Below are 71,568 nucleotides of genomic sequence, written 5' to 3' on the forward strand. Positions count from 1 at the left end.
ACAACGAGACCTATCCGACGCAGGACATCCCTGTCGTTCTTAAAGCCTACAGTAACGAATTTCACTCTTTTTTCCTTGAGGAAGTTCTTAAAATCCTGGCACTCAACGTCGGCATGGCATATGTGGTAGACCAAGCAAACGTTATGTACGCAAACCTGGATCACGGCGGGCTTCTTCCTCTCTTCGTCCTTTAGATCCATCTCTCGTCCAAAGACTGTGGTGTACTCAACATCTAGTCCAGCGACCCACTCATCCGTTGAACTGTTGAACATGCGTAGGAAGCGAGCAAGCCATGGTTTCACCGTCTCGGATCCACGTGTGTAGATGACGATGAACTGATTGCCGGTGATGGCTCTAACCTAGTACTCAGCGGCGACCATGGAGATTTGGGAGGCCATGGATTTTGGAGGAGGGTTAGGAGAAGTTGAACTGTTGTACCTCGCAAAAAAAACTAGGAGCGAACTAATGTGAAAGGACGGGACGACTGGGAGCGAACTGTTGTAAGGTAGAAGACGGGGACGAGTAGGGCATGCGAACGGCGTGGGGTTGCTGGCTTGCCCGGTGGATAAACAGCTGCAAGCCACCAAAGAGTTCTCGAGAACTATGCGGGACACACTAGATGTCATGTCTACTAGACCCATATCGTAGGCCTGACGGTATAGCTTCTACCTGTTCGCACGCCATGCCGGCGCGTGGATGTAACTTCACTTAATTCTGTCAAACGTCGCGCCTCCCACGACCTTCGCCTCCCTCGCGTGGTCGCGCCCTTTGAGACTTCGACCGGCTATAAATGAGCAATTTTTTTGTCTTTTTTTAGACACGCAATTTTTTTGCCTACTCCGCATGCATGATACTCCCTCTGGTCCTTTTTACTCCCGTCAACCATTTGCAAAGTGTTTGACCAAATTTGTACTTTTTTGAACACCACCTTATATTAATTAACCAACCACACAAGTACACTCATTCGATACAATATTCACCACACAGGGCGGTACGTTATTTACAAGAATACCATCTAATCTATTGTCAAAGCTATACTTAGTGATTAAGTGTGCCACCTTATTGGCCGAACGGCTAATCTTTGACAATTGAAGATTGTTGATCAACTTTGAGATGCTCAACGCTTTCATCTTCAGGTCACGCATAGTAGACCTGTCATAGTCCCCCGATGCAAGAGACGCTACCACAAAAGCGCAATCAGTCTCTAAAATTACAGGATTATGAAGAGAAATACCTATGTACAGACCGGCAATGCAAGCCCTAAGCTCCGCTTCCTCCACGCTTTGACAGGCATCAATGAAATACCACGACCAAATTTATACTAAAAATATCAATATCTACAATACTGATTATAATGAGTATAAGAGAGAGATGATTATAGTAACATAGGTAGATACCGTAACATAATAAATGTGATGCTACTATGTGTCATGCATGGCAATAAATGAGACCACCTATGATACTATGCACTATAGAGGTAGTAACATAGACTAGTAACATATGCCTGTTACTAGTCTAAGTTACTCCCCACTATGACCAGCCTTAGAGTACCACTACCTCCCTTCTAGTTTAAAGGGCTCGATTCAAAATTTTCACCTACTCTTAGCAAGATAGTAGAGGCGGTGGAATAGTTTTTGAAGTCTGCAAAAGTACTCAACTAGTGCTGTCGTTCTTCAAAAAATGTGTTTACCAATGCATGCATGAACACTAGTTACTCTAAGCCCCCTCTCTTCTTTAATTCTTTGCCACATCAGCATGTTTGCTATTCCCGTGTGCATGATACCAGCTAAGATACCACCATTGTGGCCAGCCTTAATCATCGCATGCAATAATTTAGTGCACCTTGAAATATGAACATGTGTGGGGCGTGTATGTTTTTAATGACTTGAGACTATACCTAGCCCAGCATGCAAGATGACTTGTTATGCACCGTTCCCCATACCCGCAGGAAGCCCGTTCGTCTCCAAATCTTTTCCTCTCCATGTGTGGAAACAATATGCCTGCCAAACTCTCCTTCTCCCTCCGGCGGTCCCACCACTCCACCCCGTGTGAAAAAATCTGCATGCATGACTCTCCTCCCCCACGCTCATCCAATCCGTTGTGACCAGCAATATTTCCACCCATTCGCTCCCCCGTAATTTACTCCAACAAATATGCCCACGTAGCTGTTACTTAACTGCAGGTGCATTGGGTCACTGACATATGGGCCCAACAGGGGTCTGGCCCACATGTCAGTGACGCAACTGGACCTGCAGTTAAGTCAGTGCAGCTCAGTCCATATCTTACGTAGGTGTGCCATTGCTCGCTATAAATACTGCGCCTCCCACGACATCGCTATCTCCTCTCCCTCACGTTCACGTTCATCGCTATCTCCTCCCCCTCCCTCTCACGTCGACCACCATGGCATCGCCCCTCCCAAGCCCTAGGAGCCCCTCGCTGCACCGCGCGGATGGTCACGTGTCGCCGTTCCGTTCCTCGCCACCACTAGTCGAGGAGGACGCGTCGGGTTCCGCTCCTCGCCGCTACGCGACGCGTCGCCGTTCCGTTCCTCGCCGCCACTAGTCGAGGAGGACGCGTCGGTGTTCCTCTCCTCGCCGCGACGCGACGCGTCGCCGTTCCGTTCCTCGCTGCCACTAGTCGAGGAGGAAGCGTCGGCGTTCCGCTCCTCGCCGCGACGCGTCGAGGTGGACGCGTCGGCGTTCCCCATCTCGCCAGCACGCGCGCCGGAGGACGCGTCGGCTCCCCGCTACGAGGAGAACGCCGTGCCGCCCGCCGAGCCCCCCCCCCCCAGCCTTGAGGAGCTTTGGAAAGAAATGGATGTCGCCTTGTGGGAGGTTTTGCCTCCAGCAGAGCGCGCCAAAATAGAGGCGGAGAAGAAGGCCGAGGAAGAGAGCCGCACCACGGAACAAGCTGCCTGGGAGGCCTATGTTGCGTCCGAGAGAGTCAGGCAATTCGCTCTTTGGCAGAAGGCTCGTGCGAGGGCCGTGAGAGTGGCGGAGGACGACCGTGCCGACGCCCTGAGTGCAGTCGGGCCCGAGCGCCTCATCTACGCTTGGCGGTACGTGGACCGGGTGCACGCTTCCAGCGAGGAGGAGTACCTGTTGGCGCCGGATCACCACACCGGTGGGATCGCGCTCGCCCGCCGGCAAGCCGCCAATCAGCACCTTGCGAGTTGCGAGGCTGAGGAAGAGGCATTGTGTCGGCGCGCTGGGAAACGGCCGCGCACGAGGGCACTCGTGGCGCGCCGCAAGCGCTCCTGCGAGCGCCGTGGCTTTTAGGAGGAGTATAATTTTTGTTTCGTAAGGCGATCTCATTAGTTTTGGGACGCAAATGATAAATCCCGAACATTCAGGAATTTTTAGCGTCCTTAATTAAGTATGTAAAAGGGAAAGTTTGGAAACCTTGTGTATTCGTACGCATTTTGCAAGTACGTGCATATAGCACAAACTTTACTATATACTATCGCACTACATGTCTCTGTCGATATATGCTTGCAGACTGTGCTAGTCCCTCCGTCCAGGTCAATAAGTCATCTTTGGTTGTGCACCGTGACCAAGAAGGAGGGAAGACTTATACACCTAGATGGAGGGAGTACTACTATTACTTATGTACGTGCAAATGCACGTTTTAACATTACGATGCGGTTTTTTTAAAAGTAGAAAAACAACACTAGTCAAGCTTGTGAAACGATTCAATGCAAAACAAATGCAAAAATGCTCGTTTGATTGTTTACTTTTTGCTTCCTTCTCTGTGGTTATTTCTCTGTGGTACTTTGTACGGAGTATCTCACTGGTTGGAAAGGCATGCAAATTCCCAAACCGCTTCCTACACCCTGTATCGAATTTTTTGCCTAACAAGTTATGCCGTGCAATTGGAATTCCAACTTGAGTACTACTACTAGTAGGAGTACCAGGGGCCAGTTCTTTTAGGCTTCTAGATTAGTAATCCCATAAGAGCAAGTAAAATAGAGCTGAGTCGGCGGGCTATAAGAAATAAACTAGTATATTTCTGCTTAGTTGGAGGAAAGAGAAGAGGAGAGAGAAGGTAAGCGGGTTCTTCGTGAAGAGCCAGCTCTAGCACGTGCTCCTAGGCACTTTGTGAGAATGAGAAGTGGGCCACATAATAAAAAAGTAGTACACTCTTTTGATCTATTATTGTACATGTTGGCTATAAGAGGGGCTGTAGATGACATGGCACTGGCTTATAACCAGCAGCTGGCTATACTATTAACCATGCTCTAACTACTACCTCTGTCCTGGTTTATTGGTCCCCATTGTAATCGGTGCCAAATTTTGATCATAAATTTAACTAATGAAATGTTAGTGCATGTCACATGCACTACTCCATCCGTCTAGGTGAGTAAGTCATCTTAGGCTGTGCACCGTGACCAAGGAGGAGGAGAAAACGAGAAACGTTAATGTTTATTTGCTAATTAATAGTATTGCATGCAATGAACTAACCACTGCATGTCGTGTTTGATATCTCAAGTCATTAAAAGCATGCACGCTCTTTATCTGTTATTGGTTGATATGTCAAGAAACAAGAAGCGAGGTAGAAGATAATGCACCGCGCCTAAGTGTTTTGGGATTATTTGGTTTTCGTAAGATGACTTACACACCTAGACGGAGGGATTACAATGGTGAGGAATAAACCAGTTAAATCTTTGGTCAAAATTTAGCACAAATTACAATGGTGAGGAATAAACCAGGACGGAGTAGTAGTTTAGAAGCCCAAATAAATGAGTGAGGCGCCTTATTGTTACTCTCCACTGTGACTAGTCTTGTGGGAAAAGCTGGGGAAGCCGCCAAAAGAACTGGCCCTAGGAGTAGTGGCTAGGGATCGAGTGTGCGAGATGAACCGGAGAAAGTAAATGCAGAGAGATGAAATGCAAAAAAGACGGAGGGATGTGATGGTTGCTTGTCCGTTTATTTTACCAGGCCACTTATTACTGGGAGTGGTTGGGTTTTGTGATATGACGGCTTTACTGCCGTGCCACGAGCGGGGTGAGAGGTGAGACTCCCGTGCAGCGCCGCCCTCTACACTTGTACTACATCGGTCGTGGTTTATTAGTCCCCCATTGAATTTGACTGAAGATTTAACTGACAAAATGTTAGTGCATCTCAACAAAAACTATATCGTTGGATTCGTATTTGAACATAGTTTTGAATGATATAATTTTAGGTGACATGCATCAGCATTTATCGTACTATATATAATGTTAGTTCAATTTTTGGTCGTACTAATCTATAGTAGTAAGGTGCCCGTGTGTTGCACCGAAGAGTGAAATGCATTGATCGGGGAGTTGTTTATTTTAACAAAGGATGTGGGGGTCATCTCATGTGTAACGGGTATCGATAGGTTTCTTTGGATATTATTTCATCTCTAGAGCTAACAAACATCCGGGTGAAATAGATAAAAATGTATCTTTTGCAAACAAAAGCGTTCAACTGTTCAACCTGCATCCAAACCTTGTGAAAAATAACACTTATTGTGCTTTGCAAGAAATGATCTTTAAGAATTAGTTTTTGAGTATCGATTGTTATACATGTTGGCTACAGATGACATGGCACTTTCTTATAGTCAACAGTTGGCTATACTATTAAGTAATATTAACCATGCCCTTATACACCTAGACGAAGGGATTAAATCAGGATGACTTGCAAGCGGGCAGAGGAGATGTAAGAAATGGTTCATCGTAAGTCTTTCACCAGTACTGTAGTAAAAATTCATACATGGAAGATTCTAGACTAAACCATAAACGGATACACTTTTATTCATGCGTGATACTCCAATAGAGCAAGATCCTGCATGGAAGTCTCCACATGCTTAGACAGCGGATTACATTGAGCGAAGACTAATGATCAACATTTAACTTGATAATGCGTACTTCCAGGTGAACCTCCTTGGAGTCCCCGTGCACCGCGTCGGTGGGTAAAGGAGGCCATGGGTTTTCCAAGTCCACATTGGCGGGATAGTCCCAGCTCCCCAGAGTCCAAGTCCGTTCGATGAGGCCGGTGTCGCCGCCCGCGCGACCCGGAGGGGTAGTAACACTGACCACGCACCCGTACATCGGCCTCGTGTCAGTGTCAGCGTCAGCGACGTCGCCCCTGACGCACATTACAGAGATGGGGCGGCAGCCTGCGCGGGCCGCGCCGGTGCCCACGATCAAGAGGAAGACGCTGCCGTCCACCTTCGAGACCAGCAGGCGGCGGTGATCCTCCAGCGACTCCGGCATGGTGAACGGGTAGCACGTCTCGTACTTGATGTTCTCCGCCAAGGGCCAGCAGTGACCGCTGCACGCATCCGTGAGGTGATGCACCATGTCCACCGGCGAGCCACAAAATGGCATCAGGCACTCATAGCAGTGGACAAAGGGCTCCTTGGAGGCATCGACCAGGCCGTCCATGAAACAGGACTGGTTGTAGGGGACGTTGCGCCAATTGAATATATGAGCAAGTTACTACGAGATTTAATCCGAATAAGCACAAAATAAATCATGACGGCTATAACAGAGATGAAACTAATCATGTGGACTAGCATAGTAGTAGGATACAGAGTAGAAACATGAATTCTACCACGATTTCGAATAGGAAGGACAGAAACACATACGGTGCAACGGGAGCAGCACCATTGGCGTTGAGGTTGTCGCCCATGTCCAAACACCACGTAGACACGGTCTTTGAGCATGGTTCGTAGTCGTTCCACACTCGGGCATTGAAGTTTGTAACTATTTTAGATTAGAATATACTACTCCTCCGGTGCTAGTAGTAGAGCAGAGTCCTACTCTACTACTCTACTCAAGCAAGTTAGGGCATAGCACTGTAGGGAGTACCAGTACTGTGATCACTCAAGCAAGTTGTCTGGCATCGACATGACCCTACGTTGCTGGTATGTGTCTCGTAAGTCAAGCGGCGTGCCGTAGTCATCATCACCTGTCCACTTCCCGCAGCACATATTCGCTTCTCCATCTTTGTCCGCACATAATCTCATCCAATCTTCCATCCCCGCTACCAATGGAAGAACCGAGCAGCGTCCGCTGAAAGAGTGGCTGGAATTCGCTCCCCACAGAGGTAATCAAGCTCATTGTTTCGCGTGTGGACAATCTCAGTACCATGCCGCTCGCCGCGTGCTCATCGGGGCTGTACCGTTTACTCAAAGCCCTCAGGCCGGAGCTTTTTAAGCCAGCTCCTTGCTTGCTGATGCCACCTGATCTTCAGAAACGGCGTGTCACGCAGCGTAACGATCGTAGGGTGGCGAGCATCAACCCCCTTGACTGCGATCCGATCCCCGTCAGCCTCAACTACATTAACGGTATGTACTGGGTCGGCATGAACATGTCTTGGATGGTGCTCGTCGACGGGCGCGGCAGCTGGATGCTCGTGGAGGTCTACACCTGGCGATTGATCCCCATTCCTTCGATTAACACTGCACGGCTTTGGCACCGCGGCCCAGAATACTCGGAATCTTACAGTAGCCAACATGATACAAAGTTGGATTTGCTCAAGGTTGTAATCTTCCAAGTGCCCACAAGATCTGCAAATTATAAAGACTTCAGGCTAATTGCGTTCTTCAACCGCGGTCTCGCCTATCTCACAGGTCACTGCGGTAAGTGGATAAATCTGCACGTCCATCGCAGGATCATACATCCTCCATGGTTCTCTAATGCCATTGAACACAAGGGCTTCATTTATGCTGTCGACTCCTTCTATGGCTGGACGTATTGCTGGCCTACTCCAGTCATCGCTACAAACGGCTGTTACAGTAGTATGTTAGTTTCCTATGATATCATGATGGCTTGCTTATATTACTGTCAACATTTGCTGAAAAAATATTCATGCTCATAACATGCTGTTCTTAAGATTGACTAAATCAAGAGCCCTTTTTTCTTTGACTCCAACTTGATATGATGTTGTAGGCCGCCTGGTGTCCCTACCCTTCCTAATCCCAGAACCTTTCAAAGAAAAGCGGCATGGCAGTTGCAGGTGGTTCCTGGCACGATCAGACGAGGGCGAAAGATTGATGATCGTTCGCACGTACCGGACGTGTTGTTTCGCGGAATACAATCACAGTCACTGCAAGGTCTTTGAGTAGGATCCCAACTTCTCTGGGCCTTCGGGAATTTTTGACTGGAGGCTGGTAAGTAGCCTTGGTACACGCTCTCTTTATGTCGGACTGAATTACCTGATTAACCAGGAGATAACCGACGGCAAGGATCATGATGGCAGCGCGGTTTCGTTCATCAGGCAAAACTGTGTGTACACAGCATACCATGCGTCTCTGCATGCACCATACCCTGATATGTGCCACCACGCTCTGCAGCACAAAGTAGGAGAGAGGGTCGCAAGTATCAGACTTCGACCTGCTGGCTGGAGTTTCCCCCGTCAGGCACCCATCTGGTTCAAGCCGTCAGCCAATCTCCACAGCTTAATAAATAGTAACGTCTAACTGAGCCAGTTAGTTAGATGCGTACACTTGGTGTAGTAGGATCTTTATTTAGTTTGATGCATACACTTGTTCTTTTTTGGTAGCCCTTTTGTAATGATGGCTGATGTTTGGTTTGGAAGAGAGAGCTACGTCTTCACTCTTCTGGTCTGCTTACTGCTTCTGTTGCACCCCCAGCACTGGTTGCTGCTGCTGCTGTTTTCAATGTACAATCAGTAGTATATTTCGTCTGTTGGTTGAATAAATGTGTTGTTAGAACGACAAACACAATTTTTTGGAAGTCGTTGCACGGTTCGATCCTTTAGTGCCCCATACCGTACATAGCGCATACTATTTTTCGTACGGAACACATTTTCCACTTGTTGATAACATGCAGCCCACTGATGAAGGCCAAATAGAGAAGCCCATAATTAACTGGAAGGGAGGCTCTCACATGAATCCGGCCCAGGTACATGCTCATAGTCCCCTAAACATAAATAAGTAAATAAATAAAGCTAAATGCTCATGCACCAGTTCTTTGGGAAAATAGGTAGCCCAGTATTTCTTTTTGAAGAATACGCAAGCTAGGCCTATTTGTTTTCTCCGAATTACTGGGCTGCAAATCTTTCAAGACGAGGAGGGATGCATTCCGGCCTGGCTTAAGAGTATGGTCAATGTCTATTAAAAGTAATATCAAAAGGGGTTGAAAATTCCAAAAAAAATTATAGCAAATGGGATATAAGTTTCTTTTTTTGTTTTTTTTCTTCACTCATATCTTATACGTATTTCATTGGATTTAACATGACATAGTACTAATTTATTTTTAAATTTGTTTTAGTATGGCTATTAATTTTTGGATTAAGAATATTTCGTTCCCCAGCAAAAATTTGCGAATTTTCAAAATTTCCCACATATTTAGTTAAATTTTTGACCCTGGTACTGACCAGAAAATGGGCAGCAATTCTAAAAATGAAAAACGGGCTGCAATAAATTTCATATGAATTAGAAAATGAGTAAAAATTATAAAAATAATAGCAAATGGGCTGTACACGCCACAGATTTCGAGGCTGGCTTGTTTAGGCAAGGCTTTGTTAGTGAACACACGATTCTAGCAGCAGTGAATGTTGGATGTCCATCCAACGGCCGACGTGCTTCTTCAATCTCTGATCTTCCTGCTCCAGCCGCCTAAACTAGCGCCGGCAGGACTGCCTGCTCCCTCCTCTTGTGGCCCGCTGTGATGCCGCACAGGCTTCCCCGACCCACCCTACTCCCTCCGCTGGCCTGGCCGCACGCAATCAACTGCCTCCTTATTATGCGAAAAAAATTGATTCCTCCCACTGACATCTGGGGCGCACCGGTTGGGAGGCTGACCTGTGGGCCTACTAAGTTGACGCGTACGCAGGGCTTGTCAACTTAGTCAACAAACGATTCTAGCAGCAGTAACCATTGGATTTGAATCGAACGGTCCTGCTGCTTCTTCAATCGCTGCTCTACTTGCACCAGCCGCCCAAACCAGCGCCGGGGAAACCGCCTGCTCCTGCCTCCAGTGGTCGGCTGTGCTGCCATTGAGGCCTCATCGCCCCCTACTACTCCCACCGCTAGCCAGGCCATGCGGCGACGTCAGCCTCACACCGCAGCCAAACCAGTGAACCCTCGTACTCCTCTCCGCGTGGGCATCCACTGTCGCGTCTTCCCCGGCTCCGCGTCGTCCCCTTCCTAGGCCTCGTCGCCGTCCATCGCCTTGGTGCTCTCGGCGCGGCGTGGTCAACGTGGTCAACGACATTCCATCGGAAGAGTAATGTACGTGGAGAGGCCGACAGCTGGGTCCACGGCCATAGCCCAGTTTGTTTGTGATTTGCCAAGTAAGTCGCTTTGTTAGGCCTGTTGGGCTGCAAATCTTTCAAGACGAGGAGAGCATTCATTCGGCTGGCCGAGAAAATGGCCCATCAGTCATGAGAAATGGGCTGTACATTTTTAAAACACATCAAACCGGCAATTAGTTTCAAATATCTTTTTTTTCATTTTGAGATTTTAAATTACATTAATTTTTATGCGTGGAGAATTTGTTGGATTTTATATTGATATACATTTATTTTAAAAATCAGTTTGAATGTGAGTCGAAATTTCGGGATTAAAAACAGTTCGGACCGCACCGAAATATGCAAAATTTCGTATAATTTTTTAACCGTGGCCACAATATGGCCTGTAATGCTAACAAAAAGAATATGGGCTCCAAAAAAAACCTTAATAATTAGCAAATGGGCTGTAAATTATTAGAAATAATGGCAGATGGGCTGTATGCTGTTTTCCACAGATTTGAGGCTTTCCTAAAAAAAAGGGTTGACGCACAAGCACTCACTGTTGGATGTCCATCCAACGGCCGTCGTGCTTCTTCAATCTCTGCTCTTCCTGCTCCTGCCGCTCAAACAAGCGCCGGCGGGACTGCCTGCTCCCTCCTCCCCGCGACCGGCTCTGTTGCCGCGCAGGCCTCACCGCCCTACCATACTCCCATCGCTGGCCTAGCCATCCCTCTACTCACCCACACCTGCTGTTATTCTCCGGCGACGGCAGACGAACCAGTAAACCCTCGTACAGTCGTACTCCCCTCCGCGTGGGAAACAACTGCCAAGTCTTCCCTGCCTCCGTGTTGTTCCCTTCCTAGGCCTCACCATCGTCCACTACCCTGGTGCTCTCGGCGCGGCCTGGTCAACGTGGTCAACGATCGACATGCATCTGAAGTGGACTGTACGTGGAGAGGCCGATAGCTGGGTCCTTGGCCGCACGCAAGGAAATGCCTCCTTATTACGTGCAAAATAATGATTCCTCCACCTGACATGAGGGACCCACCGAAAGGGCCTCTGTATTTCGCGAAAAAATGTTACCGCCACTGACAGCTCGGACCCACCAGCTATATCTTCGCATGCAAGGAAGTGCCTCCTTATTACGCACAAAAAAATGAATACTCCCCCTGTTAGCTGGGACCCAGTATAGTGGCAGGCTGACTGGTGGGCCTACTAAGTTGACGGGGACGGAGGGCTTTGTCAACTTAATCAATATGCACGATTCTAGCTCCAGTGACCGTACGATGTCCATCCAACGGCCGTAGTGCTTCTTCAACCTCTGGTCTTCTTGCTCCAGCCGCCCAAAGCAGCGTCGGTCGTGCCGCATGCTCCTGCCTCCCGTGGCCGGCTGTGCTGCCGCGGAGGCCTCACCGCCCCCTACTATTCCCACCGCTGGCCAGGCCCTGCGGCGACGGCAGCCTCACACCGCAGTCGAACCAGTGAACCCTCGTACTCCTCTCCGCGCGGGCTTCCACTGCCGCGTCTTCCCCGGCTCCCCGTCATCCCCTTCCTAGGCCTCACCATCGTCCACCGCCCTGGTGCTCTCGGCACGGCGTGGTCAACGTGGCCAAGGAACGACTTCCATTGGACGTGGACTGTACGTGGAGAGGCTGACAGCTGGGTCCACGGCCGCAGCAAGGAAGTGCCTCCTTATTACGCGGAAAATAATTATTCCTCCACCTGACAGCTGGGACCCACCGGACGGGCCACTGTATTTCGCGAAAAAAATGTTTCCCCCTCACTGCTGGGACCCACCAGCTATATCTTCGCACGCAAGGAAGTGTGTCAGGGCAAAAAAATGATTCGCCCCCCTAATTGCTGGGACCCACCAGCTACATCTTCGCAGGCAAGGAAGTGCCAGACAGTCGGGACCCACCTGGTCGAAGCGTACATAGCGTTGCCATTCTGGTCACGAACGTGTACGTACATATATACTGGTGGATGTAGAGGCGCGCACGTGTCGTAGTAGAGGCGCGTACGTGTCGTAGTAGAGGCGCGCACGTAGCATGTACACGTACGTACAGCGGCCAGGGTGCAAGAAAGAAAATACGGCCACGTATGTGTACATACGGGCGGGGTCTCGAACGCCTACTCGTGCATACGTACGGCCAGGGCTCGTGTACATGGCTGGGTCGGAACGGAGAAACAGCGTCGTCGTCGTGTTAATGGGGAGCCAACCGGCTGGGTCGGAATGGAATGCGTCGTCGTGTTCATCGGGAGGGCTTGGACGGAACAGCCGATGGAAACAAGGCCTGGCGTACCGCAGAACGGAGGAAGCGGCCTTGTGTTCGACCGGCCACGTTTGAAACGGGATCCTGTTCATCGGGAGGGGTCTGGCGTACCGCAAAACGGAGGAAACGGACCTCCTACGGTCGAAACGGGGGTCCTGTTGATCGGGAGGGGTGTGGCGTACCGCAAAACGGAGGAAACAGACTTGTGTTGGAGCGCCACGGTCGAAACGGGGGTCCTGTTCATCGGGAGGGGTGTGGCGTACCGCAAAACGGGACTCCACGGGATACTGTTCATCTCCACCGTCGACCCCCTCCAGCCTCCACGGGCTACAGTTCATCCACCGTCGACCTCCTCCAACCTCCACCTACCACTGTTCATCCACGGGCTCCTGTTCATCCAGCCTCCACCACGCGCTACTCCACCGGCTACTGTTCAACCAGCCCTCTCCACGGGATCCTGTTCAACCACCCCTCCACGGGGCTACTGTTCATCCAGCCTCCATCGTCTACTGTTCATTCTGCCCTCCACTGGGTGGTCCTGTTCATCCTGCCCTCCACAGGGTCTTGTTCATCCAGCCCCAACCGGCTCGATCGATCGGGGTCCTGTTCATCCAGAGGCAACACCACGGGGTCCTGTTCATCCACCCCCACCGGGAACTGTTCATCCAAACCCCCCCAGCAACGCTCACTGTTCATCCAGAGGCAGCATCGATCGGCTTCAGTTAGCAGCAGTAGCGAAGGAATCGCTCGATCAGGTTCAGTTAACAGCCATCGATCGATCGCTCGGGTTCAGTAACGCGTAGCCTGCAGTGCAATCGCTCGGGTTTAGTTAGAGCCCAACGCCTCGCTCGGGTTCAGTTAGAGCCAACGCCTCACACACATGCGCGTACGTGTACGAGAGAAACGCGCATCGCTCGGCCCCCGACCTCCCACCGTAACCGGGAACTCCCCGAAATTTTCCTCGCCCTCGCTTCTACCACGGTTTTTTCCGTCATGGACGGCCCAAAGAATGTCATGCAGCTACGTCTCCGGCCCGTCCAGGACGAAAAGCCCATTTTCTGTCATGATTTTTTGTCATAGAAGTAGGAGCCCACCACATCTATGATGATACCGGGTTTTGTCACAATTATCGTCATAGAGGTGTCATATGTATGACAGAAAAAAAATTCGTTCGGCCCAAAATGTCACGGATGTGTCTTTTTTTGTAGTGAGGTCGCCAACAAATCGGTCCAGATAAAAAGGCAACTCAAGCCGAACACCAAACCGCCCCACTTCGCCGTAAAGGCAAGAACAACGCATGTCACGATTACCCAGACGACCTGCAGTGGGACTTGGACAATAGAGCAAGACACACAAGACCGATCTACGGATCGCGAAAGCATGCTTCGACACGCGACGATGGCTACCTATTCGGACGTGTCAAACCTCGCCACGCCCGAGCCAAAAACCGCAAAGGGACTCCTTCGGAGTTACGTCGCCGTGTGGCCCAACATAGAGGTGCCGCACACCCACTTTGCTTCACTAATGAATTAATGGATCATGAATTCCCCGAAGGATTCAAACCCGTCAATATTGAATCATACGACAGGACAACCGACCCAGCGGTATGGATAGAAGATTTCATCCTCCGCATCCATATGGCCCGTGGGGACGACCTCCACGCCATTAAATACCTCCCACTAAAACTAAAAGGGCCAGCTCGGTACTGGTTAAATAGCCTGCCTGGAAATTCCTTAGGCAGCTGGGAGGACTTGGAAGAGGCTTTCCTCGATAACTTCCGAGGAACATATGTCCGGCCACCGGATGCCGATGACCTAAGTCACATTGTCCAGCAGCCCGGAGAATCAGCCAGGGAGCTCTGGACTCGGTTCTTAGTCAAAAAGAACCAAATCGTTGACTGTCCGGACGCGGAAGCCCTTGCGGCTTTCAGACACAGTGTCCGGGACGAATGGGTGGCACGCCACCTCGGCCAAGAAGGACCTAAATCCATAACAGCCCTCACTGCTCTGATGACCCGCTTTTGTGCGGGAGAAGACAGCTGGCTCGCTCGTAGAAGCAATAGCGCCAGCAACCCGGGCACCTCCGAAATTCGAGACAACAACGGAAAGCCACGACGAAGCAAAAATAACAGCCGCAATGACAATGAAAGATCATGCGACACAGCAGTCAACGCTGGATTCAGCAACCCCAAGCCCGGTCAGCGGAAGAAGCCATTCAATGCGAATCAAGACGAACCATCCAACCAGGACAGGATATTGGACCGACCCTGCCAGATTCATGGCCACCCCGATAAACCAGCTAATCATACCAACAGAAACTGATGGGTCCTTAAACAGGTCGGGAAGCTCAACGCCGAACACAGGGGGAGGAGGCCGCCAGGCGACAGGGATGACGGAAAGGTTCACCAACGAAACACTGGGGGTCAGAAGCAATCTCCACCCGAGGATAAACTACTCCCAGAACAGAAATAGCAACCCGGCCTCTGCCGCCCACTCCGTACACCTACAAAATTTGTATCGCGCATACATCATTATGCACTCAAGATACCATGGGCATTGGCGGAAGCACAATATGGACAAGCTTGCAAGCACTCCAGTAACATTTTTTATTTATTTTCCTTTTTGTTTTTTCTCCCTTCGCTATCCTTTGAAAAACAGGTGACGAATAGGATAAATATCTGAAACTGGCTCCGGATCCATATACTCCCCTAAGGGGCTATTTCCATCAAGGATTCCCCCATCAAGGACTGGCAGCGCAGACGTGCGACAGGAGGTCCAAAATAAATTTTCGTAGACCGCACTCTCCATTTTTTGAGCCTGTACTATGCCTGTTCCTCCGCCTCCAACCCCGAGCATGTCAAATAGCCGGGAGGATGGCTTTTATATATATATCATAAGTAATCACCGGCATATCGCTCAGTTCCCAGTAAAACATATCCGAACTAATCATCTGTGTTGTCTCGCCACGGAATACGGCTGCCACGGTGGTTTCAAAAATATACCTTGGCATAACCTGCCAGGGGCTCGGTATGGGAACAAATGAGTTGCCAGCAAAAGCCCGAATAACTCTACATCGCACTTCGGCGTCGCAAGTTTGGCCTTATATGCATCAGCTCCGAATCATTGTCTTGGGTCAATAGTTGGGTTGCCCGGCTCCGGTGCTTGCTACCCTACGTTCCGCTCTATCGGCTAGGGTAGTAAAGGGAGAACTACTGCGATTGTGCCCTGGTATAAACCTGATGAGCACCTTAGTAGAGAAAGCCAAAAATTGACTGTCATCATGCGGCGAGAGCTGGTCAACCACTTGGCGACTTCTTAGAATCTTTAGCGATTCTCCGTGTCACACGAGGGATCTCTTTCAGATCAAATATGTTAGGCACCATACGCCGCATACATACCACGGGCTAAGTGAAAGTGTTAACACCCTATAGTCCGATTGCCTGGTTCGCTGCATTATCACCTCCGTCATGGACCCAGACGTTGGATAAAGAGTGATTAAATGCTTTTTCGAACACCCCCGTACTTCCTACAAGGGGGCTGAAGCCGACGACTGGAAAGCTTTCAGATTATATTACAACGGCCGCACAGGAGGAATTCAGGCTTTCGGGCAAAACATGAAAATAGATTAACTATAAAATTGTCTTTTACAATTATCATACACCTCACTCGAACATTATGTCTTTCGAGCATTGACCCTCTATCAAGCGGGCGGCCCCTAGGACGTCTTCAAAATAATGCTCTGGTTCCGGACGGTCCTTGCCTTTGGGTGGACTCTTCGTCGCAACATCGATGGCCTTCATCTTCCCTCAGAACGTCTTGACTCGGGCAGAGGCCATCCGTGCACCCTCAATGCACGTTGACCGCTTCACAGCGTCGATACGCGGCACTGCGTCAACAAGCCTCTGCACCAAACCGAAATAGCTATTCGGAACAGGCTCGGTTGGCCACAACCGGATTACGACATCCTTCATTGGAGCGCCGGATATCCTATGAAGTTCGGCCCATTGGGACATCTGTTCATTGAGCAACAGAGGGCGCTTTGACGCGCCAAACTGCAACCGAAAAAGCTTCTCCATTGCATATCCATCTCGCGCTTGGTAATACTGCGCCGTATCGGAAGAACTCTTTGGCAAGTCCAAAAACTCGTCCGAAGAACTCCACACTTGGTTAAGCTGAGCATAGTCTGGGTCACCGAACTTAGTTTGCAGCAGAAAAGGCTTTCCAGCGACAATCTCCTTCGCCTGCCGAACCTCCTCACGGGCTACTCTGGATTCTGATCGCGCTTCCCTCGCCTCCTATAGGGCCTTGTCCAGTTCAGCCGTTAAGGCTTTATTCTCCTTCTCCAGAAATTCGCAGCGGCCAGTGGCATTTTCAAGTTTGAGCGCCACCATGGATATCTTCTGCTCGTTTTGGCGCCGTACAGTTTGTTCGGCTTTTAGTTCAGCCGATGCCTTTTTGGCAGCAACATTGCTACGTCGGGCCTGCTCCTTGGTGCGGGCCAGCTCTGCTCGAAGAACTTCAACGACGGCAGCACCATCTGCAGCCACGCATACTCCAGCATAAAAATTATAGCATCATGCTTATATCACAACATGTATGGGGATTGCCCCAAATACATACCTTGCGACTCGTCAAGACGCGTATTGATTAATGCAAGATCATCCCCTGCCACGTCAAGCTTCTGCTGCAGCTCAGCAATTTCCATAGTTCGGGAAGTGGCCAAGGGGGAAGCAGCCTGTGTTCAAATTCATCAGGTTAGTCCTCAAAACGATCATTTTCGATCCTCTGTTTGCTTCCGAATGGAAGACAACCTGAGTCTCAGGGGCTACTACCTATACATAGGCGCATCTTTGCAAATGAAACATAGCTGAAAAACATTATGTCACAAACCTCGAAGCCCTTCAGTAGGCTCATAAAAGCTTCATTTAATCCGCTCTTTGCGGACCAAATCTTGTCAATCACTGTACCCATCAAGGTACGCTGTTCCACCGAGACAGATGCTTTCCGCAACATGTCCCGCAATATATCAGGAGTCTCCGGGTTTCTGGACACTGCTCCAGGGGCACAGTCATCCTTTGAAGGAATCTGTTCACCCGTCTCCAGAATCACTGTCGGCTGCGAACCAGATAGTCCGGGGCCTTTGTTAGCGTCAGCCCCGGAATCCTGGATGGCCGGAGGTCCACCTTTGGGTACTGCCTCTCCTGTCTCCTGCGTAACTTGTTGGTCAAAAGAGACCCTCCGCGACGACACTTCGGAGTCGTTCACCATATTGGGCGAGGAGGTCGGAGGAGGCGTCTCGCTCTCCATCATCTCTAGGAGAAGACTCCCCGAAGAAGAGGATCGCCCAGAAAAACTCTGTGCCGACCTGCGAAAATGCATGAGTGCGTTACGGATATCTTCGGTAACAGCAACGGAGCAGGACTCTATCAAAGTACTCCGGATTCTCTTATGGTTTGGCCGAGGGCTTGTCCCCCTGTTGGAGTTGTTCAACGGCGTCGCTTTTCAAACCCAAGCCGCTCAACGGTGGCATCTTGCCCTTCTTGGAAGACCGCCCCTCCCAATCGTTGGAGGCGTCCCTTTTCCTCCTGCTTGGAGAAGGGATACTGGGTCCTTTTCCGCCTCTGTCCTCGGGCGAGGAAAGGTCGATTTCTCCGAACTCAGTGTCCGGCTTACCTCTGGAACCAAGGTCATCTTGGGTCTTCTCACCCTACCCTTTTGGTGCCTGGTACGGTGCCGAGGCCAGCATCCTTGTTAGCACAGGAGTAGTTGAGTCTTCGGGAAGGGGAGCCGGACACCTAATCCGCTCCACCTTCTTTATCCAGCCCTGAAAAAGGATGATACTGCCGGTATCTTGCCACTGGGTGTCTAATTATAAGGTATTCGGCAAACGGGTACTTACCAGGGTATCCGGATGGTTACAGTCTAGGCCGACATCTTCGGTGGTGTCCGGCCATTGCCTTCATTTACCGAAGAATAAACTCCACATTCCTTTGTGTGTAGTGCTGAAGAAGTGTTGAAGCGTCCGCAGCCCTTCCGGATTAAGCTCCCACATGCGGAGAGGCCGTCGCTGGCACGGCAGGGTCCGACGAATTAACATTACTTGAACGACGTTGGCTATATCGATGTCCTTCTCAATGAGGCACAAACACGACCCGCGAAGGAAGTGGGACACGAACACGACCCTCTCGCCGGATCTGGGGGTGGAAATAACCTGCCCCTCGACGGGAAGCCAATGATGGATTTCCACGGTCAAATACCTCACCGCCCGAAGCTTTGCAATATCTCCCTCCGTGACAGAAGAAGCCACCCACCGACCTTGACGGCTGGATCCGGACATAATTAGGGCTTGTAGCAGTCGAAACCCGGGTGGTAGAACTCGGGATGGCGGGGGTTGAGGGAGAAGCAAGCATGGAAGAAAAAGATGGGTCTGTACCCCTATATATATAAAGGCTGTGAATATCAAACGTCTCCTTTCAGTTTTCGAAAACTTGCCTGTTTCCGAGGAGTTGTGCCCAAGCGACGGTTGGGTTACCCACGTCCGGGTTGTCAGGAATCCCTTAAAAAAAGGGGGAGGCATGATCTCCGCTTGGATAAGACATGCCAATAAAACCGCGTCTTGAGACGTGGGGTGACGGGCCAGCTAAAGCGGCTCGCAAATAATAGCCGAAGCAGGCGTGATGTCACATTACCCAAAAGTTGTCGAGGGATTGAACTCGTGAAATATTATATCCTCTGCATTTGTGTATACAAGTCCGGATACAATCAATACATCTGAAGATTATCTTGGTGTTCGGAAAAAGGGGAACCCGCCTTGCAATGCCGAAGACAATCTGCGCGCCGGACTCCTCGTCATTGAAGCCAGGTTCAGGGGCTACTGAGGGAGTCCTGGACTAAGGGGTCCTCGGGCGTCCGGCCTGTTATCCATGGGCTGGACTGGTGGGCTGTGAAGACATGAAGGCCGAAGACTCTACCCTTGTCCGGATTGGACTCTCCTTGGCGTGGAAGGCAAGCTAGGCGACCAACTATGAAGATTCCTTCTTGTGTAACCGACTCTATGTAAACCCTAGACCCCCCGGTGTCTTTATAAACCGGAGGGGTTAGTCCGGAAAGGATATATTCATTACCATAGTCATACAGGCTAGACTTTTAGGGTTTAGCCATTACGATCTTGAGGTAGATCAACTCTTGTAATACTCATATTCATCAAGATCAATCAAGCAGGAAGTAGAGTATTACCTCCATAAAGAGGGCCCGAACCTGGGTAAACATCGTGTCCCCCGTCTCCTGTTACCATCGACCCTAGACGCATAGTTCGGGACCCCCTACCAGAGATCCCCCGGTTTTGACACCGACAGGCGACATCCCGCCGCCTCCCGCTCCAGCCTCGGGTGCGGGGCAGCCACGTCCGCCGCCTCCTCCCCCGCCTCCGGCCAATGGCGCCATGCGCGATGAAGCCTACCCAGCACAGAACGCGAGCTATGTCGTCTTCACCAGTCTCGGTGATGACAAGCGTAGCGAGCGCCTGCTCCGGCAGGAGGTGAACACCGTCGTCCCGGCCGTGCCGAAGTATATGCACTGGTCGGAGCGTCCGATCAGCCAGACCCGGGAGGACCACCATGCCATCATGCTGAACCCGGGTGGCTACGCCCTTGTCCTCGACCCCACCATAGTCGCAGCGCGATGCACCTGCAAGTTCTCGCGAGTCCTCATTGATGGCGGCAGCAGCATCAACATCCTCTACCGCGACACCATGATCAAGCTTGGCCTCGAGGCTAAGGACCTGGAGCCATCCCGGGCGGTGTTCCACGGCATCGTGCTGGGTCTCTCCTGCTCCCCCATCGGCCGGATTCGGCTCGACGTCCTCTTTGGCATGAGCAACCATTTCCGGCGCGAGCCGATCTGGTTCGAGGTGGTGGACTTGTCCAGCGCATACCACGCGCTGCTAGGCCGGCCTGCGTTCGCCAAATTCATGGCGGTCCCCCACTACGCCTACCTGAAGATGAAGCTGCCGGGAACCAAGGGCCTCATAACCACCGTCGGAAAGTACCGTAAGTCCCTGGAGCGCGCTCAAGCCGGCGCCAAATTGGCCGAGTCGCTGGTCATAGCCGAGGAGCGGCGCCTATCGGTGTCAAAACCGGCGGATCTTGGGTAGGGGGTCCCGAACTATGCGTCTAAGGTCGATGGTAACAGGAGACGGGGGACACGATGTTTACCCAGGTTCGGGCCCTCTCTATGGAGGTAATTCCCTACTTCCTGCTTGATTGATCTTGATGAATATGAGTATTACAAGAGTTGATCTACCTAGAGATCGCAATGGCTAAAACCCTAGAAGTCTAGCCTATATGACTATGATTATGATTCTCTTCCCTATGGTCTAAATCGTACAAAGTCGGTTACAGAGAAAGGAATCTTCATATGCGGACGCCAAGCATGCCTTCCACGCCAAGGAGAGTCCCATCCGGACACAGGAGATAGTCTTCGGTTTTGTATCTTTACAACCCATCAGTCCGGCCAACGTACCATAGTCCGGATGCTCGAGGACCCCCTAATCCAGGACTCCCTCAGTAGCCCCTGAACCAGGCTTCAATGACGAGGTGTCCGGCACGCAAATTGTCTTCGGCATTGCAAGGCGGGTTCCTTCTCCAAATACTCCAACACAGTCTTCGGACGCAACGAACGTGTCCGGCTCTGCAAAACAAATTCCACACACAACCACAGAGAGTATAATATTTCACGAGTCTAGTCCGCTGACAAATTTTGGTAATGTGACACCACGTCATCACCCGGTCATTATTTCAAACCATTTTTCGGCCTGCCGCTTCGAGATGCGGTCTCATTGGCACATCTTGTCAAAGCAGAGATCGTGTCCCCTTATTGCGGCATTCTCATCAATACGGGCATGGGTAATCCAACCGTGTCGTCTGCACAGCCCTTGGGAACAGGCGAGTTTTAAGGCGAGTGGGGAGGCGCTGATATTCACTGCCTTTATAAGGAGATAAGGATTCCCTTCTTTCACCCACGCCTTCGCTCTCTCTCTGCCCTCCCATTCTCGAGCTCCAGCGCCCAAGTCCTCATCTTTTCCGCCTCAAGAAAGCACTCGACCATGTCCGGATCTGGAGTGCAAGGCAAGTGGATGGCCTCCTCTGTCAAGGAGAAGGACATCACCAAGCTTCGGAAGGCCGGCTACCTGGCGAAAGAAATCGCCCACCGGCTTCCGGCCAAGGGGTAAATAGTCCACACCCTGAAGCCCAATCAGAGGGTGGTGTTCATCCCCCATTTCGTCCGCGGGTTAGGGTTTCCTCTCCACCCTTTCATCGATGGACTCATGTTCTATTACGGGCTTGATTTCCATGATCTAGCCCCAAACTCCTTCCTCAACATCTCGGCATTCATTGTCGTGTGCGAGGCCTTCCTCCGCATTCCACCCCACTTCGGACTGTGGCTTAAGATCTTCAACGTGAAGCTGAAGGTGGTGGATGGACAACATGCAGAGTGTGGAGGTGTCATGGTGAGCAAGATGCGCAATGTCACATGGCCCAAAGGTACTTTTGTGGAGATCATCAAAGAGTGGCAGAAACTATGGTTCTATATCACAGATCCCCGCGACGCCTCCTGGGCCGCGGCTCCCGAATTCAAGTCCGGAGCTCCAATGCGGCTCACCTCTTGGCTAGAGAAGGGACTGAATTGGTCTTCATCGGACGAGCTGATAGCGCTGCAGACGCGCATCCAGAGCATGGTGGACAAGAACATTAAGCTCGTCAATGTGATCTAGGTGATGCTAGTTTGCCGGATCCTTCCATGCCAGAGCCGGACCTGCCATTTATGGGAGTTCAATCCGGCCAAGCACCAGACCTTGCAACAGTTCTTCGGAAGCACGCACGAGGATATCTGGAAGTTGCTCTTCAAGGGCAACGAGACGCCACCGGAGATAACCGAGGACCGCGGGCACGCCCTGGCCCGTCCCGCCAATGCGGTAAGTATTTCACGTTTTAAGGCGCACACTTTACTTGCTTAGCCGAGGAAGATATCTAAACCTCACTATTTATTTTTTTAGGTATGGACAGAGAAAGCGTTGCGGATTAAGTGTCCGGCTCCGCTGCCCGAGGAACCAGCCATCCCGCTTCTGACGAAGATGCTGGTCCCGGCGCCTTACCAGGCGCCGGAGAAGAAGGCCAAGAAGAAGGCCAAGGGGGCCAGAGGTGGCCTCCGCCGCAAGGGAGCTTCGGACGTGTCGTCTGAAGACAACAAGACTCACTCCTCTACCGCCGAAGACGAGGAGGAGGAGGAGGAAGAAAGCAACTCTCCCCCTGAGGGGGGAAGGAAGAAGAGGGTGGCCTCCACTAGTCTGGAGGCAGGAACGTCCAAGAGGGGGAAGGGTTCCCTCGCGGATAACTCCGCGTGGGATGTTGACAGCAGCCCAGAACTGTGCCCCCGAAACAAGCCCCTGGCCGCGTTGTAAGTACTAAAAACCCTGATGTGTCCATATATCCGGCCTCTCTACTTCACAGTTTTAACATGTTGAATTATGCAATTGCAGTCCGGCCCGCGACAGCTCCCTGCGGTCCTCATCGGGGGATTCGCTGGATTCAAAGGCGATGGCCAGCGAGTCACCACCAATGGCCCACTCTCCCAAGGCCAAGGGCGACGCTGAGGTGCTGTCCCGGAGGACCTTCCCCGGCCAGGGAGAGGTTCAGGAGGCCACCAGGGCGGCGCCCGAGGATGACCCCTCGGCCGCCGGACACTTGGGGGAGAAAGCCCCCATGGAGACTGGTGATGGGGGCCATATCCAATTCGACCCCCAGCCGGATACCATCCCGGAGACCCATACGGTTCCAAAATCAAGCGAGCAGCCTCCTCCGAAGGGTGGAGGTGTGCCTATTCCGCCGGTGACCTCTGTCCGTCCAGAGGCACCGGATAATCTGCTGGAAGCACTATGAGGTGCTTCCATTGTGGAGGAACACCGTATCCTTATGGGTATGGTGGTTGAGAGGGTTCAGTCCGTCAAGAGCGTACTGACCGAAGCCTGCACCAGCCTGCTGACAGGCTTTGAGGTAAGCGACACAAAAGAGAAATTCATAGTATAGACAGTAGCCCCTGAGACACTGTCCGGTGTTCGGAAAGAAAAGCCGGAAAGAGGATCAAGTAATTTTCGCAGGAAACTAACTTAATATGTCTTATGTGAATAAGTAGGCGTTATTGCTGGCCGCAACCTCTCATGCTGCTGAGGTCTCCGGACTAAAGCAGAGTCTAGAGTGGGCCGAAGAAGAGCTCGGCCTTGTGAAAAGGCAGCTGGAGGATAAGCAAGGTATGTGGTAACTTGTTGTATATTCGGAAAGAATGAATGACGCGTATTGACCATAGAGCCATGATATTTGTAGGAGCGGCGACTGAGGTCGAGGTCCTTAAAAAAACGCCGGCCGAGGCCGAGGAGAAATCTGCCAAGGAACAAGCCGCCCGTGAGAAGCACGAGGCCGATCTTGATGAGATCCAGCAAGACCTCCAGGATGCCATGAAGAAATGCGAGTCCTTGGAGCGCGATGTTTCGGCTCAAGAGACCGAACTCGCTAAGGCTCGCCGAAGCGCAGAAGAGGCCCGGGTTGAAGCCCAGGGCGCCCTCCAGGAGATCCAGGAGGCCAAGAAAATCGCGGCGGGTAAGGCTTTTAGTATGCAAAGCAAGTATGTGAAGAAGAGGTATCTCTTACTAACCCGGATTTGGAGTTCCCCAGGGGCGTTTGTGGATCTGCCACAGTGTTTCTGATGCTGCGGAATTCTTCCGAGCCGAAGAAGGGAGCTCGATGGAGAAGCTGTTCTGGTCGCAATACCTTGCGCCAGAACATCCGGTGCCCTTTAGCGATCAGCTAAAACAGCTGGTCGAACTGCATAGGGTGGCCGAACTGGCCATGAAGGACTTAATAATCCGGCTGTGGCCTGCCGAAGCCATACCCAGTAGCTACTTCGGTCTCGTGAAGCGCCTAATCGATGCCTGCCCTCGGCTTGATGCCATCAAGCGGTCGGTCTGCATCGAAGGTGCGCGGATGGCCTTCGCCCGTGTCAAGATGCAGTGGGAAAAGATGAATGCCGTCACGGTCGCGACCGAGGGACCGCCCGTGGGCAAGGAGCACCGCACGCCCGAGCGATATTTTAGCGATGTCCTGGAGGGATCCCGCATTGTGGCGGAGCAATGTACGAAAGATGTAATATTTGAATGAATACTTTCATATTGTCTCGCTCTGTATTATGAAACAAGTTCGGCTATGTAATATAATGCCTATTTAATATTTTTCCTCCTGTGCGGCCGTGTTTATGAAATTTTGAGAGTTGGCCAGTCGTTGGCTTCAGCCCCCACGTAGGTAGTACGGGGGTGTACAGGATGGAATGTAAACACTCTTGATCCAATTGTTTGGTCCTTGAAGGAGGTGTTTAGTGCAACGAACCAGGCAATCAGACTATTTGGCTTTATCACCCTCACTTAGCCATAGGAGTTTAACAATGAAAATTTAGGCGCAGCCCCTAGTATCTGAACTAGGGTACTGTAAACACCTGATCGGGTAAGAGCCGATTCATCGCATAATGCAGAAAAAATCGCTACAGATTTGAAACCTCCGAAGAGCTGACCGGCTCTCGCCGTATCATGACAGTCAGTTTTCGGCTTTCTCTACTGAGGTGCTCATCCGGGTAAACCAGGACACAATTGCAGTAGTTCTCCCTTTACTACCCTAGCCGATATAGCGGAACGTAAGGTAGTAAGCATAGGAGCCGGGCAACCCAACTATTGACCAAAGACATGATTCAGAGCCAATGCATATAATGCTAAATTCGGGGTGCCAAACTATATTGTAAAAAGTGTTCGGACTTTGTTGCCGTATTATGGGTCGCAATGAAGCCCCTGGCAGATTAAAGCGTACCAAAGTGTACGGGTGCAGCTTGAGAAGATTATCAAAAAGGAAAAAAAAAGGGGTACTAAGCTAGTGCCGCAAAAGTTAGGCCGCAAACTGTTTCCATTATAGTTTGATTAATACGTCAAAGCGTATTTGTACAAGTGGTGCAATAAGCAACCAGGATATTTAACATGCCACAACCAAGGGAGAGTTGCGTGCGGGTCCTGAAAACAGGTAGAGTGATGTTGAAGAGACCACCTGGAAATTCCCTTGTACGCCAGTGCTTCTTGTCATCTTGGTGTATCCATCCTGTCGAGAGGACCGATGGTTAGGTCGTCAGAGGAAGCCTGCGAAAAAGAAATCTGAAAAGGATTCAAAGTATGTGTGTCCAGGAGCGGTCGAGCCGTATTGTGGACCACAAGCTAGTTATGCCTCCGTCTATGCCCATGGTATTTTGAGTGCGTAGTTATGTACGCGCGGTACGAATGCCGCCACTTGGTTGGGACTAGGACGGAGGCCGAATTGCTAGTCGAGCTCTTGACGAGCTGGGCTGTCCTGCTACAGAGTAGTTCGGACTCGTTTGACAGTGTCCGGGAGCTCGGCCGACGAACTAAGGTTCTGCTTGAGAAGGCCGCTATGTACTTCTGCTGCTAACGCAGCGGTGTGCTCCTCGGTACGGAGGGAGCGTTCCGTGTTTCCATTGACTGTTATGACGCCGCGTGGTCCGGCATCTTGAGCTTAGGATAAGCGTAGTGTGGCACCACGTTGAAGCGCGCAAATGCGGTTCGTCTGAGAAGTGTGTGATAGCCGCTGCGAAAGGGGACGATACCGAAGATCAGCTCTTCGCTTCTGAAGTTGTCCGGGGATCCGAAGACAACCTCCAGGATGATTGAGCCCGAACAGCGGGCCTCTACACCTGGTTTGACTCCTTTAAAGGTAGTCTTTGTGGGCTTAATTCTTGAGGGATGAATGCCCATTTTGCGCATTGTATCCTGATAGAGCAGGTTCAGGCTGCTACCACCGTCCATGAGGACTCACGTGAGGTGGAATCCATCAATGATTGGGTCGAGGACCAGTGCGGCTGAACCGCCATGACGGATACTGGTCGGATGGTCCCTGCGATCAAAAGTGATCGGACAGGAAGACCATGGGTTGAACTTTGGGGCGACTGGCTCCATCGCATAGACATCCCTGAGCGCGCGCTTGCGTTCCCTCTTTGGGATGTGGGTGGCGTATATCATGTTCACCGTTTTAACTTGGGGGGCGGGGACTTCTTCTGTCCCCCTGTGTTTGGTGGACGGGGCTCCTCGACATCGTCCTCACTTTGCGACCCATTTTCCTTGTTCTCGGCATTTAACTTGCCGGCCTGTTTAAAAACCTAACAGTCTCTGTTGGTGTGATTGGCTGGTTTGTCGGGGTGCCGTGTATCTAGCATGGGCGATCGGGTATGCGGTCCAAGCTGGATGGGCCTGAATTGTTCCTTTTGAACGGACTCTTCCGTTGGCCGGACTTGGAGCCGCTGAATTCAACGTTGACCGCCGTGTCGTCGGTATTATCACCATTGTTTCGACGCTTGTGTCTGTTGCGTCGGGGCTTGGGAAAATAGTCTTGATAACCCACAAGTATATGGGATCGCAACAGTTTTCGAGGGTAGAGTATTCAACCCAAATTTATTGATTTGACACAAGGGGAGCCAAACAATATTCTCCAGTATTAGCAGTTTAGTTGTCAATTCAACCACACCTGGATAACTTAGTATCTGCAGCAAAGTATTTTGTAGCAAAGTAATATGATAGTAGTGGTAACGGTAACAAAAGTAACGGTAGCAAAAGTAATATTTATTGTGTTTTGTAGTGATTGTAACAGTAGCAACGGAAAAGTAAATAAGCGAAGAACAATATATGAAAAGCTCGTAGGCATTGGATCGGTGATGGAGAATTATGCCGGATGCGGTTCATCATGTAACAGTCATAACATAGGGTGACACAGAACTAGCTCCAATTCATCAATGTAATGTAGGCATGTATTCTGAATATAGTCATATGTGCTTATGGAAAAGAACTTGCATGACATCTTTTGTCCTACCCTCCCGTGGCAGCGGGGTCCTAATGGAAACTAAGGGATATTAAGGCCTCCTTTTAATAGAGTACCGGAACAAAGCATTAGCACATAGTGAATACATGAACTCCTCAAACTATGGTCATCACCGGGAGTGGTCCCGATTATTGTCACTTCGGGGTTGCCGGATCATAACACATAGTAGCTGACTATAGACTTGCAAGATAGGATCAAGAACACATATATATTCATGAAAACATAATAGGTTCAGATCTGAAATCATGGCACTCGGGCCCTAGTGGCAAGCATTAAGCATAGCAAAGTCATAGCAACATCAATCTCAGAACATAGTAGATACTAGGGATCAAACCCTAACAAAACTAACTCGATTACATGATAGATCTCATCCAACCCATCACCGTCCAGCAAGCCTACGATGGAATTACTCACGCACGGCGGTGAGCATCATGAAATTGGTGATGGAGGATGGTTGATGATGACGATGGCGACGAATCCCCCTCTCCGGAGCCCCGAACGGACTCCAAATCAGCCCTCCCGAGAGGTTTTAGGGCTTGGCGGCGGCTCCGTATCGTGAAACGTGATGATTCCTTCTCTCTGATTTTTTTCTCCCCGAAAGTGAATATATGGAGTTGGAGTTGAGTTCGGTGGAGCGTCAGGGGGGCCACGAGGTTGGGGGGCGCACCCTAGGGGGGTAGGCGCGCCCCCACCCTCGTGGCTAGGGTGTGGGCCCCCTGGTCTTCATCTTTTGCAAGGATTTTTTATTATTTCCAAATAGACGTTCCGTGAAGTTTCAGGTCATTCCGAGAACTTTTGTTTCTGCACATAAATAACACCATGGCAATTCTGCTGAAAACAGCGTCAGTCCGGGTTAGTTCCATTCAAATCATGCAAGTTTGAGTCCAAAACAAGGGCAAAAGTGTTTGGAAAAGTAGATACGACGGAGACGTATCAACTCCCCCAAGCTTAAACCTTTGCTTGTCCTCAAGCAATTCAGTTGATAAACTGAAAGTGATAAATAAAAACTTTTACAAACTTTGTTTGCTCTTGTGGTTGTAAATATGTAAAGCCAGCATTCAAGTTTTCGGCAAAGATTATGAACTAACCACATTCACAATAACTCTTAGGTCTCATGTTTACTCATATCAATGGCATAATCAACTGGCGAGCGATAATAATAAATCTCGGATGACAACACTTTCTCAAAACAATCATAATATGATATAACAAGATGGTATCTCGCTAGCTCTTTCTGAGACCGCAAAACATAAATGCAGAGCACCTTTAAAGATCAAGGACTGACTAGACATTGTAATTCATGGTAAAAGAGATCCAGTCATAGTCATACCCAATATAAATTAATATTAATGAATGCAAGTGACAGTTGCGCTCTCCAGCTAGTGCTTTTTAATAAGAGGGTGATGACTCAACATAAATGTAAATAGATAGGCCCTTCGCAGAGGAAGCAGGGATTTGTAGAGGTGCCAGAGCTCGGTTTTGAAATAGAGATAAATAATATTTTGAGCGGCATACTTTCATTGTCAACATAACAACCAAGAGATGGCGATATCTTTCATGCTACACACATTATAGGCGGTTCCCAAACAGAATGGTAAAGTTTATACTCCCCCTCCACCAACAAGCATCAATCCATGGCTTGCTCGAAACAACGAGTGCCTCCAACAAGCAACAGTCCCAGGGGGAGTTTTGTTTGCAATTATTTTGATTTAGTTTGCATAAAGCATGGGACTGGGCATCCCGGTGACCAGCCATTTTCTCGTGAGTGAGGAGCGGAGTCCACTCCTCTTGAGAATAACCCGCCTAGCATGGAAGATAAGGGCAGCCCTAGTTGATACATGAGCTATTCAAGCATACAAAACAAAATGTTTATTTGAAGGTTTAGAGTTTGGCACATACAAATTTACTTGGAATGGCAGGTAGATACCGCATATAGGAAGGTATAGTGGACTCATATGGAATAACTTTGGGGTTTAAGGGATTGGATGCACAAGCAGTATTCCCGCTTAGTACAAGTGAAGGCTAGCAAAAGACTGGGAAGCGACCAACTAGAGAGCGACAACAGTCATGAACATGCATTAAAATTAATAAACATTGAGTGCAAGCATGAGTAGGATATAATCCACCATGAACATAAATATCGTGAAGGCTATGTTGATTTGTTTCAACTACATGTGTGAACATGTGCCAAGTCGAGTCACTTAAATCATTCAAAGGAGGATACCACCCCACTATACCACATCACAACCATTTTAATAGCATGTTGGCACGCAAGGTAAACCATTATAACTCACAGCTAATCAAGCATGGCACGAGCAACTATGATCTCTAATTGTCATTGCAAACATGTTTATTCATAATAGGCTAAATCAGGAACGATGAACTAATCATATTTACAAAAACAAGAGAGGCCGAGTTCATACCAGCTTTTCTCATCTCAGTCAATCCATCATATATTGCCATTATTGCCTTTCACTTGCACGACCGAATGATGTGAATAATAATAAGAGTGCACGTGCATTGGACTAAGCTGGAATCTGCGAGCATTCAGCAAACAAGAGAAGACAAGGCAATCTGGGCTCTTGGTTAAATCAACGATAATGCATATAAGAGCCACTTCAACAATTTAATTATGGTCTTCTCCTATCGACCCCCAAAGAAAAGAAAAGAAATAAAACTATTTACACGGGAAAGCTCCCAACAAGCAAAAGAAGAACGGGAAATATTTTTGGGTTTTCTTTTTAATTATTACTACTACAGCAAGAAAAATAAACTAACTAAAAGCTACACTAATATTTTTGTTTTGTTTTTCTTAAAGTTTAACAAACACACAAGAAGAAAGCAAGAAAAAGGAAAATAAACTAGCATGGATAATACAGTGAAAGAGTATGAGCACCGACGTCTAGCAATGAGTGTGTGAACATGAATGTAATGTCGGTGAGAAATACGTACTCCCCAAGCTTAGGCTTTTGGCCTAAGTTGGTTTATTGCCACGGATGGCCTGGCGGATATCCATAGTTGTAGCTAGGGTCGTACTGAGATGAAGAAGACTCTGATTGCCACTGGTTAGAAATCATCTCCGGATCCCAATAATAGTTAGACTGTTGTGGAGGCTCAGATTGTGGTTCCGGCTCCGTGGCTGGTGTAGGGTTTCGGTGGGCGTGAATGGCCGCCAACGGAACGAGATACGGACCTTCAGATAAATTAAACAAGGAGGGAGCAGGAAAGGTAATAATCTCAGGGTTATGCTTATCAAAGAACAATTTGTATTTAAGTGCTCCTTCCCTATTCTTAACAATAAAGTCATGTGCTACCATACTCTTATAATCTAAATAAGCAGCGGGCATCAATTTTTTTTCTTTTTCATAATGCCTAATAGGTATGTTAAAATGTGCAGCTAGGCGTGAAGCATAAATACCTCCAAAGATGGGACCCTTAGTACGGTTTCAGACTTAACCGTTTAGCAATAATACCACCCATACTAACAGTGTTATCAGAGAATAAACCGTGGAACAAAATGATAATATCAGGAACACTAAGGTTTCCACAGTTTCCGCGACCAATCAAACAACGACTAGCAAATATGGCAAAGTAGCGTAAAACAGGAAAATGTATGCTAGCGATTCTTGCATCGGAAACCTTCCTAGTTTCCCCTACAGTGATAGTGTCAATAAACCCATCCACATCTTTACGATGTGGTTCATCTAAGGTACCCTCGAAGGGTATTTTGCAAACCTTGCAAAATTCATCTAGTGGCATCTTCTTAACAACATCATATAAATGAAACTCTACTGAAGGAGGTGATTCCTTAGGAAAATAGTAGAAGTTTTGCATAAAAGTATTGGTGAGCAAGAGATACTGATTGCGTTGGTCGCGGAGGAAGTCGGTGAGGCCTGCATTCTCAGCCAATTAATAAAAATCATCATAAATCCCGGCTTCTCTCAAGAAATCATTGGAAGGCCATTCACATGGCCGGACCTCCGCGATGCGAGGCAAATTATATTTGGGCCTCTGTGCTTCTTCATTCTGCTTTTCCTTCGAGCTTCGGCTCGATGAGCCCCTCAAAAATCTCTTCATTATTTTCTGAAAATTTCTGAAATTTTTAGTAACTTCAAACAAAAGTGAACCAAGCTCAATAAAATTGATAGCAACTACTCCTACAAGTGCCTAGAGACTATATCATGCATTAGAACTACTTGGAACCATATAAATTTGACATGCAAGCTCAAGAACATGGTCACTAGGCAGCACAAATTTGCAAAGAATAAAGCACTAGAACAAAAACTAATTGGACCAATGGAGGAGTCACATACGAAGGAACAATCCCCCCAAGCAGTTTTGTGAGAGGTGCTTTGAGCAAGGAGATCGAAAATCGCAGCAAAATGAGCTAGAACTCGTGCTTGACCTGGATATTGGTGTTTGTGGGAGGAAGGAGTGTGTGGGTGCAGGAATAAGTGGAGGGGAGCCACCGTGGGCCCACGAGGCAGGGGACGCGCCCAGGGGGTAGGGCGCGCCCTCCACCCTCGTGGCCAGGTGCTTGCGCCTCCTGCTGTGTTCTCAGTGCTAGATATTCTCAAATATTCTAGAAAAAATCATACTCCATTTTCAGGGCATTTGGAGAACTTTTATTTTCGGGGTATTTTTATATTGCTCGGATAAATCAGAAAACAAACAGAAATTTACTATTTTTACTTTATTTCAACTAAATAACAGAAAGTAGAAAGAGGGTACAGAAGATTGTGCCTTCTAGTTTCATCCATCTCATGCTCATCAAAAAGAATCCACTAACAAGGTTGATCAGGTCTTGTTAATAAACTCATTCCAAATAACATGAAACCGGAGAAATTTCGAATAACACTATGTTACCTCAACGGGGATATGCACATCCCCAATAATAAGAATATCATATTTCTTCTTGACAGTAGGAAGAGGAAATTCAAAACCTCCAAAAATAATCGATGTAATTTTTGCAATATAATTGATACTATGAACTTGAGGTTGTTTCCTCGGAAAGTGTACCGTATTCTCATTGCCATTAACATGAAAAGTGACATTGCCTTTGTTGCAGTCAATAATAGCCCCTGCGGTATTCAAAAAAGGTCTTCCAAGAATAATAGACATACTATCGTCCTCGGGAATATCAAGAATAACAAAGTCCGTTAAAATAGTAACGTTTGCAACCACAACAGGCACATCCTCACAAATACCGACAGGTATAGCAGTTGATTTATCAGCCATTTGCAAAGATATTTCAGTAGGTGTCAACTTATTCAAGTCAAGTCTACGATATAAAGAGAGAGGCATAACACTAACACCGGCTCCAAGATCACATAAAGCAGTTTTAACATAGTTTCTTTTAATGGAGTATGGTATAGTGGGTACTTCTGGATCTCCAAGTTTCTTTGGTATTCCACCTTTAAAAGTGTGATTAGCAAGCATGGTGGAAATTTTGGCTTCCGGTATCTTTCTTTTATTAGTGATGATATCCTTCATATACTTAGCATAAGGCTTCATTTTGAGCATATCAGTTAATCGCATACGCAAAAAGATAGGTCTAATCATTTCAGCAAAGCGCTCAAAATCCTCATCATCCTTTTTCTTGGATGGTTTGGGAGGAAAAGGCATGGGTTTCTGAACCCATGGCTCCCTTTCTTTACCATGTTTCCTAGCAACAAAGTCTCTCTTATCATAACGTTGATTCTTTGATTGTGGGTTATCAAGATCAACAGCAGTTTCAATTTCTACATCATTATCATTACTAGGTTGAGCATCATCATGAACATCATCATTAACATTTTCACTAGTTTCATGTTCATTACTAGATTGTGTTTCAGCATCAGAAATAGAAATATCATTGGGATTCTCAGGCGGTTCAGGAATAGGTTCACTAGAAGCATGCAAAGTCCTATCATTTTTCTTTTTCTTCTTTTTAGAAGGACTAGGTACATCAATATTATTTCTCTGAGAATCTTGCTCAATTCTCTTCGGGTGGCCTTCAGGATACAAAGGTTCCTGAGTCATTCTACCAGTTCTAGTAGCCACTCTAACAGCATAATCATTATTCTTACTATTCATTTCATTGAGCAAATCATTTTGAGCTTTAAGTACTTGTTCTACTTTAGTGGTAACCATAGAAGCATGTTTACTAATGATTTTAAGTTCACCCTTAACATTAGCCATGTAATTACTTAAGTGTTCAAGCGTATCGGAATTGTATTTCAATTGTCTACCAAAATAAGCATTAAAGTTTTCTTGCTTAACCATAAAGTTATCAAACTCATCCAAGCATTGGCTAGCAATTTTAGTAAGAGGGATTTCAGCTTTATCATATCTATAGAGAGAATTTACCTTTACTACCTGTGTCGGGTTATCAAGACCATGAGTTTCTTCAATAGGTGATGGATTGAGATCATATGTTTCTTCAACAAGCGGTAAATTAAGACCGTGTATTTCTTCAATAGGAGGTAAATTCTTAACATCTTCAGCTTTAATACCCTTTTCTTTCATAGATTTCTTTGCCTCTTGCATATCTTCAGGACTGAGAAATAGAACACCTCTCTTCGTCGGAGTTGGTTTAGGAATAGGCTCAAGAATTGGCTCAGGAACTGGCTCAGGAAGTGTCCAATTATTTTCATTTGTCAACATATTATTCAATAGAATTTCATCTTCATCCGGTGTTCTTTCCATGAAAACAGAACCAGCACAACTATCCAGGTAATCTCTGGAAGCATCGGTTAGTCCATTATAAAAGATATCAAGTATTTCATTTTTCTTAAGAGGATGATCAGCCAAAGCATTAAGTAACTTGAGAAGCCTCCCCCAAGCTTGTGGGAGACTCTCTTCTTCAATTTGGACAAAATTATATATGTCCCTTAAAGCAGCTTGTTTCTTATGAGCAGGGAAATATTTAGCAGAGAAGTAATAAATCATATCCTGGGGACTACACACACAACCACGATCAAGAGAATTAAACCATATCTTAGCATCACCCTTTAATGCGAACGGAAATTTTTTAAGGATATAGAAGTAGCAAGATCTCTCATCATTAGTGAACAGGGTGGCTATATCATTTAATTTAGTAAGATGTGCCACAACAGTTTCAGATTCATAGCCATGGAAAGGATCAGACTCAACCAAAGTAATTATATCAGGATCAACAGAGAATTCATAATCCTTATCAGTAACACAGATATGTGAAGTAGCAAAAGAAGTATCATGTTTCATTCTAGCATTAAGAGATTGCTGCTTCCATTTAGCTAATAATTTCTTAGCATCATATCTATCTTTGCAGGCAAAAATTTCGTTAGCAATTGCTTCATCCATAACATAGCCCTCAGGCACAAAAGGTAATTCATATTTATTAGGGGAAGAGTCTTCATCATCACTTTCATAAATATTATCAATAATTTCATTCTCTCTAGCCCTAACAAGTTGTTCATCAAGAAATTCACCAAGTGGCACAGTAGTATCAAGCATAGAAGTAGTTTCATCATAAGTATCATGCATCGCAGAAGTGGCATCATCAATAACATGCGACATATCAGAACGAATAGCAGAAGCAGGTTTAGGTGTCGCAAGCTTACTCAAAACAGAAGGTGAATCAAGTGCAGAGCTAGATGGCAGTTCCTTACCTCCCCTCGAAGTTGAGGGATAAATTGTTGTCTTAGCGTCTTTCAAGTTCTTCATAGTGTCCAGCAGATATAAATCCCAAGTGACTCAAAGAATAGAGCTATGCTCCCCGGCAACGGCGCCAGAAAATAGTCTTGATAACCCACGAGTATATGGGATCGCAACAGTTTTCGAGGGTAGAGTATTCAACCCAAATTTATTGATTTGACACAAGGGGAGCCAAACAATATTCTCAAGTATTAGCAGTTTAGTTGTCAATTCAACCACACCTGGATAACTTAGTATCTGCAGCAAAGTATTTAGTAGCAAAGTAATATGATAGTAGTGGTAACGGTAACAAAAGTAACGGTAGCAAAAGTAATATTTATTGTGTTTTGTAGTGATTGTAACAGTAGCAACGGAAAAGTAAATAAGCGAAGAACAATATATGAAAAGCTCGTAGGCATTGGATCGGTGATGGAGAATTATGCCGGATGCGGTTCATCATGTAACAGTCATAACATAGGGTGACACAGAACTAGCTCCAATTCATCAATGTAATGTAGGCATGTATTCCGAATATAGTCATATGTGCTTATGGAAAAGAACTTGCATGACATCTTTTGTCCTACCCTCCCGTGGCAGCGGGGTCCCAATGGAAACTAAGGGATATTAAGGCCTCCTTTTAATAGAGTACCGGAACAAAGCATTAGCACATAGTGAATACATGAACTCCTCAAACTATGGTCATCACCGGGAGTGGTCCCGATTATTGTCACTTCGGGGTTGCCGGATCATAACACATAGTAGGTGACTATAGACTTGCAAGATAGGATCAAGAACACATATATATTCATGAAAACATAATAGGTTCAGATCTGAAAGCATGGCACTCGGGCCCTAGTGACAAGCATTAAGCATAGCAAAGTCATAGCAACATTAATCTCAGAACATAGTGGATAGTAGGGATCAAACCCTAACAAAACTAACTCGATTACATGATAGATCTCATCCAACCCATCAACGTCCAGCAAGCCTACAATGGAATTACTCATGCACGGCAGTGAGCATCATGAAATTGGTGATGGAGGATGGTTGATGATGACGATGGCGACGAATCCCCCTCTCCGGAGCCCCGAACGGACTCCAGATCAGCCCTCCCGAGAAGTTTTAGGGCTTGGCGGCGGCTCCGTATCGTGAAACGCGATTAATCCTTCTCTCTGATTTTTTTCTCCCCGAAAGTGAATATATGGAGTTGGAGTTGAGGTCGGTGGAGCGTCCGGGGGCCCACGAGGTAGGGGGCGTGCCCTAGGGGGGTAGGCGCGCCCCCACCCTCGTCGCTAGGGTGTGGGCCCCCTGGTCTTCATCTTTTGCAAGGATTTTTTATTATTCCCAAATAGACGTTCCGTGAAGTTTCAGGTCATTCCGAGAACTTTTGTTTCTGCACATAAATAACACCATGGCAATTCTGCTGAAAACAGCGTCAGTCCGGTTTAGTTCCATTCAAATCATGCAAGTTAGAGTCCAAAACAAGGGCAAAAGTGTTTGGAAAAGTAGATACGACGGAGACGTATCAGCTTGCCGTTGCTATTTCTGGCTTCCGTAGTGGCAGGTTCGCTTGCATTGTTGTTGCTACGGGCTAGCCAGCTATCTTCACCCACGCAAAAGTGGGTCATAAGTGACGTAAGGGCTGCCATGGACTTCGGCTTTTCTTGGCCAAGGTGTCGGGCGAGCCATTTGTCTCGGATGCTGTGTTTAAAGGCCGCCAGGGCTTCGGCATCCAGACAGTCGACGATTTGATTCTTTTTTGTTAAGAACCTAGTCCAGAGTTTCCTGGCTGACTCTCGTGGCTGCTGAAATATGTGACTTAAGTCATCGGCATCCGAAGGTCAAACATATGTACCTTGGAAGTTGTCAAGTAAGGCCTCTTCCAAGTCCTCCCAGCTGCCGATGGAGTTTTCGGGCAGACTGTTCAACCAGTGCCGGGGTGGTCCTTTGAGTTTTAGTGGGAGGTATTTGATGGCATAGAGATCATCGCCGCGGGCCATATGAATGTGAAAAAGAAAATCCTCGATCCATACCGCGGGGTCTGTTGTCCCATCGTATGATTCGATGTTTACGGGTTTAAACCCTTCTGGGAAGTCGTGCTCCATTACCTCGTCAGTGAAGCAAAGGGGGTGTGCGGCGCCTCTATATCGGGCCACGTCACGACGTAGCTCGGATGGAGTCCGTCTGCGGTTCTCGGCCCGAGCGTGAGTATGATTATTGCGTCCGGCTAGATAGCCGTTATCGCGTGTCGGGGCACGTCCCCGTGATCCATAGATCGATCTGTTCTGACCTGCTCTACTGTCCAAGTCCTGCCGCGGGGCATATGTACATCCCCGAACTATTTTATCTCTGCCTTTACGGTGAGGTGGGGCGGACTGGTGTTCGTCTTGAGTTGCCGCTTTATCCTGGCCACGTGGTGGTCGGTCAGCCGCATTGCGCGATGATGGTACGGGCTCCAGCCATATTCCCCGGCTGCCAGGACATCAGTCCACCTATCGTTGAGCGGACCTTGATCAGCTTGAAGCCGTTGCTGCTTCTTTTTCAGGCTCCATGCAGTGGCTATTAACAGCGCTTAAAGCGCTCCTGCTCGAGAGGTTCCTCAGGCACGATAAAATCCTCGTTGCCAAGGCTCACCTCATCCTCGGAGAGCGGAATATAATTACTGTCCTTCGAGTCTTCGTGTATGGCCTGTTCGTCAGGGCTAACTTGCCCGTCTTCCTGTTTGTCCTGTTCGGAAGCTGCCTCAACGGGGTCATCATTGTCTTCGACACCGTCCGGAGTGTTATCTTCTCTTGTGCCCGTATCGCTGTCTTTTGCACGGCGTGATTTAGAGCGGCGCTGCTGATGTCGGCATTTTAGCTGTATCTCACGAGGTTTATCCTCGACTGGATCCTTCTCGTTGTCGCTGTTGTTCTCTTTAGGTGTTTCCACCATGTATACATCATACGAGGAAGTGGCCGTCCAGCGTCCGGTAAATGGCGGGTTTTGGGCCTCCTCTTCTCCGGCATCGTCCTCCATACCGTCGATGTCTTCGGAGCCGTAATCGAGCATATGTCGGTTAGGTCCTCGACAGTGGCTATGAAGTGGGCGGGGGGTGGGAAGCGAAATTCTCCGTCGTCAGCCTCCAGTTTGACCCGGATATAATTCGGCTGAGAGTCCCCCGCTAAGGAGAGTGTTTTTAATGAGTTTAGCACGTCGCCTATAGGCGAGTGCCAAAAGATGTTCGCGGAGCTGAATTCGACGATCGATGCCTGACCAAGCTCGTCGTGCACGGACGCACATGGTTCGGAACTTGTAGCCGGAAACGGGTCTGAGGTTCCGGTGACACGGATCCCACTCGAGGTTGTGTCGGTGTGCGGCTCTGACGCCGCTGAGTCTGCGGCTTCCGTGGCGGGGTTGAGCCTCCCGCCCTCGGATGGCGCAATCTGCTCCAGATCTAGGGCCAGAGCAGTTACAGGCGCTATCCCCTGGGCATGGTCTGATGACAGATTTAAGTCATGTTCATCGTGGCTACAAGGAGCGGCTGCCGTGGTCTCGAATCCTTCGAAGATCAAGCCTCCGCGGATATCCGTGACGTAGTTCATGCTTCCAAATCTGACCTGAGGGCCAGGGGCGTAACTATCGATCTGCTCTAAATGGCCAAGCTAGTTGGCCCACAGTGCGAAGCCGCCGAATACGAAGATCTGTCCGGGGAGGAAGGTTTCTCCCTGGACAGCTTTGTTGTAGATGATTGAAGGAGCCATCAAACCCTTTGATGACGGCACAGTGGAACTCTCAATGAAAGCACCAATGTCGGTGTCAAAACCGGCGGATCTCGGGTAGGGGGTCCCGAACTGTGCGTCTAAGGTCGATGGTAACAGGAGACAGGGGACACGATGTTAACCCAGGTTCGGGCCCTCTCTGTGGAGGTAATACCCTACTTCCTGCTTGATTGATCTTGATGAATATGAGTATTACAAGAGTTGATCTACATCGATATCGTAATGGCTAAAACCCTAGAAGTCTAGCCTGTATGACTATGATTATGATTCTCTTCCCTATGGTCTAAATCCTCCGGTTTATATAGACACCGGAGGGGACTAGGGTTGTACAAAGTCGGTTACAGAGAAAGGAATCTTCATATCCGGACACCAAGCTTGCCTTCCACGCCAAGGAGAGTCCTATCCGGACATGGGAGATAGTCTTCGGTTTTGTATCTTCACAACCCATCAGTCCGGCCCAAGTACCATAGTCCGGACGCACAAGGACACCCTAATCCATGACTCCCTCAGCGCCAGCTCGACCGGATCGTTGCGCTAGTCAACAAGACGCCGGTTGTGCCGGCTTCAGCCAAGGAGCCAGCCGGCGAGGCCTCTTTCCAGTCGTCCAAGGATACCAAGATGGTCAAGCTGAACCTGGAAGACCCCAGCTGCAGCAAGTACGTCGTTGTGGGCACCCGCCTCGATAGCAAATAGGAATGCGAGCTCGTCGACTTCCTCCGCGAGAATTAGGTTATCTTTGCATGGACCCCAAAGAACATGTCGGGAATTCCAAGGAAGTACGCCGAGCACAAACTACACGTCCGCAAGGATGCCAAGCCTGTCCGTCAACCCTTACGTAGCTTTTTAGAAGAGAAGAGAAGAACCATCGGTGAAGAGGTCGCCAAGCTACTCGCGACCGGCTTCATCATGGAATTGTTTCACCCCGTGTGGCTGGCCAACCCGGTCCTCATCCTAAAGAAGAAAAACACCTGGTGCATGCGCATAGACTACACCAGCCTGAACAATCGCTCTCCCGCGGATAGATCAAGTCATCGACTCCACCGCTGGCTGCAAGCTCCTGTCCTCCTGGATGCTTACTCTGGCTATCATCAGATCAAGTTGGACCCGGCCGACGCCCTGAAGACGTCCTTTATCACGCCCTTCGGGGCGTACAGCTACATCACCATGTCGTTTGGCTTGAAGAATGCCGGCACCATCTTCCAATGCTGCATGCAGAAATGCCTGCAGCCGCAACTCGGCCGCAACATCCACGTCTACATGGATGACATCATGGTGAAGACCAAGTGCTACCTCTTGAGCTTGCGTTGGTTTTTCCCTCGAAGAGGAAAGGGTGATGCAGCAAAGTAGAGTAAGTATTTCCCTCAGCTTTTGAGCACCTAGGTATCAATCCAGTAGGAGACAACGCACAAGTCACCGAATACCTGCACAAGCAAACACCAACTTGCCACCGCGATAAAGGGGTTGTCAATCCCTTCACGGTTATTTGCAAAGTGAGATCTGATAGAGATGGATAAACGGTAAAGTAATATTTTTGGTATTTTTGGTTTATGGAACGGAAAGTAAAAGATTGCAAAGTAAGTAAATAGGAAACTAAAATTGTAGATCAGAAGCTTATATGATGGAAAATAGACCCGGGGGCCATACGTTTCACTAGAGGCTTCTCTCAAGATAGAAATTATTACGGTGGGTGAACAAATTACTGTCAAGCAATTGATAGAAAAGTGCATAATTATGACGATATCTAAAGCAATGATCATGAATATAGGCATCACGTCCGTGTCAAGTAGACCGACTCCTGCCTGCATCTACTACTATTACTCCACACATCGACCGCTATCCAGCATGCATCTAGAGTATTAAGTTCATAAAGAATGGAGTAAAGCATTAAGCAAGATGACATGATGTAGAGGAATTAACTCAAGCATATGATGATAACCCCATCTTTTTATCCTCGATGGCAACAATACAATACGTGCCTTGCTGCCCCTACTGTCACTGGGAAAGGACACCGCGAGATTGAACCCAAAGCTAAGCACTTCTCCCATTGCAAGAAAAACCAATCTAGTTGGCCAAACCAAATCGATAGTTCGAAGAGACTTGCAAAGATATCAATTCATGCATATAAGAATTCAGAGAAGATTCAAATAATATTCATAGATAAGCTTATCATAAATCCACAATTCATTGGATCTCAGCAAACACACCGCAAAAGAGTATTACATCGAATAGATCTCCAAGAACATTGAGGAGAACTTTGTATTGAGAATCAAAGAGAGAGAAGAAGCCATCTAGCTACTGGCTATGGACCCGTAGGTCTGTGGTAAACTACTCACGCTTCATCGGAGAGGCAATGGTGTTGATGTAGAAGCCCTCCTTGATCGAATCCCCCTCCGAAAGGACGCTGGAAAAGGCCCCAAGATGGGAACTCATGGGTACAGAAGGTTGCGGCGGTGGAAAAGTGGTTTTGTGGCTCCCCTGGAAGTTTTTGGGGTATTTGAGTATATATAGGAGGAAGATCTAGGTCAGGGGGTCACCGAGGTGCCCACAAGGTTGGGGGCGCGCCCTACCCCCCTGGGCGTGCCCTCCACCCTTGTGGCCGCCTCGTGGCTCTTCTGACTTGCACTCCAAGTCTCCTGGGTGTCTTCTGGTCCAAGAAAAATCATCGCGAAAGTTTTATTCCCTTTGAACTCCGTTTGGTATTCCTTTTCTGTGAAACTCTAAAACAAGGAAAAACAGGAACTGGCAATGGGCTCTAGGTTAATAGGTTAGTCCCAAAAATTATATAAAATAGCATATTAATGCATATAATACATCCAAAACAGATAAGATAATAGCATGGAACGATCAAAAATTATAGATACGTTGGAGACGTATCACCAAGCAGCACCTCATGCTCCTTGACGACCTAAAGGCGACCTTTGCCAATCTGCGCGAGTACCAGATCAAGCTCAACCCGGAGAAGTGCGTCTTTGGCGTGCCGGCTAGGAAGTTGCTCGGCTTCCTCGTCTTGGAGCACGGCATTGAGGCAAACCCGGAGAAGATCAAGGCCATCGAGCGCATGCGCAAGCCAACCCGGCTGCGAAATGTTTAGAAGTTCACTGGCTGCTTGGCCTCGGTCAGCCGTTTCTCCACCGGTTGGATGAGACGGCCTTGCCCCTATATCAGCTAATGAAGAAGATGTCGATGTTCTAGTGGAACGACCAGGCGGACGAAGCGTTCCAGGATCTCAAGCGCATGCTCTCCACCGCACCCGTCCTGGCCGCGCCGGCCGAGAAGGAGCCGCTGTTGCTATACATTGCCACCACCTCGCGGTCGGTCAGTGTAGTGTTGGTGGTCGAGCGACCAGAGAAGGGCAAGATCCAGTCTGTCCAGTGCCCGTTCTACTACCTGAGTGAGGTGCTTTCCGCCTCCAAGAAGAACTACCCGCACTACAAGAAGATGTGTTATGGCGTGTACTTTACCGCCAAGAAGCTGAAGCGGTACTTCAAAGAGCACATCGTCACCGTGGTCAGCACGGCCCCCATCGGCGAGATCATGGGCTGCCGGGATGCCTCTGGCCGGGTTGTCAAGTGGGCCATCGAGCTGGTCGGCCACACCATGCACTACGAGCCCCGCACCACGATCAAGTCCCAGGCCCTGGCTGACTTCCTCGTCGACTCGACGGGGACCCAGTACCTGCCATCGTCGCCAAATTCAACAAATTGGCGCATGCAGTTTGACGGCTCCAAGATGCGCTCTGGGTTGGGAGCCAACATCGTGTTGTCTTCCCCAAAGGGCGACCGGTTGCGGTACGCGCTCCAGATCTACTTCGCCGCCTCAGACAATGTCACAGAGTACGAAGCCCCTGTGCACGACCCCGGCTTGCCAAGGAACTCGGCGTCCGACGCGTCCTATGCTATGGTGACTCGAATCTGGTGGTGTAGCAGTGTTCCGACGAGTGGGACGCCTGGGATGCCAACATGGCCAGCTACCATTTTCTGGTCCAGCAACTCTCCGGCACCTTCAACGGTTGTGAGTTCCTCCATGTCCCGCGCGCAGGGAACGAAGCTGCTGACATGCTAGCCAAGATTGGCTCATCCCGGCAGGCCATACTGCCTGGTGTCTCCCTCGGGCACTTGCACAAGCCATCCGTCAAGCCGTCTCCGAATTCTGAGTCCATCTTCATCCCGGACGACCCTGCAGTGCCCCTCCCCAACCCGGACCCGGGGGAAGCCGGTCCAAGCTCAGGGGCCGCTGTCCCCAACCTGTTCCCGGGGGCTGCGGAACTCGGCCCGGGGACTGCTGATCCCGGCCCGGGGACTGCTGATCCCGGCCCGGGGACTGCTGAACCTAGCTTGGGGGCTGCCGTGCTCAACCCGGCCGCCGTTACCCCTAACCCGGGGGTTTCCACCTCCGGCTCAGGGCCTGCCGTCCCAGAACCCGTCCAGGTGGCTGTCTTCGCCGTGGTGACGGCTTTGTCATGGGCTCAGTCAATCTTAGCATTCCTGGAGAGCGGAGTCCTCCCCATGGACGAAACGGAGCCCCAGCAAGTGCAACATCGGGTGTCCGCCTAAAGCATCATCAACAACGAGCTCGTCAAGTGCAGCACGACAGGCGTGTTCCAGCGCTGCGTTGAGCCAGACAAGGGCATAGAGAACCTCCTTGACATAACATCAGGGTGAGTGCGGGCACCACGCCGCCTCTAGGTCCCTGGTGGCCAAGGCCTTCCGCCATGGTTTCTACTGGCCTACGACCCTCAAAGACGTCGAGTCGCTCATCCTCAAGTGAGAGGGTTGCCAACATTTCAGCAAGCGCAGCCACCAGCCGACTTCAGCCCTCCAGACCATCCCGATCACCTGGCCCTTTGTTGTCTGGGGGCTCGACATGGTAGGCCCCTTCAAGACCGCTCGAGGCGGCATGACGCACTTGCTGGTGGCAGTCGTCAAGTTCACCAAGTGGGTCGAGGTGCGGCCGATCAAGAAGCTGGACGGGCCAACGGCCGTCCAATTCATCAAAGACAACGTGGTACGCTACGGTGTCCCGCACAACATCATCACCGACAACGGCACCAACTTTGCCAAAGGAGCTCTGGCGGAATACCACTCCGTGTCCGGCGTCCGGCTTGACCTGGCCTCCGGGGCTCATCCTCAATCCAACGGCCAGGTCAAGCGAGCCAACGGCCTCATCCTATCCGGTATCGAGCCACGGCTCGTCAAGCCCCTCACCCATTCACACGGCAGCTGGCTTGATGAGCCGCCGGCCATCCTCTGGACTCTTCGGACGACGCCGAACCGATCGACCGGGTTCACCCTGTTCTTCCTCGTCTACGAAGAAGAAGCCGTCATACCGTCCGACTTTGAGTTCGACTCACCGCGACTCACAATATACACGGAAGCACAAGCCAAGGAAGCCCGCGAAGACGGCGTCGACCTACTCGAAGAAGCACACTTTTTGGCCCTTAGCCGATCCGCCATCTATCAACAAGGCCTGAGGCATTACCACATCAAAAAGATCAAGCCCCTCGCATTCCGTGAGGGAGACCTCGTCCTCCGCGTCCAATAGCAAGCCGGCCAGCACAAGTTGGCCTCCCCATGGGAGGGCCCCTTCATCGTCAGCAAAGCCTTGTGTGACCGCAACGCCTACTACCTCATTGATGCCTACAAGCCGAACAAGCGCAAGAGAGATACCGTCGGCAAAGAGACAAGCTGGCCCTGGAACGCAGAGCTCCTCCGCCCATTTTACACTTAGTTGTATGCATGTATGTATCGGTGCCTTTTGTAATTCTATGAAAGACAATGGGACCACTGAACAACACTCGGGGGCTACCTTTTCCTGCCAAGTTATTGTGTTTTACGCATCCTTGTAAATTTTCTTCAACCTCCACCACCGGGTTAGTACGGCCAACCCGGGGGCTCGGGGGCTGGCGGTTTGGCCACAACCCGCCGTCCTCCTTAGCACATCCCTGCATGTTCAGGTAGCCAAGGCCCTCCACTTTGCCCTACGCCATAGTCCGGCTTCAGTTGTTGGCCGGCAAGAACTATGGGCCAAAGCACCTACGCGCCACAAAATACTAAGTTGGATCTACCGGATTGGCCAACCCGGCCTCATCGCACTAAGCTGCCGCACGACCGGGTGCTCGCCAGCCGGCGAGCCCAATGGGTGTTTCACTTACGCTCAACATTCAAAGAGCCTAAGTACTATGTGCTCTTTCCAAGGATCGAAATCCTTGTCACAGACCGGAACCCGGTTGTTCGACTCACAGGGGGGGGTCCAAGGAAGGGTCAAGCAAGGAAAAAGGCTTAGAAAATAAAGAGCAAAAGCATAAACATTCGCCAAAATATTTACATTGCTGAAATATGTGCCCAAGGCCAGAGTTCATTACATTCACCAACACACCCTAGTGGATGGGTGGACCTGGCACTTAACAAAAGTACGAAAAGATAAACATGGCGGCTTCAGGCGATTCCCACGCCGGGTTGCGCAGCTGCCGGCTCCTCCGCGGTGGCCTCCGGGTTCATCGAGGCGCTTGTATCATCCAACCCGACACCATCGTCCGCGTAAGGGCCCGACTCCTGGGCGCTGCCCGCCGGGTTGTCGAGCGCCAGGCTGAAGTCATCGGGCGGGACCATCGCGCCGTCCTCCGTCCGTTCCACCTGGAACTCGTCATGTGCGGCAAACGAGGCTAGGTAGCTAGCCCGCGCTGCGATCGCGCCTGCCTCTACCTCCAGCTGGGGATCCGCACTGGCCCGTTGGGCTGCCAGCTGGCCCAGGTTCAAACCCGAATACGAGGACATGACAAACCTCGGCACCAAGTTGGCATCGGCACACGCGGCGGAGACACGCTATGCATGGAGCCACGCCGGCCCGGCCTCTAGCCAGCGCGCCAGCCGCGACAAGGAGTCGGGCGGAACCACGCCCGGTTAGAGGGCTGCCACCACGCCCAACCCGGCCTCAGAGAGCCTCGCCGTCTGCTCATCCAAGGCATGCAGACGGACTTCCGCCACGTGCATGATCTTCGAGAAAGACCAGGCGGCATGCGGATCGTCTCTGGCGCCCGCGTCCGCCTGGGTCGATCGGTGATTGTGCACGGCCTGGTCCGCCCTTCCCTGCGTCTCCGCAAAGTATTATGTCAAGCAGAAGAATAAGGTAGTTAGCAACAAAAAAGCAAAGCCGGCTTCACAACCCGGCGACGTCGACAAAGAAACACTTACTGGAGAAGGCCTCATCCAGGTGTTGCGCCTCGAGCAACGTACCATGCCGCTCCAAGTCCCTAGCATAGTTGCGTGCTTCGAGTGCCTTATCCAACTCGGCGCGCCTGTCAACGGCCGCCTTCAGCTCGTCGTCCCTGGCAGCGGCCGCCTTCTCGTGCTCCTCCTTGAGGCGGAGGAGCTCCACCTGCTGGGCCTCCGCCGTCTTGACGGCCTCCGCCTTGAGCCGCTCCACCTCGGCCTGGAGCTAGCTCTTGTCACCGGCCAGCTGGTCGCGCTGCTGGCTGGCTTCGACGAGTGCCTGTCGGGCCTCCGCCGCTTTGGCGACTTCTGCCTTTAGTCGCTACACCTCGGCCTGCAGTTGGCTCTGTCGCCAGCCAGCTGGTCATGTTGTTGGTCGGCTTCGACAAGCGCCCGCTGGGCCTCCACTACCTTGGCAGCCTCCGCCCTCAGCCGCTCCACCTCAGCCCGGAGCTGGCCGGCGTCGGCGATCGCCTTGTCACGCTACTGGCCGGCATCAGCCAGCCGGGATTGCAGGTCTAGCACCTCGGCCGCAGCGGCTGCACAACAAGGATTCAAAGTCAAGACGGCAAAAGAAAGGACAAGAACGCTTTAAGACTCGACCCAACTACTGCGTAGTTGGCCCGAGTCTCGGGGGCTACACCCAGTGGGTGCGCTAGCGCGCCCCCACTAAGAGCACGCGAAACGTACCTTCGGCAAGGCGGAGCGCCTCTCCTTGGCGCAAGCTGCACCATGACCTGCTGATGCTTCTCCAGAAGCCGGTTGTAAATACCGACTCGGAGGGCATCCAAGTGTTGTGAAAAAACAAGAGTTAGCACAAGAAGCTCTTTAAGATTCGACCCAACTACTACTTTGGCCCGAATCTCGGGGGCTACACCCAGTGGGTGCTCTGGCGCTCCCCCACTAAGAGCTGCAGAGGAAAAAAACTATAGGAAGAAGCCTCACGAAGATGGAGCGCTTCAGTTCCTGTGCCCGCTCCAGCTCGGATGGTGCGAAGGCCTGAACCCGGTCCGCGCGCCTGCGAAGATGCCGGCGCACGGCGTCCATTGACGCCTCCTCCTGCGTCAGCGGACTATAGACGGCTCGCCTAGACCTAGCGGCAGGACGGCTTCCTGGCGCCACTAGCAGCTGCCTGACCACCAAGGCACGCTCGCCCCCCGTTGTTTCCTCCGCAGCAGGCCTCGACTCCGGTGCACCGTCCGGCGTCGCATGCAGCACCATGTCTTGTGTCGCCTGCGGTGCCCCTTCTAGGGCAGATCCCCCGCTGCCTCCTCCAACCTCCACCCGCTCGATGACGTTGTTCCAGGGCAGGGTGTCATCGTCGATCTCCACGACCTCCCGCTCGCCCACCGCCACCTCAACCCGGCCGCCCGGGTTGTGCACCCCAGTGGGTGGGTGGACCTGCCACTTAACAAAAGTATGAAAAAGATAAATAGAGCAGCTTCAGGCGATTCCCGAGCCGAGTTGCGCAGCTGCCAGCTCCTCCGCGGTGGCCTCGGGGTTCATCGAGGTGCCGGTATCCAACCTGGCACCATCGTCCGCGTAGGAGCCCGACTCCTAGGCGCTGCCCGCCGGGTCATCGGGCGGGACCGCTCCCAGCGCGTGGCTGTTGGCGGCGCCGCGGGTCCGCACCTCGGCAACCCGGCTGGGCTCGGCAGCGGTTGGGGTGAAGGCGTATGTAGCATCGCCCACCCGCTGAGCTGACTCCAGCCGGCGCTGCTTAGCAACGAGCGTCTCGGCCCTGTCCAGCTGGCGCTTGCGCTCCTCCTCGAGCTGGGCCCAGGCTTCTGCGGCGTTGGTGGCGTCGATGTCGGTGGCGATGGGGATGCTGACGTTCTGCATCGTGGCGTGCAACGGGTCGGCCATGCTGGCGCGTTCCGCTGCGACCCTGGCGGCGACTGCCTTCTTCACGGCGCTAAACAAAGTGGAGCTGGAGTCGGTGGCGAATACCTCCACCCGGACATAGAGATCTGCTGCCCCGGCGGAGATGTCGTCGCCGAGGGGGACGAGCAAGTCGGAGACATCGAGCACCCCGCTGGGGTACTCGTCGGCCGCGGGTGCGTCGGAGATGCGCAGCGCGGCGAAGGAGGCGGTGAGCGTGTCGATGACATCGGTCGGCAGTGCGTCAGACATGGGGGACGCACAGTGCACACGGCCGGGATCTCGAGCTGCCCCATGGTGGGCGTCAACTGTCGTGGTGGGCGCACGACAAATGCCAAAGGACGGCTAAAGAGAAGGACAGGCTCGACGGCTCCGGTGGAATCCAGGGGCGAGGTCGGCATGAGTGAGCGAGGGACGCAAGACATACCCAGGTTCGGAGCTCTCCGGAGAGATAACAACCCTAGTCCTGCCAAGTGTGGTTTATATGTGGGGGCTACAAGCTTGCTCCTAGAGCTGTTTTGGGAAGGAAGGAAGACAGGCCCAAGCATAGGCTGCTCCTTCTCCTTGTGTGTGTATTCTACTGGATCTCTTTCTCTCTCTCAAGTGTTCGCCCGTGTACATGGAGGGCTCCTGGGGGGTTTTACTAGTCAACCCCCCAGGGTTACAATGGTAAAGTTACATGGGCATAGGGTCGGGATGTCAGCGTCTGGGAAGCTGGTGCTGGGGCCCGCCGGGTACTAGGATGCACCGGGTTCTCCGGGCACGGGGCCCGTGCGCCAGAGGGCACTGTTCTCCATCTTGTCGTGTGTCACGGAGTGGTTGAGCCGGCTCGGCTACAGTGGTTCGTCGCCTGGTTGCCGTCGGCTTGCGTCAGCGGGATGAGGGATGCAATATAGCCATGCCGACCCTGGTCAGCGGAGTAGGTGGGCCACTGTTGCCACGCTCCTGTTAGTCAGCAGGGTTGGTGGTTCACTGTAGCCATGCTCATCTCTTCATGCCGACTTGCTCGGTCGTACGCTCCGGAGGGGATGGGAGCTGACCCGTGGCCGGGTTGAGGGGCACAATGTAGCTGGCGTTTACTTGTTGGAGAAGTATTGGCTTGTCGGGACTAGCCGGCATGCGCCAGCACGCCTGGCTGTGTCGCGGTCTTGACTAGGTTGAGGAACTTGGCCGGGTTGAGGAACCCGGCCAAGTACGAGCCGGAATGAGGGGTGATGCTGGCCTGATGTTTTTGAAAAGGATCTGGGTTCTGTTGCCTGCCCGGGGTTCGTCCCCCCGACAGTAGTCCCCGAAGCTGTGAAGGCTCGTAGGCTTCAAGTAGGGGGCCTTCGCAGTTTCACCCCTAGAGGAGGCGGCAGATGTTGATGAAGCTTGTGACCGTCGGATCCGGCAACACCCACTGTGTGCTGGCTTCCGGAAGCCGGATCGCGGCATCCCGGCATGGGCGGGAAATCGAAGAGTTCGCCGAATCTTGAAGGGGAAGGGACGCGACCCCTTGGTTTTGGTGCAGGCGCCATGTGGCAAATAGTAGCTGAAGAGGCCCTGACAGGCCATGCGCACGACGGTACGGAACAGCAGGCTGGGGCCCGCAACTCCGTGACCTTGGCCCCCGCGCAGGGATTTAATGTGGCGGCCGTGGACAGTTGCCCTTCTTGATGCAGTTAATTCACGCGTGGATCGTGCCCACACAATGCGGGGAAGGGGAAAGGGCGGGCGCAACCGATCCCACTTCCCCATGTTCCCACTTCAATTATAAATCGGGGGAAGGGCGGCGGAAATCATTCACGCACGCGCCCCCTACCTCCTTCTTCTTCCCTCGCTGCACATCGGAAGCTGCAACGGCCTACTGCTCACGAGCAAAGCACTACCACCGCTCTGCATCGCCCAGCAGCCGCTCCTACTCCTTGCCTTAGCCGACGCGCCTCGCACCCACACCGAGCACCGCGGATGGCACCGCCGAAAGTTTCGTGGGAGGGATCCAACATCACCGACGACGATATTCAGTATCTTCGTGACACCCGACGCCTACCGCCGGCGGTGGAGGTGGCCGCACGCACGCCCGAAGGGGAGGTGGATCCACAGCCACAGGATGGTGAGCGCGTGGTTTTCTATAGTCACTTCAAGCGCGGGCTCGGCCTTCCTGCGAGCGCCTTCCTCTGTGCCTACCTCTCCTTCTTCGGGCTGCAGCCGCACCACCTAGGCGTCAACGCCGTGCTGCAGCTCTTGGGCTTCGTCACCTATTGTGATGGGTATCTGGGGGTGGAGCCAGATGTGGAGCTCTCGAGCCGCCTCTTCTTCCTCAAGCAGCAGGGGCGTGAGGTCGGAGTTATGTCAGACTGCGGGGTCGTCGTCGTCTCGGTCCGGCCAAGCGGGGTGTTCCCCAATACGCCCATCGAGGATTCTTCCAAGAAGTGATAGAATACCTTTTTCTATATTCGCCGCGTCGGCGGAGGAGGCGACGCCATCAACTTGCCCCCGTTCATCAACGAGCAGCTGCTCACCAAGATGAACTGGGGCTACATGCCCAAGAACCCACCGCAGGGGCTGCTGAATTTGTGCGACCAGATTCGGGAGATGACGGTGCAGGAGGGCCTCAAGGGGACAGACCTTGTTGCCGCCTGTCGGTGTCAAAACCGGCGGATCTCGGGTAGGGGGTCCCGAACTGTGCGTCTAAGGCGGATGGTAACAGGAGGCAGGGGACACGATGTTTACCCAGGTTCGGGCCCTCTCGATGGAGGTAACACCCTACTTCCTGCTTGATTAATCTTGATGATATGAGTATTACAAGATTTGATCTACCACGAGATCGTAGAGGATAAACCCTAGAAGCTAGCCTATGGTATGATTGTTGTTGTCCTACGGACTAAACCCTCCGGTTTATATACACACCGGAGGGGGCTAGGGTTACACAGAGTCGGTTACAAGGGATGAGATCTACATTATCCGTATTGCCAAGCTTGCCTTCCACGCCAAGGAGAGTCCCATCCGGACACGGGACGAAGTCTTGAATCTTGTATCTTCATAGTCCAACAGTCCGGCCAAAGGATATAGTCCGGCTGTCTAAGGACCCCCTAATCCTGGACTCCCTCAGTAGCCCCTGAACCAGGCTTCAATGACGATGAGTCCGGCGCACAGATTGTCTTCGGCATTGCAAGGCGGGTTCCTTCTCCGAATACTCCATAGAAGATTTTGAACACAAGGATAGTGTCCGGCTCTGCAAAACAAATTCCGCATACCACCGTAGAGAGAATAATATATTCACAAATCTAATCTGCTGACAGTTTTTCATAACGTGGCGTAATGCCGTGGTCGGGTCATGACGAACCATTTTTCCGAGCCTGCCAGTACGCGTGTTACGAGGCGGTTTTATTGGCACGTCCTGTCGAAGCAGAGATCGTGTCCCTCTTTTCACGGGATTCTCATCAATATGGGTGTGGGTAACCCAATTGTGCCTGTTGGTATGAATCCTCGATTTTAGGCAAGTTCCAGACGGCCACGAGGAGGACGCTTGATATTCACCCTCTTTATAAAGGGTCAAGGCCTGTCTTTTTCTTCTCGCGCTCAATCGAATCCTTCCCCCACCTCGAGTTCCAACACCCAAGGCTCAGGCTAGGTGCTTTGGACTTTCAATCATGTCCGGATCCAACCTTCAAGGTCGATGGATGCCCTCCTCCGTCACAGAGGAGGACATCAAGAAGCTAAGAGAAGCCATGTATCTGACCGGCGAAATCTCGCACAGGCTGCCTGCTCGAGGGCAGGTCATTCCCACTCCCGAACCTGGCGAGAGTGTCGTATTCATCTCCCACTTCCTCCGAGGGCTAGTCTTTAGTCTAGATCCCTTTGTTAGGGGGCTCATGTACTATTATGGGCTTGATTTCCATGATATGGCCCCGGATTCCATCCTTCATATCTCATCATTCATCGTCGTGTGTGAAGCCTTCCTCCGCATCACCCCCCACTTCGGCTTATGGCTCAAGACCTTCAATGTGGAGCCAAAGATGATTGAGGGGCGACATGCAGAGTGCAGAGGTGTCGTAATAGGCAAAGGCGCCGATATTCCATGGCCAGAGGGTTCCTTCCCAGAGGTGCCCAGTTTGTGGCAACGGGAGTGGTTTTATATCACAGCTCCCAGAGGTACTAAGTCGGTAGGTGCCCCTGCCTTCCGCTCGGGCCCCCTGCCTCAACTGGTGTCCTGGGTCAACAAGGGGCTGGACTGGGGACCAGTAAATGATGTGCCGATATTGCAGAGTCGCATCCGAGATTTCCTAGAGAGAAATGTCAGCCTTGTTAAGGTAATGCAAGTCATGCTAGTTCATCGAGTCCTGCCTTGCAAACGTCGACCTCTCCATATGTGGGAGTTCAACCCGGAAGGACCACGAACTAACCAGCACTTCTTCGACATGACGCTCGAAGAGATGTACAAATTGTTCTTCGGATCACGAATAAAGTGTCTGGACATCTCCGAGGATGTGGGCCTGAGCTGCAATCGTCCAGATACCCAAGTAAGTAATTCCGTAGCTGAACACGTTGCTTTTTTATCACAACATCATTCTGCAAAGTTGCCCTTTGACCAGGACTGGATAAAAAAGGCGAAGATGATCAGGTGTTGGGCCCCCCTTCCCGAAGGCTCACCGGATCCTGTAGTAGCCAGGATGCTTGAGCTTGCGCCATATCAGGCACCATCTGGGGAAGATAAAGGGAGGAACAAAGAGGCCGGAAGCGAGCCTCGCTCATTATTCATCCAAACCGGGGGAGTTAGTGCCTCCGCGAAGGAGGATAACTGGGGAGAAGAATCTAAAATTCCCTCTCCCCAGGGAAGGAAGAGGACCGCCTCTGAAGACTTGGAAGCAACGGTTTCCAAACAAGGGAAGAAACCTTTTGTGACACCCAAAATTTTATTTGGGTTTTATCAAAATCTTTTATTTGATTTGAGGGATGTTATTTAAAATTTTCTTCTAAGGAACTCTCCCTCTCAAAAAATTTCTTTTGTGACAAATATTTTGTTTGGATTCACCCAAGACTTGATTGTTGGTCTTGGAGGTTTTTCATCTCATGTTGGCTCAAATGTTTTTCATTTGGAAAAATATTTTTGAAAATCTTTTAGATAGCCCTATGGTATTTGGAGTGATCTTTTCCCCTTTCAAAAATCCCTCTTGCCATGACCCAAGTGGAAATCCCCTCCCAAAAGCCTTTCCCCATCTTTGGATCATGATGTACTTCAAATCCAGCAGTTTGAACCTTCCCATAAATTTTCTTTCATTTATTTCTCATCAAAAATAATTTCTGCCCTCTATTCTAGCTCTTGGAGTTTTACAAAGGAGCTACCCTTTCTACTTTGAGTTTTGCCTCCAAACCAATTTCCCTAGCTAGTCCTTAGAGCCCTCAACCAAGATCCATGAAGATCCACTGGTCTCCAATTCAAATATTTCAAATTGTGCTTGCTGCAAGTTTGGACCATGTTTGCAAAAATTGATGAAATTCAATTGTTTTCTCCTCCTAAAAATCTGAGAAAATTCAGGCAGCCTCTGGGTGCATTGAGAGGTCACCTCACCAAGTCCCAGCTCCAGAAAAAAATTCTTCATGCCAAATCATTTCGTCGAACACCTGATGGGCACTGTTTCTGTCAATGTTCAGAGTTCAGTTAAACAGTTTCAGTAACCACTGTCGTTTTGTTCAGAACTCCTTCTCGATCTCGCTAGTACCGCGGTGGCGCCTTGCGCCCTGTTCTCTCCTTCTTATCCCTGCGCCGCACGATCTCCTGGAGGATTGCGGACGTCGGCGACGAGCAGGAGGAGGTGCGCCACCCGTGAGCGACGGCAGCAGCGGCTTTGCGGCCGCCCGAGAGAGGCGCAGCGTGGACCGCGCCGCCCAGCGCCGCCCAAGCCACCCGAGGCCGCCGCGTGGCCACCCACTCACCCGTGCACGTTGCCACCCTTCGTCGTGAACTGGTAGGCGCGGAGCGCGCTCTCTGCCGCCGCCGTGCCCGTACGGCCGCCTCGTCGAGGATCGACGCATTACGCCTTGCCCGACCGAGGTTTAGTGGTGGAACGGCACCAGTGATCTTCCCTGATGGTGCCTAGCCCCCTAAACCCCCTACCCAACCTCTGCCTCGCCGTAATCGCTCGCCGGAGAAATCCCGTTCACGGCCACCCCCTCGGATCGCCTATAAAAGGAGGCCCCGAGCTCGAACTCGAACTCACACCACCCCTACGCACCACCAATACCACGCCAAGCCACTGGTAGAGCCACGAGGGAGCCTTATTCCCCAACTCCGGCCGCCTCGACCCGCCACGGGACCCAGCTCGATTCGCTCCCGTGCGTGCACCTCTACCCCTCAGCTCTTGCCAGTAGCGTCCTTATACATCCAATCTGCTGACCCGCGCTTCAATTTGGAGTTTGCAGCACCCACCGGAGTTCTCCACCATCGCTCGAACCACCGTCCGCCGGAGAAAGTGTCGTTGTCGACGTGGTGCTCTCCGACGGCCAAGTCCACCACCCACCGACGCGGAAGAACCACCTGAACCTCTTGGTACCCTCTGATCTCCTTGCCTCGCCGTGGTTCAACGCCGGCGACCACCGCAGCCTTCGGGCGCCGGCGAAGTTTTAAACCTGACGTGTGGGACCCTCCCGTCAGCCTCTCTTCTCCCCCCCTCGAACCGTTTTCTGTTGGCGCCTTCGGGCAAATGCGCTTTCTCTTTGGGCTGGCGCCTTTTATTCCGAACCGTTTTCTGTTTTCTCAGGTAAGTCCCTGGTTCTTTTCTGTTTCATCATAGATTAGTCCCTGGACTAAAACCCTTATATCTTTTTAATAAAAGATGATTTTTGATTGATTCTTTTTCTGTCAATCTTATAATTTTGTCTATTTTTTATAGTATTTATTTGGAAAAAATTTGGAACAATTTTTATGCACGCGATGATTTTTACGTTAGTGTACGGTTTCGCTATACCGTAGGTTCCGGAGGTGGTGACGGAGCCGCGAACTTCGCCGAGCTAGACTCCGACTTCTCCGAACCAGGCAAGCATGTTTGAACCTTTGATATGATAGGTGTTTTGCATGTTTGCTTGAATGGTTGTGCATGGCATATGAGCATCGGTGAGTATCTCGTTGCATGCAAGGCAACTGACCATGTGTTTCGAAGTTACCGTGATCTTTTGATGAAAGATGACCTGATCATGTGGTGACATGAAAGGTAGTAAGATGGTATTGTTTTAGCATGCCATTCTTACGTCATCCGATAAACTCCAACGTTAACGTGGATTGAGCCACGTTACCGTTCTTCCCCTTTCGTGCTGCCACATGTTTTCTGCAAAGAATACGGTTTAGTAAGTTGGTATCCTCTTTCCGTGTACACACCAAATGGAGGGGCCGGGATGAGGGTTCCATGGCCCTGGATTAAAGCCAGTCATCCGGTCAGGGGGCATGGGTGTTTCCGGTTGGGACCGAGAGGGGGGCACCCCTTAGAGCGCGTATATAAATTTGATCCCATGCTACGCGAGGTTGTAGCCTCCCCGTCTCAAAGTTTTTCTTGAACGTTGCCGAGGGTGATTCCTGGCATCGGAATGTTGAATGGGTGTGTACTGGTTAGATGTGTTTCTCCCAAAACACCGTAAACGGAACTAGTCCTTTGTGACTACTGAAATTCGTTGGCTGTGGTTAAAGTACAAACTCTGCAGAGTCAAATCTTTCCGAGTCATCGTGTCCATGATCAAGGACCGTGGCCAACTTATCCATATCTATGCCAGTCCCTATGTGAGTCTCCATGGTAAATCCCTGGTGAACAAGCTTGAGTGGTAAACCCGGTTGCATTGTTATTCCTGTGGATGGACTAACCTTTATTTTATCTCGTACCTGAATATTCCCTTGCAATGATTTCTATTCATGAGCTACTGAAATATTAAGTTGTGAAATATAAGCCCTTTATGTGATGTCGCTCAGACGTCCGACTGTGGCACGCTTGTTATTTACTTTTGATATAAGCCCTTTATGTGATGTCGCTCAGACGTCCGACTGTGGCACGCTTGTTATTTACTTTTGATATAAGCCCTTTATGTGATGTCGCTCAGACGTCCGACTGTGGCACTCTCGTTATTTACTTTTGATATAAGCCCTTTATGTGATGTCGCTCAGACGTCCGACTGTGGCACTCTTGTTATTTACTTTTGATATAAGCCCTTTATGTGATGTCGCTCAGACGTCCGACTGTGGCACGCACTGTCTTTTATATTCTATTATAAGCCCATTATGAGGTGTCGCCTTGACGCCCGACTGCGGCATTGTTATTTCATTTTTTTTACCCTTCCGAGGAGTCTTTCAGACACTCGATTGGCCCTCAGTATTACTTTGGGATTTCGGGAGGACTACCGCCCGACTCCCCTTTTATTTGCCATGCATTGCTATCTCGTTGTTTGAGTGCGCTCTATTAATCTGTTCATATGCATCATGTTTACATTTGTTATATCTTATGTCCGAACTGTCTTGCGAGTACTTTCATAGTACTCACCTGGCTTGTTGATTTGGCCAGATGTTGACGAAGGCGGTCTCATGGATGAAGAGTTTGATAGCGAGTCCGACGCCTAGAGGAGTCCCAGTTAGTCCCGTGCGATCCTGGATATTGGTCACTTGTATTGTATACGCTTCCGCCACCCACAATAAGTATCCTCGAGCCTCACTCCGACGCTCGAAGAGTTGTTAGATTCAGGAGTCATGTCACCCACTTCACTGTGTTATATCCACCACCGCTTTTATCGTGAGTTAGTAGTTATGCCACCCTATCCGCCTTTATGTATTATTGGCGTGCTTGTAATAAATTGTTGAGCAGTCTCCGCTCAATCTTGTATTATATCTAGTACTCCTGGTTTTTCTTCTGTGATCAAGATATTGTCTACCAGTGAGAAGGAATTCTTCTTTACTGGTCCGTAAAAGGGATCGGTATCTCAATAAATATTTTTATTGGAAAACCGGTCGTGACACCTTTGTCAGAGGGCCCTGCCCCGGAGGGCATCCTCAACGCACAGTACCCGCAAGGGGATCAGCCCTCCATCGAGCTGTAAGTAAACAAAAGTACTTTATAGTAAATATACCCTGCTTCATCTCTGAGAATAATAACCGAGACATATGTCTTGCAGTCCGGATCGTAGCCCTTCTCGACAGAGTTCATCTTCGGGGGATCTTCTTCCGGAGATGATGGAGAGCGAAATGCCTCCCCATGCCTCCCCGCCTCGTGAAGCGGACGACCCTGAGGTGTCGTCACAGAGGATTTCTCCTGATCTGCCAAGGCCAGAAGGTAACCCTTCGGCCATCCGAACTCCGGGGTATTCGGCTCCTAAGGAGAGCAACAGAAAGAGTCCGGAACTGTCCGGTGCGCGATCAGTCGCACTGATGAATCTTCTGGAGCAAGCGGCTATCTCAGAAACGCATCGTACGCTAATGGATATGGTGGTTGAGAGGATTTCATCCGCCGAAAGCGGGTTGCATGAAGCTTTTATGAGTCTGCTGAAAGGCTTTGAGGTACGCAAAGTAATATATATTTTGTGACGATAACACACACGCTAGGTGTGGCCTATGCAGATAGTAGCCCCTGAGACTCTGGTTGCTGTCGAAAAAGACGGCAAATAGAGGATCATAGTCCCAGGTTATAACCATGCTGCTTTCACGTGCAGGTGGCTGAGGGTCCGGTGGCTAGCCGGGCTAGCGAGTTTGCCGAACTGAAGTGGCAACTTGATGCGGCAGATGCCGACATCGTGCTTGTAAACAAGCGACTTGATGAGGCACAGGGTATGTATTCTCCTACGATCCACACATATTAAGAGGAGCATGATGCTAGTATCTGTAATATGTTGTGACTGCAAACGGAGTTTTCGCCGTGGAGACCTTTCGGGCAGAACTTGCCCGAGCCAAGGAACAAGCCAGGAAGAGTGATGCGGCCGCCCTAAAGGTGGTCGAAGAGCTAAGAGCCGAACAGGCTTCCCATTGCCAGAGCAAGGAGAAAATAGCCAAGATGGCTATTGAGTTGAAAGATGCCGCCGGCCGGTATGAGCTTCTTGAGAAGGAAAGCCAAGCGAAGGCGGCAGACCTGAAGGAGGCTATGGAAGCAGCCAAGGAAACCCACTCAAAAACCATAGTGGCGAAGGAGGAACTCCGTCAAGCCGGAGATATCGCAGTTGGGAAGCCCTTTTTGTTGCGAACGAGGTTTGGAGACCTGAAGTATGCCCCTCTGGATAAGTTATGGAGTTCTGCAGACACGTACCTGGATTTGGCAGTGAGTGCCGCTGATGCGACCAAGTTTTTCAAAGATCAGAAAGATCATGTAGTGGAAAGGTTGTTCTGGTCACAGTTCAGCACTCCAACGCGTCCGCTGCTGTTAAATGAACAAATGGCCGAATGGGCCGAGCTCCATAGGTTGTCCGGACTTGCTATGAGGTCAGTGGTGGATCACCTGTGGCCGGAGGGACCGAGGCCGAATAGTTATTTTGGCTTAGTGCAACAATTCCTTGGTGATGTGCCGCATATCGACGTTGTGAAGAGGTCGGCGTGCATAGAAGGTGCGCGGATGGCTCTTGCCCGTGTCAAGACATACTAGGCAGAGATGGAGGCCACCGCTATTGCAGCCCAGAGTTCGGCCGTAGGCCGGGTATCGGCCGAGCACTATTTTGAAGAAGTCTTAGAAGGCGCTCATTTAATAGAGGCTCAGTGCTCGAAGAGTACCATGTTCTAGTGACATGTATCTCGATTGTAATAACAATGCTATTTGAATTATAAAGGTTGTGTTTATACTTTTGCCTGAAACTATTATTATGCCTCATGTGCGGTCGTTTATGTATATGTATATATAACCTGAAAGTTTGCAGTCGTCGGCTTCAGCCCCCACGCATATAATGCGGGGGTGTTTGCAAAAGCGCGTCTTCACACTTGACCCAACGTCTTGGTCCATTAAGGAGGTGGTAGCGCGGCGAACCAGGCAATCGGACTATATTGCTTTAACACTTTCACTTAACCATAGGAGTTTGACAGTGGGGCTACTATATAGCCTCTGGTATTTCCACGGCTATCCGATTACGGTGCGCGTACGAATGTGACCGGGAAACGGCCCTTCGCTAATGCGGAGGAATCCCGAAGATTCCGCTAAGTCATCGAGTGGTTGACCAGTCTCGCGCTTTATCATGATAGTCAGTTTTCGGCTTTCTCTACTGAGGTGCTCATCTGGATGAACTAGGGCACAATCGCAGTAGTTCTCCCGGTGCCACCTTAGCCGATAGAGCGGAACGTAAGGTGGCAAAACGCGGGAGCCGGGAAAACCCAACATTTGACCAAAGACATGATTCCGAGCTGATGCATATAAGGCCAAACTTGCGACGTCGAACACTCCCTAAGGTATTCGGTCTTTACAACATATACCGGGCTGAATAATGCCCTTGATAATGATCCCTGAGTGTCCAGGTACGTGCATCATTCTGACGTGGCGAAATGCCAATAACGTCAGCATCCCTCTCGGTTATGCTAAGTGTCCGGAGGATGTTAAACAACAAGAGACAGTAAAAAAGGTTTACGCAGGGTCTTAACCTAAAAAGAAACTTTGAGCGGGGCCCTACTGCACGTCTGCGCCTGTGTCTCCGTTGTGCCATATCTTGGAAGGGTGTAGCACGATTATAATCTGTAAAAGAGAAGAACTTAGGTGAAAGTTGTCGTGCGAAAAAGTGGTTATTCTCAATAAACCATTAAAATTCAAGATAAGTAAGGTCGAGTCGGACTGTAGTCCTTTTTACATGCGGGAAGCCCCTGGTACCGCCTATAGGGGTATATCCATCAAACCAATCATAGGTTTACCTACGCAGTTATAGCTAGTGATGTCCCGGACTCGTCTAGCCGTGTCCGCGGTCTTGACGACCGATCATTTATTCTGGTTGGAGAGGCCGTTTAGTGTTCGGCTGTTAAAGCCGCCATACGTTCTTCCGCACGTAAGGAACGCTCAACATTTCCGCTAACTGTGATGATGCCACGTGGACCGGGCATCTTAAGCTTGAGAGAAGCATAGTGCGGTACGGCATTAAAACGAGCGAAAGTTGTTCTTCCGAGTAGTGCTTGGTAGCCGCTTCGGAATGGAGCGATGTCGAAGGTTAACTTTTCACTTCGGAAGTTGTCGGGAGAACCGAATACAACCTCTAATACGAGAGAGCCTGTACAGTGGGCCTCTGGGCCTGGTATTACTCCTTTAAAGGTAGTATTGCTTTGGCTGATTCTTGTCGGGTCTATCCCCATTTTGCGGATTGTGTCCTGATATATTAGATTAAGACTACTACCGCCGTCCATGAGGACTTGGGTGAGATGGTATCCGTCGATAATTGGGTCTAGCACCAGGGCAGCCCATCCTCCGTGCCGGATACTTGTCAGGAGATCCCTGCGATCGAAAGTGATCGGGCAGGCCGACCAAGGGTTGAACTTATGGGTGACGGGCTCTACGGCGCGTGTGTCTCGGAGTGCATGTTTGCTTCTCCTCTTCGTCACGTGAATCATGTTCACTATTTTGACGTCTGGTGGGAAATTTTTCTGTCCCCCAGTGTTTTGCTGACGAGGCTCATCCTCGTCTTCGCTTGGTGTCTTCCTCCCCTTGTGTTCGGCGTTTAGCTTACCGGCCTGCTTGAAGACCCAGCATTCTTTGTGGGTGTGATTTGCAGGTTTGTCGGAGGTGCCCTGAATCTGACATAATTTGTCTAGAATCCTGTTTAGGCTGGATGGTCCATCTCTGTTGCCTTTGAAAGGCTTCTTCCGCTGACCGGGTCGAGAGCCCCTGAATCCGGCGTTTACCGCCGTGTTGTCTGGGTTGTCTTCGTTATTGCGACGCTTACTTTTACTGCGTCGTGGTTTTCCGTTGCCATCCCTGACTTCGGATGTGCCTGGGTCGCTGGTGTTACTACGGGCTAGCCAGCTATCTTTGCCCGCGCAAAAGCGGGTCATGAGGCTTGTTAGGGCTGCCATCGTTCTCGGTTTTTCTTGGCCGAGGTGTCTGGCGAGCCATTCGTCTCGGACGCTGTGTTTGAAAGCTGCTAAGGCTTCGGCATCCGCACAGTCGACGATTTGGTTCTTCTTAGTGAGAAATCTTTTCCAAAGCTTTCGGGCTGACTCTCCGAGTTGTTGAATTATATGACTTAATTCGTCTGCATCCGGAGGTCGGACATAGGTCCCTTGAAAATTAGCCCTAAAGGCATCTTCAAGCTCCTCCCAACTTCCAATTGAGTTTTTGGGGAGGCTCTTCAGCCAGTACCGAGCTGGTCCTTTCAGCTTGAGGGGCAAGTACTTGATGGCGTGGAGATCGTCTCCGCGAGCCATATGGATATGGAGGATGAAGTCCTCAATCCAGACCCCAGGGTCAGTCGTTCCGTCGTACGCCTCTATGTTCACGGGTTTGAATCCCTCTGGAAATTCATGATCCAGCACCTCATTGGTGAAACATAGGGGGTGTGCGGCACCCCTGTACTTGGATGTGTCATGGCGTTCTGACGGTTGTAGTGTTTGGTTTTGGTTATGCGCTGGAGCGCGCTTCCTAGATCCGTAGATGGATCTGGTCTCGTCGGCCTTCCGATGCAAGTCCTCACGTGAATCGTGTGCTGACTTATATGCAGCCTTGTTAGCCGCTCTATCCTGGCCACGAGGTGGTCGATCCGACCGGTCGGCCATTTTGTTTTTCGGCTGTGTGGGCTCTATGGACTCGTTGTCGAATTCAGGCAACAGCTTGCGCTTTGGATAGCTCTTTGTGTGGTGACTACCACCATACTTTTCTTCAGTGTCGAGCACTTTGTTCCATCTACTGTTGAGCGCAGTCTGCGCGGCCTTAAGCCTTTGCTTCTGCTTCTTCAGACTCCTCGCAGTGGCAATAAGCCTTCTGTGGAGGTTCTCCTATTCCAAGTGCCTTTCCGGGATGATGTGTGCATCGTCGTCCGGACTATTTTCCTCTCCGAAGAGAGGTTGATGAGCTTTATCCTCGGCGTCGCCTTGATCGCACAGTGGCTCTGTACTATGTTCGCCGTCCGCTGGTTCATCCTGCTCTATCGCTGGGTCCGTGTGGTCGTCGTTTCCTCTGGAGTCGACTGGGGTGTTATTTTTTCTTGCGCTGTTTTTCCCGAGACGGGATTTGGAACGGCGCCTACGCCGTCGCTTTGGTTGCTTCTCGAGGGAGCTGTCCTTCGCTGCATCCTTCCATTCCTCGTAATTGTTTTCTTTGGGTGTATCCACCATGTATATATCATGTGATGAAGTGGCTGTCCAGCGTCCTATGGGCGATGGTTCCTGTTCCTCTCCTGCATCGTTGTCCATACCGTCGATGTCTTCGGAGTCGAAATCGAGCATGTCGGCTAAATCGTCGACAGTGGCTACTAAGTGGGTGGTGGGTGGGGAGCGAATTTCTTCGTCGTCCGGATCCCATTCAAGCCGGACATAGTTCGGCCAAGAGTCTCCTGACAAGGAGAGAGACCTCAACGAGTTTAACACCTCGCCAAAGGGCGAGTGCTGAAAGATATCCGCGGAGGTAAACTCCATGATCAGTGCCCAATCGGATTCGATAGGCACGGACGCAGGCGGCTCGGAGTCCGTGGCCGGGGACGAATCCAACAGTTCGGCAACACGGGTCTCGTAGGAGCTGAAGTCAGTATTCGGCTCTATCGCCACTGAGTGTGCAGCCTCCGTGGCGGGGTCCATCCACCCATCCTCGGATGGCGCAATTTGTTCCGGATCGAGGGCCGGAGTAGTTGCAGGTGTGATCTCCCGAACATTGTCCGACGGCAGAGCTAAATCATGCTCGTCGTGATTTTGCGGTGCACCTGACATGGGCTCGAATCCGTCGAAGATCAAGTCTCCGCGGATGTCGGCAGTATAGTTCAAGTTTCCAAACCTGACCTGATGGCCAGGGGCGTAGCTTTCGATCTGCTCCAGATGGCCGAGCGAGTTGGCCCACAGTGCGAAGCCGCCGAATACGAAGATTTGTCTGGGGAGGAAAACCTCACCCTAGATCGCATCGTTGTCGATGATCGAAGGGGCCATCAAACCTTGTGGTGACGGCACAGTGGAACTCTCAATGAAAGCACCAATGTCGGTGTCAAAACCGGTGGATCTCGGGTAGGGGGTCCCGAACTGTGCGTCTAAGGCGGATGGTAACAGGAGGCAGGGGACACGATGTTTACCCAGGTTCGGGCCCTCTCGATGGAGGTAACACCCTACTTCCTGCTTGATTGATCTTGATGATATGAGTATTACAAGAGTTGATCTACCACGAGATCGTAGAGGCTAAACCCTAGAAGCTAGCCTATGGTATGATTGTTGTTGTCCTACGGACTAAACCCTCCGGTTTATATAGACACCAGAGGGGGCTAGGGTTACACAGAGTCAGTTACAAGGGAGGAGATCTACATTATCCGTATTGCCAAGCTTGCCTTCCATGCCAAGGAGAGTCCCATCCGGACACGGGACGAAGTCTTCAATCTTGTATCTTCATAGTCCAACAGTCCGGCCAAAGGATATAGTCCGGCTGTCCGAGGACCCCCTAATCCTGGACTCCCTCACCGCCTTCATAGCGCGTCGGGTTCTGCCGCTGCAGCATCGGGCGCACATCATCGGCCCGATGGGCGACGGCCAGGACCCTACCCGGATGTCGTCTGGGCGGCTGAACCCAGAGCAGGTCGCCGAGCGGGTGAATTCCATCTCCAAGGCTGGGTTGCCTCTGGATTGGCGCTTCGGCAAGGCGCCCTACAACAGCGAGTACCCGGCGCCCGCGGTGAGTCCTTGGTCCCCATATTTTGCTATGTTCCATCTACTTCTTCGTCCGAATGCGACGCGGGAGGTGCTTCTGAATGAAATACGGCCAACGCGTGACTGGATGAGGGTGCAAGTACTCTCTGTCGAGCAGGCCCAATCGGAGGGGGAAGAGTCCTTCGCCGAGAACCCGGAGCCGGCCAACGCGACCCGCCGAGCTGGTAAGTCTTCTCGCCCAGATCTCTTGCGAGATTGGTCAAATGACGACAACATGGAGATTCTGATGCAAGCTGGTGGTGCAGCGCCCTCAAGGGGCGGAGACGCCAATGTCGCCCCCGCAAGACGGCCGCAGGACGGCCGGCGACGGGTCGACCCGGGCACCGGTGACGGCGAGCCGGCCACACGGGAAAGACCCGGTGCCGTCGGAACCGACCGCGAAGCGCACGACGAACCCGGCCACGGGCGGCCAGCCGGCCGCCAAGAAGAGGCGCCGCGCCGTCCTGGCGGCGCCGTCGAGACATGCCATCCCGACGGTGATCGGGTACGTTTCTTGCTGGCCCCGACGTGCTGCCGAGTTGATCTTCTCTTACGCTCTTCTTGGTGTGATCCAGGTCGCCGCCGGACTTGGCGCTGGCGGCGACGGACACCACGTTCAGGAACGGCTTCATGTTCCGGTGGCCCCGGAGTAGCGCCATCGACTGGGATGAGGAGGCGCCCGAGGAGGACCTCGGCCTGGACCCGGAGGACACCGAGGGCATGGCCTGGCGGGATAGGAACAGGGTCGTGGAGGAGATGGAGGCGGCGTCGAGCCAGGCCTGGGCCAGGGCCGCGGAGGCGAGGGAGCGGGCCGTCGGGGAGTCGGCTTGGCCCACCCCAACCACTGCCGAGCTCAGCCGGGTTGCCGAGGTGCGAACCCGTGGCGCCGCCATCGGCCGCGCGCTAGGAGCGGTTCCGCCCGTCTACGACACCCCCATCAAGAACATGCGCGCCGCACAGGCGGCCGCTGACTGCTTGGAGCAGCTGCAGGGCGAAGGGCTGCAGGAGCGCCTATAGCGCATTACCGAGCTTGCGCTGCGAACACACAGTAGGACCGCCTCGACCATCCTGTGGGATGAGTCTCGCACCACACCAGAGACCCATAGCGCGAGCAGCAGAACACGACGTCTTCCCCGCTCGCAAACAAAGCTCACTCCAGCCAAATACGAACCCGGCGCACCCGTGCCTTGACGGCTGGAGCCAGCTTGGGCAATGAGTCGGCTGCTAGAGACTGGCGCCAGCAAGACCCTCCCTCGCCGTCCGGCCGGCGTGGCAACCCGGCTTCGGCTAACCCGGCGCCTCGCGGTCCCGTCGCAAACTGGCTGGGTTCACGCTCCATCGACGACACAAACGCTCTCCATCACCTCGACCAGCTCGCCCTCTCCTTCGAGCTGGAGGAAGAAAATGCCGTCGGTCCAGCTTGTTTCAGCCCATGCATCCGGGGATGAGCCCTTCCACAAAGGATTCACGCTGCCCCGCGACACCTCCAAGTACAACGACACCGTCAAGCTGGAGGACTGCCTCATTGACTATACCACAGCCATCGGCATCGCGGGCGGCAATCGCCGCCTTGCCGTGCGCTACGCCCCGCTCATGCTCCTGGGTTCGGCTCGCACGTGGTTGAACATCGTGGTGAAGACCAAGCAGCACCTTATGCTCCTTGACGACCTAAAGGAGACCTTTGCCAATCTGCATGAGTAGCAGATCAAGCTCAACCTGGAGAAGTGCGTCTTCGGCGTGCCAGCCGGGAAGTTGCTCGGCTTCCTTGTCTCGGAGCGCGGCATTGAGGCAAACCCGGAGAAGATCAAGGCCATCGAGCGCATGGGCAAGCCAACCCAGCTCCACTTCGCCGCCTCCAACAACGTCGCAGAGTACGAAGCCCTTGTGCACGGCCTCCGACTTGCCAAGGAACTCGGCGTCCGGCGCGTCCTATGCTATGGTGACTCGGATCTGGTGGTGCAGTAGTGTTTCGGCGAGTGGGACGTCCGGAATGCCAACATGGCCAACTACCGTTTTCTGGTCCAGCAACTCTCCAACACCTTCAACGGCTGCGAGTTCCTTCACGTCTCGCGCGCAGAGAACGAAGCCGCCGACACGCTAGCCAAGATTGGCTCATCTCGGCAGGTCATACCGTTCGGCGTCTCCCTCGAGCACTTGCACAAGCCATTTGTCAAGCGGTCTCCGGATTCCGAGTCCATCTTCATACCAGACGAGCCTGCAACGCCCCTCCCCAACCCGGACCCGGGGGCTGCCGGTCCAAGCTCGGGGGCTGCCGGCCCCAACCCTGTCCCGGTGGCTGCGGAACTCGGCCCGGGGACTACTGAACCTGGCCCGGGGGCTGCTGTGCTCAACCCGGCCGCCGTTACCCCTAACCCGGGGGTTGCTACCTCCAGCTCGGGGGCTGTCATCCCAGAACCCGTCCAGGTGGCTGTCTTCACCGTGGTGACGGCTCCATCATGGGCCCAACCAATCTTAGCATTCCTGGAGAGCGGAGTCCTTCCCATGGACGAAACCAAGGCCCGCCAAGTGCAACGCCGGGCAACCGCCTACAGCATGACCAACAACAAGCTCGTCAAGCGCAGCGCGACAAGCGTGTTCCAGTGCTGCGTCGAGCCAGACAAGGGCATAGAGATCCTCCTTGACATACATCAGGGCGAGTGTGGGCACCACGCCACCTCCAAGTCCCTGGTGGCCAAGGCCTTCCGCCATGGTTTCTACTGGCCTAGGGGGCAGGCTGTTCAACCACGTGTGAGCCGAAACCAGGAGCATGAGTGGGGCATAGCACACGGCAAGGTGGCGGTTGCCTCCCGTGACGACGATGGCGATGGTATAACCGATGAGCCAGTCCTCCGGCTTGACGGTGCCATTGTACTTGGGGGTGTCGCGGGGCTGCGTGAACCCTTTGTGGAAGGGCTCATCCCGGATGCATGAGCGGAAACAAGAAGGACCAACGGCATTGTCTTCTTCCAGCTCGAAGGGGAGGGCGAGCTGGTCGAGGCGATGGCGAGCGTCTACATCGTCGATGGCGCGCGGGCCCAGCCGGCTTGCAACAGGACCACGAGGCACCGGGTTGGCCGAAGCCGGGTTGCCATGCCGGCCTGACAGCGGGGGAGGGTCTTGCTTGTGCCGGTCTCCGGCAGCCGGCTCGTTGCCAAGGCCGTCTCCAACAGTCAAGGCGCGGGCGTGCCGGGTTCGTGTCTGGTCGGAGTGAGCTTTGTTTGGGTGCGGGGAAGACGCCGTGTTCTGCTGCTCGCGCTCAGGGTCTCTGGTGCGGTGCGAGACTGATCCCGTAGGACGGTCGAAGCGGTCCTGTTGCATGTTCGCAGCGCCGAGAAGCTCGGTCATGCGCTGTAGACGCTCCTGCAGCTCTTCGCCCTGTAGCTGCTCCAAGCCAACAGTGGCCGTTGATGTCTACTATGCAACTTTATTCTTGTAGACTCGTGTTGGGCCTCCAAGCGCAGAGTTTTGTAGGACAATATCAATTTTCCCTCAAGTGCATGACCTAAGGTTCAGGCCACCGATGTGGTGTAATACCCTACTCCAGTGTGGTGTGGTGGATTGCCTCTTGGGCTGAGGATGAACAAGTACCAGGGAAGAACAACCTCCTGAGGAGAGGTGTTCTTGAGCTCGGTGAGCTTGTGTGGATGAGAATGATCTGAGTCTGGATCAGTTGCCTCCTACTGTGGTGGCTAGTCCTATTTATAGAGGCCCTGGTCCTCTTCCCAAATATTGAGCGGGAAGGGATCCAACAACAGCCAATTTTGAAGGGAGACAACAAGTACAAGTTATCCTGACTAAAGGTGGTCTTCGCCTGCCAAAGGCTCTGGTGATGACGCCGTCCTGGGCTCCATGGTGACCTCCGTCCTGCCGTCCTGCTGGTCTTGGTCTTGCTGCACCAATATGGAAACCTTTGCCTGATGCCTCGGGACTCCTCGCCTGCGGTTGCCTCTTTAGCACCAAAGAGGAAAAGAGTACACTGTGTGCGCTGGCACTCGCCTGGCGCCCGCCTGGCCTTGGTCGTCATGGCTTGCGTCACAGGGACCTCACGAGGTGCCCCTTGCCTTGATCTCTCCGCCCCTCGCGAGCCAGCCTGGTGAGGCCACCCCCAAGGAGGTCTTGTGTCATACGCCTCGCGAGGCTTGGCCCCTCGCGAGGGTCTTGAGTGCTTGCTAGTGAAGATGGGTCGTATAGGGCCGCTGGTGGAGCCACGCCGTGGGCTGCAGGCAGGCAAGTCTGGGGACCCTCGTTCCCAGGACGCCGACAGTAGCCCCCGGGCCCAAGGCGCTGTCACATCCCTAGTTCTGACAATGCCTAGTGCTAGCATCTGGTGTTGCATCATGTCTACTTTTCACAGAAAGTTGAAATGGGGATGACAGAACCCCCAGCACCCCCCCTGAACACAACTAGGGTTTACTAAAATCCTTTTCAATGAACCTGAAATGCCCTTCATAAATGTTCACCATCTTTGGTCCTGGCTAAACCCTCTGCCAAAAATGGTTTCATATTTTTGGAGGCTATTCTGGATTTTTGCACCAAGCCATAAGTATTTGCATTTGGGCAATTCAAATCCTATAAATATTTTAAAATGCCCAAATAAACTTGAAGGTATTTTTAGGCTGTTGAGAATATTTTCAAATGTGCCTCTGAATATTTTCAGGTTTTTCCTAAATGGAATAGTATTTCTACTATTTCAAAACACAGAACAGAAACAAATAAAAAGAAAAACAGAAAGCAGAGAGAGAAGATACCTACCTGGCACCCACCAAAGCCACCTGGCCGGCCCAGCTGGCGGCCCAGCCCACCAGGCGCTCTCCTGTCGCCTTCCTCCTCGCGCCAGTAGGCGAGGGCGCGTGCCCGACGCGCGCAGCTACACGCCGCGGCCACCTCCTCCCTCCCTGCCTGCCTGGCTCCGCCTCGACGCGTCTGGACGATGCCACGCGACCCCCAGAGCCGTCCGGCTCTCCCTCTCTCTCCCCCGAACGCTCTCCCCCCCTCTGTTCTTTCTGCCCGAACGCCTCCGTCGCCGCCGCTCGCCACCACCGCGGACACCGCCATCCCGGCGACGCTCTGAGATGCCCAAGAGCTCCGCCTAGTACCCCTCTTCCTCCTCGTCGAGCTATGCAACGCCGCACGCCCCCGAGTGCCTCCACGTCGTCGTCTTCAACCTCCCAACGCCGGAGATCTTCATCGCCGCCCCGCTTGCTCCGGCCTCTCCCCGAGCCCACTGACCAACCCTGCGGAACCACTGTGAGCTCCTACGCCCCTCGCACCTCTCCCTGTCGACGCGTTCGTCCTCTAGCCCCGATCCCCAACCGTGACCGAAGCATCTCGCCGCCGGCTATGGCGTAGCCGTGGCCACAGCCGCACAAGCTCACAACCGAGCGCGCCACCGTGCTCAGCACGTTCCCAGGAGTCGACCGCGACCATCCGCGGCTCCTGCCGTTCCATGCAGCGCCGATCCGCTTGACGCCCGAACTCCGGCCGCCGCACAAGTCGCCGCCGCCATCATTTTAGGCCACTAGAGCTGCTGATGTGAGCACCACTGGACGCAGACGAGTCTCCTCGTCACGTAGAGCCTCTCCGTCGTGCAAATGGTCGCCTGTGGGCGATTCCCGATGCCCTCCGCCGCGTTCGGCCTCGTCGGCGGCTAAACGCCGGCGGGTTGACCGCTTTGACCGCCGGTGGGTTAGCCCCGGTTGACCAGGGGATTTGACCTCCCTTGAGTCTATGACATGCGGGCCCCGCCCGGCTAATTAATCTAGTTTAGGTTTAAACTTAATTAGTTTAACCTAGGTTAGTGCTAATCTAGGTTTAAACTAATTAATCTAGGTTAGTTCAGTTAGCCACTGACACGCGGGCCCCACTGGTCAGTTTGACCTGGGCTGCCCCGTTGACTCGCTCATGTCATGCTGACATAGTGCTGACGCAGTAATGCATTTTCCGGAATTAGTTTAATTCTAAATAATTAGATAATCCAGAAAATTGCCTAAACTTCTAAAAATCGTAGAAAATCAACCGTAACTCCAAATGAAATAATTTATATATGAAAAATTATCAGAAAAATATGAAGAATCTGTTTATGGCATTCTCATGCATGTTTGAACAGCTTACAACCACTGTATATGACAATTTGAATCAATGGTATTTGAAATGCCTCATGTGGAGTTCAAATTTGAATCTAGTGTTCGAACCAACTCCATTTAAATCGTTGCTAGCTGCATTAGCTCAAATCACAGCATATTGCCATGTCACATTCATGCATCATATTGTTGCATTGCATTGATTGTGTTTCCTCTCTGTTGCCGGTAATTGTTCCCCCTCGGTAGACGTGTGTTCCGACGATGAGTTCGATGACACCGATGAAGAGCTATATCATCTTCAGAAGTGCCAGGCAAGCAAAACCCCCTTGTTCATTCTGATACAAACCCACTCTCTCGCTCCTGCTCTCTTTTACTGCATTAGGACAACAATGATTCATCTGTTACATGCTGCGGTAGTTGAACCCCTTTTCCTCTGCATGACCTGTCATTGCCATAGTAAATAGATGAAACCCACTAGCATGAGTAGGAGTTGTTTGAGCCCTGATGTGCCTACTCATTCATGCTTGTTTGTCATGCCTGCTATTGCTTAGAGTAGTGTCAGGTCTGATTCATCGGGGATGAGTTGGAATGGTGATGAACATGTCCTACTGAGTGTGAGCTAAGTGTGTGAACACGATTTGGTAAAGGTAGCGGTGAGAGGCCATGTAGGAGTACATGGTGGGTTGTCTCATTGAAGCCGTCCTCAGGAACTGAGTTCTGTGTTTGTGATCCATGATACAGTTGCTACCACGCATTGGGCCCGAAACCAATGGACCCTCTCGGCTTCTTAATCACCCTTGTCCTCTGTCCAGGAGTTGCAAGTAGTTTCTGGTGTTTGTAGTATGCTGGAGGCCGTGGGCAGCGCTGACCGAAGGGGTGAGCTGTGATGCGGTAGGCACGTGGCACGGTGTACCGGGCGCCCGTTTGGTGTCTCGGGAACCCTGCACACATCGTTCGGGGCCGTATGTGGAAACCTCGGTCGGACTCCCTGCGGATGGAACCTGAATAGGCGATAAAGCTGGACTAGACACTTGAGTGTTTAGGTAGGCTGTGGCCAACACCCTCGCTGGGCTTCCGCTTGAAGGTTGCCGAGTACATGTCGTGTAAATGGCGGTAAGTGGTGAGAGCGTGTGTGACGAAGTACACCCCTGCAGGGTTAATATGATCTATTAGAATAGCCGTGTCCGCGGTAAAGGACTTCTGGGTTGCCTATAACAGTTCATAGACAAGTGAAAGTGGATACTCTAAAATGCGCAAGATAAGCGTGAGTGCTATGGATGGCGTTCTCGTAGGGAGACGGGAGTGAATCCATAGTGGTGTATTGATATGGTGAATATGTGGACTCGTGTGCGCCACCTCAAAAGAGTTACTTGCAGTCATAGTTAGGATAGCCACCGAGTCAAAGCTGGCTTGCTGCAGTTAAACTCCACCACCCCCTTTGTTGATACCGATGCATATGTAGATAGTTCTGATGTAAGTCTTGCTGGGTACATTTGTACTCACGTTTGCTTATTTTATGTTTTGCAGAGAGACGTCAGTCTCGCTAGTAGTTCCGCGTGGACTTCGACATTTAGCTTGTTACCTCAGCTACGATCTTGTGCCCTCGGCAGGATCTAGTAGATAGTCAGGCTTCTCAGCCCTTTTCATTTGTAGATGTCTGTACTCAGACATGTTAAGCTTCCGCATGTGTTTGACTTGTATGCTCTGAATGCTGGGTCGAGAGACCATGTTTGTAATATCTGG

The 71,568-nt window shown here is 51.3% G+C and overlaps 2 protein-coding genes across 2 annotated transcripts; both read left to right on the plus strand.

Annotated features, from left to right (window-relative positions):
* The first annotated feature begins 19,933 nt into the window (after positions 1 to 19,933).
* On the plus strand, positions 19,934 to 44,422 carry LOC141021626 (uncharacterized). The gene is made up of 6 exons (XM_073497468.1): positions 19,934 to 20,535; positions 23,030 to 23,387; positions 41,739 to 41,966; positions 42,074 to 42,781; positions 42,868 to 43,096; positions 43,944 to 44,422. Exons 1-6 carry the CDS (start codon positions 19,934 to 19,936, stop codon positions 44,420 to 44,422), a joined length of 2,604 nt encoding a protein of 867 aa, XP_073353569.1.
* Positions 44,423 to 65,743: 21,321 nt separating this feature from the next.
* On the plus strand, positions 65,744 to 69,871 carry LOC109741914 (uncharacterized). The gene is made up of 2 exons (XM_020301001.1): positions 65,744 to 66,455; positions 69,852 to 69,871. Exons 1-2 carry the CDS (start codon positions 65,744 to 65,746, stop codon positions 69,869 to 69,871), a joined length of 732 nt encoding a protein of 243 aa, XP_020156590.1.
* Positions 69,872 to 71,568: the final 1,697 nt, after the last annotated feature.

The sequence above is a fragment of the Aegilops tauschii genome, chromosome 4 (genome assembly GCF_002575655.3).
Source record: "Aegilops tauschii subsp. strangulata cultivar AL8/78 chromosome 4, Aet v6.0, whole genome shotgun sequence".
Lineage (NCBI taxonomy): Eukaryota > Viridiplantae > Streptophyta > Magnoliopsida > Poales > Poaceae > Aegilops > Aegilops tauschii.

Bases quoted from the DNA above. Each gene is read 5' to 3' on its own strand.
- LOC141021626 (XM_073497468.1), top strand. From the start codon at position 19,934: ATGCGCGATGAAGCCTACCCAGCACAGAACGCGAGCTATGTCGTCTTC. The intron at 20,536-23,029 runs GTACCGTAAGTC...ATGCAATTGCAG, and splicing joins CTCATAACCACCGTCGGAAA to TCCGGCCCGCGACAGCTCCC. The intron at 41,967-42,073 runs GTTTAGAAGTTC...TCGATGTTCTAG, and splicing joins AGCCAACCCGGCTGCGAAAT to TGGAACGACCAGGCGGACGA.
- LOC109741914 (XM_020301001.1), top strand. From the start codon at position 65,744: ATGGCCAACTACCGTTTTCTGGTCCAGCAACTCTCCAACACCTTCAAC. The intron at 66,456-69,851 runs GTTTCTACTGGC...ATGTTTGAACAG, and splicing joins GGCCAAGGCCTTCCGCCATG to CTTACAACCACTGTATATGA.